Consider the following 72,089-nt stretch of genomic DNA (forward strand, 5'->3'; position numbering starts at 1 on the left):
TAAATCCTATCCAGTGGAAATAGAGCAAGGAAGTAGAGTAGGATCTTCTTTTCTTCCACGTTTCCTGCAGCATATCTCCTTTTACCAGACCATGGTGGAGGTCTTATGTTTTACCACTTGCCCCCTTCATTTTTTCTTTTCCTGGTGGACCTGGGAGGAGAAATGGCACCTCATAGCTGTGACAGTGACTACATCACTGCTTTCCATCTGGTTTCACTTGTTCCTACTCTTCACTTCCCCCTCTCACCCCAGAATTCTCTAAGCCTATTCTATCCTAAAAATGCCATATTCCTTGACTCTGGAGATGAGTGAAGATTCAAAATCCCAGAAGTCAATGTAGATCCAGACCTCTCTGCCCATGAGAAGAAGACTTGGAATCTTGTCTCCACACCCTGGAGATGTTACCTGTGGACATCAGGTTATCCAAAGAGATCATTTTCAGGGCAGAAGGCTAGTCACTGACTTGGAGCTATCAGTATGGAGGAACCCCCTCTTCTCTGTCTTAACATCCTACACCATTCTAAGAATTTGTGAGCTGGAACTAAGCTCAAAGAGCTTCCAGCCCTCTCCTTTTACAGAAGAAGAACTGAGTGAGTCTCAGGGAGATTAAAAGGAAGCCAGAGCTAGAACTCAGTTCAACTTACTTGAATCTTCACCTTCTTTTGTTAAAATTTCTAGTTTCCAATTTCTATATAGGTCCAGTAGCTTTCTACTATATCTGACCTCACCATATCCTTTTCCTACATGAGGAGGAAGAATTCTCTTCAGATTACTAGGTTTGGCATTGGATTATATTATTATGTATTCATTATGCCCCAAGTGCATGTGATAGCCCTTTACTAAAATATATAACTTGACATTGTTTATGATTTGGTTTTTTGAAATAAAATCATATTTCCCTTTATCTTAGGTGGGGAAGGAGGTCTGGATATGAAATTTCATCACATGGGAGGAGCTCCTGGGAGCTCTATGTACTCTATATTTTAGGAACCAGAAACAATTTTCAAAATTAATTTAAGATTACTTTATTGATTATATTGATTATTGATTAACAGATTAACCCAAAACAAGCTGAAATAGCTTTGAAGGAGGCAAAGGTCATAATGTTCAAATGTTTGAAGAATTTGTTTAAGTCAGATAGTATCTGGTAGCTACCAAGGATAGGATGTAAGTCCCAGTTTTTCTGAGCCAGCGACTGCCCATTTACTCCCTGAACCAAGATAACTTTCAGCTCAGGAAAGGTAATTAATAAAGAAATAACAAAATCCAGACTTCTTACTGTTGTTTTGCTACTGCAAGGATAAAATAGGGTTTCCTGCTCACAAAGTGCTCTTATTGCCTTCTTTGCTAGCAGAGCAATTCTTTGAGTTCCTCCAAGCATATTTATCTGGGCTTTGAGAGGAAAAGAATGTCAAGAGAGATTAAATGGATTGCTCCAAGTAAGAGCTGGGACCTAAAGAGAGCTCTCCTGAGGGAGCTAGCTGGGTATGGGCAGGGATTCAAGAAGATTTGAGTTCAAATCCACCTACTTCCCGACTGCATGATCTCTATGGCTTAACTCCTACCTCAATTTCCCCATCTGTAAAGTGGGAGTGATGATAACAATAGCACCTTCTTCCAAGAGTTGGGATAATCATGTGAGTCGATATTTATAAACCACGGGGCATAATGCTTGTTTTCTTCCTTCTTTTGACTAAATTTCAGGATGATTTTCACTACACCAAGTTCTTTGCTTAGTCAGAGTTCAAAGTGTGGGGGTAAAGGCAGGGTAGTTATTTAGTTAGAAAAAAAATTTAAAGTGCTGTATTCAGAGACACAGATCTATTTTAGGCTGTTGCATGATGGAATAGATTGGTGGTGGTCTCATTTCAAACATTGCCCTTAGCTTTGACTCAAACCCTTAAGATCTGGGTGTTCCTTGCAAAGTTTGTTTAGAAAAAGACAAAAATTAGTTGACAATGAGACTATGCCTGACATAGATATCAGCTCAGTTTGAAATGGTAAAATGCTGTTAAATGAGTCCCAGATGTCTTCTTATATACTGAGAAAGCAGGCAGAGAAAAGTAATTAAATAGGCAAAGCTGAATGGGGAGACACACAGCGTACCTGGCTTTATAGACTGTTCAGTTTTTTCCCCATAATAAAGCCAAGTCATTTGTCATCATTGAATGTGTCCTGTACACCTGACCTACTAAAATAATTGGACCCCAAAGGTGGGAGCCCTGCCAGACAATTATCTGGATTCACAGGGACCTTAGATCCTGCAAAACACTTACCAATTAAAACTAGTATTTATTGGAATAGTTGGAGTAATGGAAAATTAGCCGAGCTCAGGCTAGAATGTAATTTTTTAGTAGCTTCTTTTTCAAAAGAAGGAAAGCACTGTGCTTTGTATGCAACAGACACTCAAATATCTGTTGCCTTGATATGGAATACAACTTTCTTCTAAAGCAAAGGGTAGTACTGAAGAAAAAAGGGAAAAAATATGAACACTACATTTTAGGTACCAGAAACAATTTTCAAAATTAATTTAACATTGTTCTATTATCCAAGCTCTTTCTAGCATATTGATTAATAGATTAACTCAAAACAAACTGAAATAATAGTTTTGAAGGAGACAAAGAACATAATATGTTAAAAATACTTTCTTTAACACTACAGAACAGGGCAATAATGGCAGTCATTATCTAGTTCTTTCCTAGTTCACTCTAGTCAAGCATTCAAAAGAATTCAGAGATGATCTCTCCTAATTAGAAGGCTTCCCTTTGCATGTTGCAGCTAGGCCAAAGAGCTCTGGGGCTGGAGTCAGGAAAATCCCTGTTCCTGAGTTCAAATCCAGTCTTAGACATGTACTAGCTGTGTGACCCTGGGTAGGTCACTTCACCTTGTTTATCTCATCTGAAAAATGAGCTGGAGGAGGAAATGGCAAACCGTTCCAACACCTTTCTCAAGAAAACCCCAAATGGGATCATGAAGAGTTAGACATAACTGAATTTAAAAGCAAACACCAAACAATTCCCTTTGAATAGAATAAAGGACATTTTTTCCATGGGTTCTGAAGCCAGTCACTTCATGTGAGATGGGGAGGAGATGGTCTTATCTAGAGGAGAATTAAGTTGGCTTATTATGACCTTTAATCTATTTCTTAATCTATTTATCATCCAAACTCTTCTCAAAAAGGGAAAAGACACAAAATTTTAGATCAGAAACAATACTATTTATTGTTTTCATTTGAATTAAAAAAGAGGTTTTTAAAAATGCTTCCATAGTAATTTAATTATAATTTCATAGACTCTGTTTTTATCTAGAAATGTCTTCTTTTTAACAAAGATATTGGCTAGGGGCAGCCAGGTGGTACGATACCTAGAGCCCTGTCTCTAGAATTAGGAGAATCTGAGTTTAAATTCAGTCTCACACACTGTGGCCCCACTGGGCAAGTCACTTAACTCTGATTGTCTCCAAAAAAAATTTGAATATTTGTTTTTGTTGTTATTGTTGCCATTGTTATTACAAAGAATGTTGCTATGAATACCTAGGAGCACAAAGGACATTTCTTTCTGTCATTGTCTTTTTGCGGTATAAGGACAGTAAGTGGGATTGATAAATCAAAGAATATGAATAGTCCAGCAACTTTTTATCATATAATTAAAAATTATTTTCATAGTTTCCTCATCAGTGGATTAATATGTTATTTTCCCCCTACATTACCTTGAACATTTACCTTTTCTATTTTTTCATTTAGCTTTTTTTTTTGTTCAATTCAATGGCAAAAAATATTCGTATTTTGAAATTTCCAAAGAATTAAAATGTAGGGCTACACAGAAGACATGAGAATCCTTAATTGGGCTGCAGAACATTGGAGGTGCAGTCAGGTGGTGCTAGAGTGAATAGGAAACCAGCTGTAGAGTCAGGAGGACTTGTTCAAATCTGTCCTTAGACATTTGAAGCTTAATAGCTCTGTGTGTGTGTGCGTGTGTGTGTGTGTGTGTGTGTGTGTGAGAGAGAGAGAGAGAGAGAGAGAGAGAGAGACACCCTGGACAAGTCACTTAACCCAAATTACCTCATCCTTTCATCCCATCCTTACTCCTTACCTCCCCCCCCCCCCCCCCAAATGAATTGTATCAGGGAACAAGCAAAAAGAACATTAATATGGTTGGAAAAGAATTTGAGACAGTCACAGAGTGAAAGTGAGGGATAACTAATAGACAGCTCATGTGCTCCACTGGTATTTATGCAATGTGAAGAGATCTCTAGGAAGTCACTTAGCACCTGTTGTTTAGAAGCTCTAAGGTAAACTTACAGAAAAATATGGATAAATCATACAAGATGAGAGGCATGAATTGGGTGTGATTTGTATTTTTCGGTGAGTACTCACTTATACCAATGTGATTAGCTCAGGGAGTAATATGACTTCTCACTGGAAAAGTATTACAGTATCTCTCTCTATGTTTCAAATATGTTTATTATATTCAGAAAATTGTTGAGTTTTTTCCCTAATCCATGTTGCAATTTTCTTCCATTTTATAGTCAAGTTTAATCCAGTGACAGTCATTATTATAATTGTTAACTTTTTGTTTTCTTTCATTCAGTTCTTTGGTATTATTTAAATTAAATCAGTTTACGTACATTTGTTTTGTGTGAAACAATCTGTGATTAGTATCTTCCCCTATGAACTCAACCTCTGTTGTCTGACTCAAACTTAGATTACCTCACCCTATTCATTCATTAATTCATTTATTTATTTTTGGTTGTGGGATCATAAGTTCTATTTTTTAAAGATGAAATTATACTTTAAAGATGATTAAGTCTTTATTTTTTTCCTCTCCACCACCTGATCAGGAAAAAAAAGGAAAAAGAAAATCTATAATAAATAAGCATAGCTAAGCAAAAGATTTCCTATATTGATCATAACTTTTTTGCTCTTTTTAAAATTTTTAAAAAACTTCTCTTGACTAGATTAAATAAAATTATGATTCAGAATTTCCCTCTCCTGCCCTACTCATCACCTCAACTTCATCTTTGAGTGATTTCTGAAATTACTTTGTATTTTCTTCATACTTATCTGTGTTCATATTGCTTTTCCTCAATAGAATGTCAGCTGCTTGAATTCAAGAAATTTCTTTTTTTGCTTGTGAATTACAAGTGCTTAGCTCTATGTTTAATGAACAGTAGGCATGCTTTCATTCCCCAGGATGTGATCCCCTTCATGATGTTTGTTCATAAATTTACAAAGGTAAGAATTCTAAAAGAAATAATTCTAAAAATTATAAATTCTGAAATTCTTATCTCCTTCTTTACCTATCTCAGATGAGTGTGTAGTTCTAGACTGAACTTTATTAATGGTATCACAAAGTTTTCTCTTTGTTCTCTCAATGACTGTCAGCCCAAGTGAGATCCCTAAAATTCCCTGGCCTTATTTCTTGAAGTATGTAAATAATGATTTTTTGTTTTTGGTCTTTTCATGCTGTATGAATTACACTTATTTGAAGAATTCATGCAGCAAATGCCCAGATCACTTGTATTTTCTCCAGGTAAAATGATTAAATTCTTGCCTTCTGCTGAAGGCAAGATCTTTTAAATGCCATTGATAGTTAAGCTTTTCCTTGCAAAATATGTCATTTTGGGGGGCAAATTAACTTTGACTACTTTTCAAAATATCATATCTCAGGCTTTTCTTTCATTTTCTCTGGTACTTGATTATTCTTACATGATTTGAACTGTTTTTTTCTTAACATGTAAAAGACCTTCTGTTAGATGCCTGAAAATTTTTTTTTAATGTTGAATCTCTGGAATTTAGGTCATTTGAATCTGAAATTCTTCTTTCTTCCATCCACAGAATTCTAACAGTTCTCAGGTATTTTTCTAATTTTCATCTTGATTTTATTTAAATAGTTGTTCTAAGTTTTTGAGTTCTGAATCTTTTAATCTCTTTTTCAGAGTGTTTGTTGTTCTAATTGGATTTCCCCACTATTTGTCTTAAACAGTTTTCTTTTTCGCTTTTTTTTTTTAATGGCTGTTGGTGTTGTTGAGACCTTTCATTTTCATCCCTGTATTTTTATTTTTTTCCTTTGGGATAGACAGCATGGCATAAGGGCTACAGGACTGGCACTAGAGCCATTAAGATCTGAGTTCAAAGTCTACATTTGACATGTTCTGGCTGCCTGACCCTGCATGAGTCATTTAAACTTTTAATGGCTGAAGAAACTTTCTTAAGCATGTAAATCACACAGAAGATGTACCTGCATCAGATTGGGAATTCTCTTATGTGAAAGTTCTTTAGATCAATGAAATCACAAGTCTGGGCTCCAATTTTTCTTTTAATTCTTTTTAAAATTAATTTTTTTACATCATTCTATAGGTACTCTGTGTATGTATGTTTTGTGTGTGTTTGTGTGTGTATGTGTTGAGGATCTAATTTTTATTGCAACATTATCCTTCTCTTTTGGGAATTTTGCCTTATATACATGTATACAAAATAATAACCTGATATAGCTTATTTAAGGTTTGCAAACCTGAGAGATGGGGATTATTATCTTCATTTTATAGCTGAGAGAACTGATGCTGAAGAAATCAGGAGATGTGCTCATGGTCACACAACTAGTAAATATCTGAAGCAGGTTTAGAATTCAGGTCTTCCTGATTCCAGGTCCAATGATCCCTCCACTGTACCAGCCAGCTGCCTCCAAATTTATTTCTGGGAGAGCACTAACAAATGGAAGAATCAAGAAAGAGAAGGAAGGGAAAAGAGAGAAGGAAAGAAAAGGAAAAGAAAGGAGGAGAAAGGGAGAAAGAAAAGGGAAGGAAAAGAGAGAGGGAAGGAAAAAAGAAGGAAGGAAAAGAGAAAAAAGGAAGGAAAAGAGAGGGAAGGAAAGAGGAAAGAAGAAAGACAGTCAAGAGGCATTTAGCAAGTGTGGGTGCTGTAATGCCTGGATGCAGGGTATGGATGAGCTGGTATTTTCAAGGTGTCCTTGACTTGTCACCCTATCACTGTGTCATCTTCCTTTCTTGGCATCTATATTTTCTATTGGCAGCTGGAAGGCAGCGGTGATGGAGAGGGGCAGGATGTGCCCCTGGTCGGGTGTGGGAAGTTGTTGGCTGGGAGTTACCTGCTCTTGGGCAGGAACGATGCTGACTCACTTCCTCCCACAGCAGCCCGAGCTCTACAGAAGGAACCACCTGACTCCCTTTGGGAAAACTTCATACTGTGGAAGCGTAATAATGATGAAAACATCAAGGACAGTCAGCTTGTTGTGTCCTTGCTGACTTTTTGGTTTCAAAAATTCTTCATTAACAAAATAGACCAGGGCCCCATCTTATACTATTTTTTTAAAGATTAATTTAAAAAAATTGTTGTTTAGTTGTTTCAGACAGGTCCAACTTTTTGTGAGCCCGTTTGGGATTTTTTTTGGCAAAGATACTGGTGTAGTTTGCCATTTTCCTCTCCAGTCCATTTTACATATGAGAAAATTGAGGCAAACATGGTTCACTGACTCACATAGGATCATATAGCTAGTAAGTGTCTTAAGCCAAATTTGAACTCAGATCTTCCTGACTCCAAGCCCAGTGTTCTACCCACTATCACTAAACATTTATTTTTCGCCTTCTACTTTCCACTTTCCATTGGAAAAAAAGAAAGAAAGAAAGAGAGAGAGAGAGAGAGAGACAGAGAGAGAAAGAAAGAAAGAAAGAAAGAAAGAAAGAAAGAAAGAAAGAAAGAAAGAAAAAGAGAAAGAAAGAAAGAAAGAAAGAGAAAGAAAAAGAAAGAAAGGAGGAAGGAAGGAAGGAAGGAAGGAAGGAGGAAGGAAGAGAGGGAGGGAAAAAGAGAAAGGAAAGAAAGAATGAATGAATGAAAGAAGGAAAGGAAGGAAGAAAGGAAGGAAGGAAGGAAGGAAGAAAAGAAGAAAAAAGAAAGAAAGAAGGAAGGACAGAAAAGAAGAAAGGAAAAAGGAAATAAATCATTGTAACAAATAAACAAGTAAAGTAAAACAAATTTCAATATTGGCAACATCCAAAAATGAATGTCTCATTCTGTATATTTAGTCAGTCACTTTTGTATGACAGGAGATGGGTAACACTGTCCAATTCTGGTCCTCTGGAATCATGACTGATCATTATGTTGATCAGAGTTCTTAGAATCTTTCAAAATTATTCACTTTACATTGTTTTTATTATAATATAAATCATTCCTCTGGTTTTGCTCACCTCATTCTGCATTACACTACAAACAGGTCTTCCCAGGTTTCTCTGAAACTGTCTCTTCATTTCTTAGAGCGTAATATTATTTCATTACATTCATATACTCTAACATGTTTAGCCATTCCCCAGATGATGCACATCCTCTTATTTTCCCATTCTTTTTTAACATAAAAAAACTGCTATACATGTATATGTATGTATACATTTTTCTCTTTCTTGGACTTCTTTGAGTTAGAAGTCAAGTAGCAGACCCGCAGGTCAAGGGTTAGGTAACTTTGGAGGCATATTTTAAAATTTCTTCTTGATTATGGAAAGCTTGGAATAACCAGAGACAGTGGAGGCAATATGGAGATGCTGGAGTTTATATCGAGCGGAGGATGACATGGTTAGTTCTGAGCTTGTAGAATATCATTTGTGCACCTGAGTAGAGATTGGAAGTGATGAAGACATACTGTTGGTAAAGAGAAGGGGACTTAGGGGAGAGATATTACAAAAATAACATTGACAGGCTTTGGCAACATATTGAATATGGGGAACAATATGTTGCTTACATAGTGAGTCTGGGATCTTTTTATTTTGATACTCCAGTGATCTTAAATGATCTCTCCTTGATCTGTTTTCCAGATCTGTTTTGTGTGTGTGTGTGTGTGTGTGTGTGTGTGTGTGTTTCACATAAAATAATCTTGTATATTCTACTACTTGTCTAGCCTTTTAATTTTTTTTTTTTAACATTTCTTCTTGTCTCATGGAGTTATTAACTTCTTTTTGATCTATTTTTATTTTTAGGGAATCTGTTATTTGGGTAAGATGTTATACCTTGTACTAAGTTGTTAATTTTCTTTCAAAGTTCTTATTAATAGCTCTCATTTCTTTCTTTTGGTGTTCTCATCTCACTTACATCGTTTATGTTCTTTTAAAAACTAGCATTTATAGTTAAAAATTTGCAAAGAACTTTTCAAACATTATCTCATTTTCCCCCTCCAAATAATCCTGAGAAATAAATGCAGTTCTTATACTCATTTTACAGATGAAGAAATTAAGGCAAGGAGAGATTAAGTGACTTGCCCAGGATCACATAGCTAGTGAGAAGATTGAATTGATCATTTTCTTATTGCTCCTATTTACAATGAATTGCTTTTGTCCTATAGCTGTTTTACTCATGGTTCTTTATCTTTTGCCTTTAAATCTTTTCCATGACACTAGTAAATGCATGAGAGAGAATTTGAATTCAGGTTTTCTTAATTCCAAGTCCAGAACTCTATTTATTTTGCCACCTAGTTGCCTCAAGAGTTTTTCAAACTCTTTCAACATTTTTTCTAGGAATTTTAATTAAACTTGTGGGCAAATTGTAATTTTCATTGAGGTTTTGCTTAAAGTTATTCTTTTCTTCTTGGTTTGAGTCTAGAGCATCCTTAGTATCACAACAGGGTGTTTTTTGGTTTGATTGTTCACTCCAAGCTGGCCAAGCTTGGAACTCTGGAGACTAAGGTGTTTTTCTCTTTCTAACCACCCTTCTGCCTAGAATGGCTGGTTTGGGCTTGGGGCTGAGTCCGATATCCATTCTGGCCATCCTTGTCCTTCTGGCTTAGTCTCCCTGGGAGACTTCATGGTGTTGGATTGGGACCCAAGCTGAGTCTCTGATTAGCTCTGGGGAGCTGGTCTAGCTCTAGGTATCACTGACATCTAAGCTCCTCACCCACTCTTGTTTCATGATTTCTACCCTGGTCACTATTTGATTAAGTAGGTCAGATTCATCATTTTATTCAGGAAAAGTGACTCACTCTAGTTTGTCCTTTGGTTTCTAATCATACTCAGTCTAGATCATGGAGAGCATAGTTACTGGCGGGGGGGGGGGGGGGGGGGGAGCTGGGTTGTTCTGCTTTCTCTCACACTATCATCTCATCATTGTCTCCTTCACTTTATACCGCTGGGAGTTTATTCTAGGGAGTTTCCCTATAAATTGTTATGATGTTAATGTGGCAGAATCTCTAGAATGTTGATAATAGAGAGCCCCAAATGACATTTTGCCAATTCACTCATTTACTTATCTCTTGCTCTGTAATCTGGGGACACCCTCTTTTGATGGACTAGTGGTTGCTAAAAGGGATGCTTCAGTGGTATTTTTACCTTTGATATTGACCTTTTTTCTCTTTTTTCTTTACTCTGAACTTAATAACACTAAATAAGTATTCAAATAAAGTAAAATATAAAAAAGAAGCTTATTTGTGATACTGTGAATTTCTAATATAATATAGTTTGCTTTTCTTTTTAATTATATAATAAATACAATATATTATTTTCCAAGCTTTCATGGTAGTACTATTCTTCCTTCATCCTCGTGTTTTTTATTATCTGCCTTGATATTCTAGATCTTTTGTTTATCCAAGTAAATTATTATTATATCCAGTTCTGTTAATTATTTCTTTGATAATTAGTTTGATTGGTAAAGCATTAAAGTTGCTTTTTATAGTATTGTCAGTTTTATTACATTGGCATGGTCCAGCCACAATCACTAAATATTTCTCCATCTATTTAGTTGTTCTTTATTTCTTTAGGAGTACTTTGAAATTAAATCCATACAAATACTTTGGTAGACTGATCCTTAAGTAATGTATTCATTTTGCAGTTATTTGGAATGGAATTTTCCTTTTTATCATTACCTCTTGGATTTTGTATAGAAACATACAAATTATATATATATATATATATATATATATATATATACACACATATATATAGAAATATATGCACTTATATATACATTTATATATTTATGTTTGTACAGAAATGCTTTTGATTTTTGTGGGCTTATTTTATCGCCTCTAACTTTGCTGAAGCTATTAATTATCTTGATTAGTATCTTTGCTGATTAAGCCACTTTTAGTGTAAATGTATTAATCATTGCTTTGCTGATCTATGTGTTTGATTACTAAAGTGCAGCTGAGAGGAGCCATAAGGGAATACCCCTGGAGGGGAGAGAATTAGAGATAGAGATAGAGATGGCATTTTATCAGAGGACTATTTTGGTGAGGTCTTAGCCTGTGCGTGAAATACTTATTCAAGCACCTCTTTAGTATCTAGGAATGAATAAGCACTTTGGTTGAGGAAGACTGAGACTAGTTAGGGTTGGTTTGAGAAGTGAGATTTTTATTTCTATTTTTCTTCCTGTTGTTTCCCTTCTAGTTGAAAGTAGAACCAGTCCTCTATAACGGAGGAGTTGATGAAAAGTTATGTCTGAGTAGAGTTATGTCTGAGTAGAGAACCAAGCAAATGATTATCAAGGAGTAGAGAGCCCATATGTGGATGTTCAGGAAGATGATTAATTATTAACATTAAGATGATAATTAGGCAGTAACCTAATTTACCATTCCAGCATAGTGCCATGCTGTACCACTGCTCAACATGTGCCACAATTGTTTAGCCTTTCCCTAGTGGAGAGTGCATCTCAAAGTTAAAAAATTATAGTATTTTATTTTTACAAATACATATAAAGATAGTTTTCAACAATCACCTTTGTAAAACCTTGTATTCCAAATTTTTCTTCCTCTCTCCCCTTCCCTCTCCAAGACAGCAAGCAATCCATATAGGTTCAACATGTGCAGTTTTTAAGGAATATTTCCATATTTGTCGTGCTGCACAAGAAAAATCAGATCAAAAGTGAGAAAAGCACAAAAAAGAAAAACCAAGCAAACCACAGTGACAACAGCAAAAGGTGAAAATACTATGCTTTGATATATATTCAGTCTCCAAAATTCTCTCTCTCTCTCTGTATGTGGATGGTACTTTCCACCACAAATCTATTGGAATTGTCTTGAATCATCTCATTGTTGAAGAGTCACGTCCATCAGAATTGATCATCGTAGTCTTGTTGTTGCCGTGTACAATGATCTCTTAGTTCTTTTCATTTCACTCAGCATCAGTTCATGCAAGTCTTTCCAAGCTGTTCTGAGATCAGCCTGCTCATCATTTCTTATAGAACAATAATATTCCATTATCATAACTTATTCATATACCATAACTTATTTAGCCATTCCCCAACTGATGGGCATCCAGTCAGTTTTCAGTTCCTTGCCATTATGAAAAGGGCTGACATAAACATTATTTTTTTTCCATATGTGGGGCCTTTTCCTTCTTTTATGATTTCTTTGGGATACAGATGCAGTAGCATCTCACATTTTAAGCATTTTTTTGGAATTTTCAAGAAACTTTTGTTGTCTAATCAAGGGGAATGTTATTAAGGATGAAGCTCCCAGGCTCCTTATTAGCATTAGGGAAATGCAGTGCCCATAAAACCTTGTAACATAGCAAGCCTTTTTAGACTTCATCTTCTTCGTCTGTAAAACGGAGGACTTGAACTTAGGGATTTTGAAAGTTTTTTCTAGCTCCTAATCTTGTGATCCTATGATACTGTGACATTTCTTTAGGGTCATATATTTTTAAAAGTAGTTCTACACAAAATTTTACAAGGGTGAATGCTGAAAACTATCTTTGCAAGTATTTTGAAAAATAAAAAGTTTTTATTATTAAAAAAATAGTGGTTCCAATGAAATTTGAGCTCTTTTCTTTGGAAAGGAAAGGATTTATAATGAAAGGCAGTCTCCCACAGAGCTCTGGGAGCAGAGAAAGTCTTGGGTCATATAACAGGACAGTGCTTGGGACATGCGGGGTTGGGAAGTCTCTCTAAGGGTGGAAAGTTATAAAAAGAAATCTGGAAAGGAGAAGACTGAAGGAGAAAAAGATGATGGTAGTCCCTTTCAGGACTTGTACTGATGTCAGTCCCAGGGTAGTGAGAGGTAGTTTGGGGGCCTCCTTTGGGGAGGTTTTCTTCAAGCTATATCTAGACAACAGCAGGTAGGACTTCCCTGGCAAATGTAGCAAATGGAAGCTTTCCTCTTCCTCTGATTATTGTCTGGAGAAACCGTCCTGCTGGCATCGATGCTGTGTTTTAGTGCCTTGGTGTGTGCCAAGGGCCTCAGGGAGGTTTCCTCCATTTTCTCATTGATGATTCTCATTCTCGGGTTATTTGGGATCTGGTGTGCCTCCCTGTAAATTTTGTGAGTCCTTCTCCTGTATCCTGTAGCAGAAGAGACACATACTAGACTCACAACAAGCAAGGGTGGGTTTCTGTGGGAATCTGCAGAAGAGGATGCCTTCTCTATATGAGAAAATTTCTTTAATTTGTTAATTATTAATTAAATGTCTTTTGCTTTGAAGTAGTAGTTTTTGTAGAAGGAAGGTGGATGGACTCATGAACTATGACCCCTAAGCCTGTTATGAATCTGGGGGAATTTTTGCTCATACTTATAATTGAGAAAAGTCCAGTTTCAAAATAATAATTTTCATCCATATGCCATTTGAAGTCTGTAAAGTACTTTTATCACAATAATCTAATATGGTAGGCATCTGAAATACAGGACGTCTCAAAACTCTTTGTGCAATTTTAAGCTATAAAATCTTAATTTAAGGGATTAAGGCTTAAAACTCCACTATGATTGTGGGATAATCTGTATTTTACAGATGAGGATGTGGAGACTTATAGCCATGTCATTACTTGTTACTGGTCATATGGTCAGTAAGCATCACAAGTACATCTTGAGGTCATACTCTTTCTGGAAAGTCAGCATTCCTTCCATTGCATCATTATAGATATGAAAGACTACATTTAGAAGGGTCAGTGCTGGCAAATGCAGAAGAAGATAATGTAAAATTTTCCATCCAAATGGAATATCTATGGATCTAATAATTTCTGGAAACTAATTTGGGGGTCATAGTTCATGAATCCATCCATATTCCTTCTACCCAAGCAAGTGGGACATAGTTTATGTAATTGGAAATGCATCAGTCAACTTTTGGATTTCAAAGTTTAGATTTAGGGCTTAAAATGCCATCTCTTTCTTTTTCTTTGTATTTTGTGAAGTTACATGAACAGTTTAAAATAAAGCCACTAAGAGAAATAAAATGTAAAATGTCTTTGGGAATCCAAGGGATTGGTCTATGGCAAAATAATCTGACCTTTTCCAAGTTCCAATTTTAATTTGCATGCCTGCTGTGTCAAAGTGAAGAAAACATTCTCAGCTGCATTACCCACCATCTGCTGATTTCCATTTTTTTCTTTCTAATTTCACCACCCACCCTCTGGGTTGCCACACTTGCCCTCTACAGATGTCTTGTCACCTGATTCCAAGATGCAACACCCACTCTCTTAAGCCAGAGAAAAGGCATTGCTGTCCCACGCACCGTCAGCCCCAGATTTAGTGGCTGTCTCCTCTCAGTCTTGACAACTGTCCTCTTCTGCTGATAGATAGCTTCTCTGTGGTTCTCGTGTGATTTTGGAGAGTTTTCTGAGCATTATTCTTCTCCCCCTTCTCTGACCATTTGGAATGAATGACATCAATGACATTAGCTGATAAAAAGATGAGAGAAATAGTCTACATTTCATATAGAGGAGTCCTCAGCAAAGTTTGTGAGGAGTTATTGTTCGTTTCTCCAAATTTTTTACATCTCTGGGGACTAAGGGTTTAGGTGTGAAGGTCTTGAACCAGAGCCATCTCTGTTATGGAACTTCTCTCTCTTCTGGGAATAGTGGCCAATACCAGAGATAGCCCCATGACCTCATCAATTAGAACTCAGTTACCTGTCAGAATCTTCTAGAAGATCCTCACCTGTTGGCTCAGAACCCCATGTCATCCCTAAGGATCTGAAGACCTTGATTTACCTGTTGAGAACCCCAGGATGGAGCAGCAGAAACACTTATGTTAACTTAATGTTAAGTCTTAGAGGAAAATCAAAGGAAAATGAAACTGCACCTTTGACTTCAAGAAATTGGGTGAATAGGGAAGAGAAGGGAAAGGAATCAACATTTTTATAACACTTACTGTGTGTCAGGCACTGTGCCAAGTGCTTTACAAATATCATCTCATTTTATCTTCACAACTTTTATCCCATTTTATAGCTGAGGAACCAGACAAATGTAGTACAAATTTGCATGTAATATTAAGTGCTATGAAATCAGAAGGAGAAGAGATCACTTTCATATGGAGATGACATGTGGGTCTTCTTCATTTTAACCCAAATGAACAAGAATTTGTTATGTACCTACTATGTGCCAGGTCTTCGTGGAGGAAAACTCATTTAGTTTTGCCTTGAAGAATGTATGACTAGGATACCAATAAATGGAGATCAAAGAGAGGGAAGAACGTGGGCAAATGTGAAGAGACATGAATGGGTGAGCTTTGCTTAGGGATGGTAACTAATCAACAGGGAGGCAGTTAGGATGGTCCATCAGTCAGTCAACAAGCATTTGTCAAGTGCCTGCTGGATGATGAGGTTGACATTTTATTGCCAGAACTAGATTAGTGTTTGGGAGACTCTGAAAGAAAGGAGAGGAGATGTCAGCTTTCTTAGGGCTTCAGTGAAGGTCTACAGAAGCCGCTGTCCCGAGCTCATTGGTGGAGACCTGAGAAACTTGGACAATTCACCAGCACCATGGCAGGAAACTGGATCACTTCCACCTGAACTGCCTTAGGAGGACTCTGAAGATCACCTGGCAGGAGAAAGTACCAGATGCTGAGACCCTCATGCAAGCTGAAGTGCCAGACATTCAGGCTCTACTGCAGAGAGCACACCTCCCATGGGCTGACTGCATTGTCTGAATGGCCAACGCATGCTTGCCAGAAAACCTGTTTTACAGAGAACTCACATGAGGCAAGGCTGATGTGGAGGTCAGAAGAAGCAACCTAGGACAGTCTGGAAGGATTCGGTGTGAAATGTGAGAGATGCAGGCACAAGGTGCTCCAGCAGGGGAAGCTTAAGAGGTGATGGACTCTCCCTCTTTGGAGGTCTTCAAGCCAAGGATGGATATATCACTTGTTGGGTATGGTTTAGAGGAGACTGACTGAATGAATGAGATGGACCAAATGACTCATGGAGTCCAACTTCCTATTCTATGATTTTGTAATCTGGCTTGATTGGGCCAGTGATGTAAAAAAAAGTCTGAAATAGTAGATTGGTACCTGATTCAATCAATAGAATAGTTTTTACTGAAAGAGGATTGTGTTCCAGGAGCTGTGCTGGGTCCCAGGATTGAAAAGATAAAAATTAAACAGATTCTGCCCTTAAAGAACTTACATTTTGCAAATGAAGGTGGCTTAGCTTTACCAGAATTAAAACTATATTATAAAGTAGCAGTCATCAAAACTATTTGGTATTGGCTAAGATGGAGAGTGGTTGATCAGAGGAATAAATTAGGCTCACAAGAGACAATAGTCAATAACTATAGTAATCCCAAACTCAAAGACTCCAGCTTCTGGAATAAGAATTTGCTATTTGACAAAGGTGGCTGGGAAAATTGGAAAATAGTATGGCAGAAACTAGGCACTAACCAACATCTAACACTCTCTACCAAGATAAGGTTAAAATGAGTTCATGATTTAGACATAAAGGGTGATACTATAAGCAAATTAGGAGAGCAAGGGATAGCCTGCTTCTCAGATCTTTGGAGAAGGAAGGAATTTATGGCCAAAGAACTAGAGAACTTTATGAAATGCAAAATGGATAATTTTGATTATATTAAATTAAAAAGATTTTGCACAAACAAAGCCAATGCAGCCAAGATTGGAAAGGAAGCAGAAAATTAGGGAAAATTTTATGTCCAAGGGCTCTGATAAAGATATTATTTCTAAAATATATAGAGAACTGACTCAAATTTATAAGAATACAAGCCATTCTCCAAATGATGAATGGTCAAAAGATATGAACAGACAATTTTCAGAAAAAGAAATTAAAGCCATTTCTAGTCATATGAAAAAATGTTCTAAATCGCTGTTGATTAGAAAAATGCAAATTAAGACAACTCTGAGATACCACTACACACCTCTCAGATTGGCTAAGATGACAAGAAAAGATAATGACGAATGTTGGAGGGATGTGGGAAAACTGGGACACTGATACATGTGGAGTTGTGAACTAATCTAACCTTTCGGGAGAGCAATATGGAACTGACTGTGCCTAAAGGGCTATCAAACTGTGTATACCCATTGATTGAGCAAGTACCACACACAGGGCTTGTATCTCAAACACATCATTAAAAAAAGGGAATAAGACCCACATGTGCAAAAATGTTTGTAGCCGCCCTGTTTATAATAGCAAGGAACTGGAAACTGAGTGAATGCCCATCAGTTGGGGAATGGCTGAATAAATTATGGTATATGAATGTTATGGGTTATTATTGTTCTGTAAGAAATGATGAGTAGGAATATTTCAGAGAGGCCTGGAGAGACTTACATGAACTGAAGCTTAAGTGAGTGGAACTAAGAGAACACTGTACATGGCAACAAGAAGATTCCAGGATGATCAATTCTGAAGGACATGGCTCTTTTCAACAATGGGGTCATTCAGACCAATTCCAATAGATTTTTGATGGAGAATACCATCTGCAACCAGAAAGAGGACTGTGGGGACTGAATGTAGATCACAACATTGTATTTTCATTTTTTTGTTGTTGTTTTGCTTGTTTTTTCTTTCTTATTTTTTTCCCTTTTTGAACTAAATTTTCTTGTGCAGCATGATAAATGTGGAAACATATATAGAAGAACTGCTTGTGTTTAACCTATATGGGATTACTTACTAAATAGGAGAGGAGGGAAAGAGTGGGAGAAAAATTTGAAATACAAAGTTTTGCAAAGGTGAATGTTGAAAACTCTCTTTGCATATATTTTGAAACTAAAAACTTGTTTTAAAAAATAAACTGTTTCATGGTTTAAAAAAGAACTTACATTTTATTGTGTATTAGGCAACACACACACACATACATATATCTAGTTGATTGGTGTTGTAGTTAAAACTCTAGGCCTGGAGTCAGGATAACCTGAGTTCAAATCTGTAATCAGACATTTATTAGTTAGCCATGTGATCCTGAATTTTTAATCCTGAACTGCTTCAGGTTTCTCTTCCATAAAATGGGATGATCAACCTTATGATGACCAAGGTTATCCATCATAAGGATCAAATGAGACAATCTTTGCAACATGTTTTACAAATCTTAAAACGTTATATGAATGGGGCAACTAGGTAGTGCAGTGGTTAGAGCACCAACCCTGAAGTCAGGAGGACCTGAGTTCAAATCTGACTTCAGACACTTAACACTTCCTAGCTGTGGGACCCTGGGCAAGTCACTTAACCCCAATTGCCTCAACAAAACAAAACAAAAACCTTATACGAATGTTGATCGGCTATTTTGTATAGGTATTAACAACTATAAAATATACCTAAAATAAATATAAAATAAATTTGGGTTGGGGGAGAGGAGGTAGTCATAGCTGGTAACAGATTGTGGAATTGCTGAGGAATTTGAACTTGATTCTTCAGGCAATGTGGAAGAATTTAAGATTCTTGAGCAATGAAAAGATGTGATCTGACCTTTGCATTAGGAAGATTAATCTGGCAGCAGTGTGTAGGATGACATGTGGAACTGAGGTTTCAAAACGAATCAGAGCAAGAAGAAGCCAGAGGTCTCAGGCTCAGCCCACTAGACCATCCTGCCAAGTCTCCACTAATAGACTATTTGGCTTTCCCTTCCTTATTTACTTTCCAATCACAGTGATGCTATTTCTCCACACGAGCCAACAAACAACTGAGATTGCTAAGGAGATTAAATTGCCATTTTCCTTCAGAGGACCATTGCTTTGCTTCTCACCTGCTCATTTATTGCACTAGAGGCCATTGTGGTTCATTATTAATGATATCAGTGACATTGGAAAAGTGTCTGCTCTGCCATTCATACTGCAGCAACACCCTGAGCTGCTCCCAAGGAGCTCTTCCATGCTTCTGGGCTAGAGGAGTCTTCTCTTGGAGATTGATGTATTTAATACATTTCACCGTATTTAATATTTTTCTCCTTTCTGCTCCAAGAAGGTTCCTTGAGGGTTTGATGACCAAGGTTGAGGCAGAAGGTACAACAGTGGTCCCAGTTTTGCTGCAAGCCTTTCTTTCTAGACCCCAGTTGTTTTGGTTGGTAACAACCATTGGGAAGATGAATTCAGGGGATCAATTTTGGGGGGGACAAAGATTTGGCACCAAACACTGGTGCATCTGTCTCAAAAACACTTTAACCTCATTAAGATCAAACTTAGGCAGTATGCTGAGCATTGGATGTGATAATAATAACATTTCTATAGCACCTACTCTGTGTCAGGTACTATGGCTAACTGTTTTTACTATTATTATCTCTTTTTATCCTCACACCAATCCTGTAGGGTAAATGCTTTTATTATCCCCATTTTATAGACGAGGCAGATAGAGGTTAATTGACTTACCCAGAGTCACACAACTAGGCTGGATTTAAAGATACATCTCTTCCTGACTCCAAACCCAGTGCTCTTTGCATTGAACTACCCAGATGTCTAAGGTAAAATGAAATCCCTCCTAGTGTTCCTCTGAAGTTTCAGGCAAGAAAATCCAGGTGAAACAGAGATTGATGCCATTGTGGAAATGCTGTCACTTTTGTACGCTGCCGCCGACTCCCTGATGTTCTTTTTCCTAAGACCAGGAATGAGGCCTTTTGACCATTTTGTCTCTTGTGCCCCTGGGCTATCAGACAGAACTGCCTGCTGAGCCAGTTTTTCTCTGTCCCTAGGTCTCTTCTAGCCAGGTGTGTTCTGCCTGCTTGGAGGGTTCCCTTTTAAAGGGCATTTAAAGGAATTACTGTTCCTCCAGTTACTGCTTCAGTGGACCCTGAAGGTCCTTAAGTTCTAGAATCAAAGAACTGAGGCAAATTTTCTTATCATTTTCAGCAACTTGGGCATTGTTTAACACACACGTGAACCACCTGCGAATCTCCATCACACAAAACTTTGACCTTGTGCAACGTGGTCATTATTTGCTTCCAAAGGGATTCACTGTCAGTTTCTGTAATAAAAGAACTCCCCCAGTGACTTTCGAGGTGCTTGTTTAGGCTCTCATGGAACTTGTAGAGACCTGAGAAGCATTTGGTTCAGGTCCTAATTTTGTAGACCTGGGACAAAGCCTAGAAAGGCAAGAGAATTTGTTTCAGGTGAGAGGAGCTGAAGTCCCGTGGCTGCTCTCTCCCAGTCTGACGCTCTTCCCCTTCTCCATACAAGATTCTTCAAGTTTGAGGTGCTCAGAGGCACTTCCAGCTGAAGGTTACGGGTGTGCTGGTCATGTCTGGAGTCCCAAGCAACAGAGAAAGTCTCACATTCAGTCAATCTAAGTACAGGTTTTATTTGTAACATCCCAAGTTCTGGAGGCTACACGGTCAGTCATATAAAGAGATGAGAAAATCTGTCCCTCACTGAGCTCCTGGGTCCCAGCTTTGGTTTTAAGCTGGAAAATGAGGCTGCCCTCTGTTATCTAGACAAGGAACTGGGTCACTAGTGTGAGGAGCTCAATCAGGGTAGATGAAAGGAGCTTGTGGATTTTTGAAAAATATAATAATAATCATTAACAAGCACTTCTTAAGTCAGGTACTGTGCTAAATGGCAGATACTGCCCTGATGAGGGAATCAGTGGGAAATCAGCCATGGTTGGGGATGATATAAACAGGGGATAATTCAGAGGGAGGTCTCTAAGCCTTGGGGAGAGTGGGGAGGACAGTGTTCCTGAAGAAAGTGATGTCTGAGATAGGACTTGCAGGAACCAGAAAATGAGGGGGTAGAGGTGAGGGGGGAGAGATTAAAAATCCCAGAGATGGGAGAAAGAAGTACTGATGCAGGGAGGGTGTTGGGCAGGTGGAATTAGGGAGAAGAAAGAGCACGTGGAAAGACTAACAGGTTGATAGCAGGAGCTTTGGAATATACTATCCTGAGCAGGTTAAGGATGAGCCCAGAAACTGGTGGGACTCCTGTGGGACCTGGGGTTGCACTCATGAATTAGTCACTTTAGTTATTTCCCTGCGTGTGCCCTCCATCTGTCTTCTGGAGGAAAGAGCCCGGTCTAACCAGTTTGCAACAAGGATCGATCCCTCTCAAGATGAACAATACTTCTGCAGCAACATCTGGACCTTTGGGATCCTCAGTGAAACCCTTTCTCATGGACTGGTTTTCAGTGCACCAGCATACAAAGATTACTCTCAATTTTCTTTATCAATAGTTTGTTTATACCTATCTGTGCATATTTTGTTTTCTCCCAAAAAAGCAACCTTCCAAAAGTCAGGGACTGTTTCATTTTTGTTCTTAATGACTAGCCTGGTACATAGACGGTGCTCAATAAATGCTCGTTGAATTGAACTTTGGATGGTGGTAGACTTGAATCCGTGAAAAGACTCAGATATAGTACCAGACGTGGGAGGTGTTGGTGGAAACACAGTAGGAAGACTGCCAAGGAAAGGGGAGGGCAAAGAGAAGAAGCATTTATTAGGCACCTACTATGTATCAGGCATTGAGCTAGTTGCTTTATAAATATCATCTCATTCGGTCCTTACAACAATTTTGGGAAATAGATGCTATTATTATTCCCATTTCATTGGTGAAAAATCTCAGGAAGACAGGAGTAAAGTGACTTGCCCAGAGTCACACAGCTAGTAATTATCTGAGCCTGCATTTGAATTCAGAGCTTCCTGACTCAGGTCCAGAGCTCTCTCCTGTTCCAGCTGTGGTCCTTGAGCCTCTCAGAAACGTTCCATGCTATGTGTGCCTCGGCCTGGGAAGAAGGCAAGCCTGCTAATTTCCCCAAGCCCACTATTATTAATATTTATATGCCATTCTAAGATTTGCAAACACTTTCTATTTATCATTTCACTTGAACCTCTCAACAACCGTCTTCTGAAGTATGTTCTAATACTGTGCCCATTGAACAGATAAGGAAACCAAAGCAAACAGAGGTTAAGCATCAAAACATCCGAGGCTGAGTTTGAACTCCTCTTCCTGCCTCCATCTTCTTCAGGAGGCTCTTTTCCATCTCCAGAAGCTGGTGCCTTCCCCTCTCCGCTTCTCTTCCAACTATGGCAGAGACATTTGAGGGGCACCTGTTTATATGGTGTCATTTCCCCCCCTTAATGGGCTGCTTTGGCTCTCCTTGGTATTCTTAGTGTTCAGCACTGTTCCTGGGACATGGTAAAATGCTTAATAAATGTTTGTTGTTTAACCCCATTCGCTTCACAAAACAAACACACAAACAAACAAACGAATGAATGAATAAAATATTTGTTGACTGACTCACTGACTGCAAGTAGGTGCCCTATCCTCAGCTGGGGTCCCCTCTGACTGAAACATTCATCACCTCTGAGACTGAGAGAAACTTCTAAGGGAGCCCCAGCGATTCCTGATTTGTGTTAAAGGGTGTTTGTCCAATGTTGTACTCTAAGTGACCTCGAGCCTACAGTACAGCAGATGGCTTTTCTCAGTAGTTTTCAAAATGTCATCTGGGGCAAGTGATGAGAAAGGCTGTTGGCTGAATCCAGGAAAAACCCCCATTTGACCCCCTGCTAGTCGGGTTCTCACATCTTTCCATGCTGACTGCTCTCAGAAACAAAGGCACTAGGACTTCCACAGGATCAGGAGCAGAGGACCAACGTGCTTTGGTCCTCCAACCGTGGGTATTCCTTCAGACGGTCCTCCAAGTAAATGAGAATATGAGTTAAGCATTAGGAGTATTATTTTTAAGTGAGATAGATAGGAGAGCTAAAGGGTACTTTGCATCTGGGGAGTGAAGAAGCACCAGGTGGTGAGAGCTCCCTTTGGGGACCAGGAAAAACATTTAATTCTGTGCTGATGTAAAAGAATAAAATGCCTTATCCTTTGAATCAGACAACATCTGCCCATTCAGTTACCTAGGAACTCTCACACTCAAATGCATGAACAGAAAAAAGGTCCATCATTTTGTAAGAAGGCATTTGTAGGTGGGAGAAATGACTTGATTTATTACTCAATTCTTGGTAGCCATTCTAGTGACTCTTATGCTTAAATAGATAAGTGTGAAAATGGTCTGCCATTCTGTCAAAAAAAAAAAAGGCATTTAGATTCAAATGACTTGATTTATTAGTGAAATCTGATAGCTAATCCTTTTTTTTATGTTCATAAATGGTGTTTAATCTTTTTTTTTAAATAACTTTTTATTGACAGAACCCATGCCAGGATAATTTTTTACAACATTATCCCTTGTACTCACTTCTGTTCCGATTTTTCCCCTTCCTCCCTCCACCCTCTCCCCCAGATGGCAAGCAGTCCTATATATGTTAAATAGGTTACAGTAGATCTTGGATACAATATATGTGTGCAGAACGAACAGTTCTCTTGTTGCTCAGGGAGAATTGGATTTAGAAGGTATAAATAAACTGGGGAGAAGAACAAAAATGCAAGCAGTTTACATTCATTTCCTAGTGTTCTTCCTTTGGGTGTAGCTGTTTCTGTCCGTCCTTGATCAACTGAAACTAAGTTAGATCTTGTCTTTGTTGAAGAAATCCACTTCCATCAGAATACATCCTCATACAGTATCGTTGCTGAGGTATATAATGATTTCCTGGTTCTGCTCATTTCACTCAGCATCCGTTCATGTAAGTCTCGCCAATCCTCTCTGTATTCATCCTGCTGATCGTTTCTTACAGAATAATAATATTCCATAACATTCATATACCACAATTTACCCAACCATTCTCCAATGGATGGGCATCCATTCATTTTCCAGCTTCTAGCCACTACAAACAGGGCTGCCATAAACATTTTGGTACATACAGGTCCCTTTCCCTTTTTAAGTATCTCTTTAGGGTATAAGCCCAGTAGAAACACTGCTGGATCAAAGGGTATGCACAGTTTGATAGCTTTTTGAGCATAGTTCCAAATTGCTCTCCAGAATGGTTGGATGTGTTCACAATTCCACCAACAATGTATCAGTGTCCCTGTTTTCCCACATCCCCTCCAACATTCCGCATTATCTTTCCCTGTCACTGATAGCTAATCCTAAAAGAATTTTTGCATCTGAGACAAACACTACAAATTGCAAAAAGACACCCTCCTGAGGGTAGGAGAAAGGGGAAGGTGGTGGGTATCTCTGTGTTGTGAGAGATACAGACCCCGACATTAGAAGGCCACTGCTAATGGGCTGTTCTCTCTTATTTCTTGTCCTAGTGGAATAGGACTATTTGGAGCTTTCTATTTAAATCCATCTAATAACAGTTAATTATTAAGAGTAGCTGCTTCTTTACTGTTAGCATACAGAAGGCCCAGTTGTTAGGGATGGGGTGGGGCAGGAGGTAGAGTGACCACCCTCTCAGCTAATAGATGCTTTTGGGATAGGAGCTAAAAGAGAACTTTATCCCAATCTCTCTTCCCTCAAACCCATCAGTAGCTATTTCTCTGGGGTAGTTAGGTGGGCTACGGGACAGAGTGCCAGGTTGCAGTCAGGAAGATTCATATTCCTAAGTTCAGATCTGATCTCGGATACTCATTATCTGTGTGATCCTGAGCTGGTCACTTAACCCTGTTTGCCTCATCCATAAAAATAAGCTGGAGAAGAAATGGCAAACCCCTCTAGTATCTTTACCAAAAAAATGGAGCCATGAAAAGTTGGAACCAACTGAAATGACTGAATATCCACTTCACTACAGAGTTGGCCTAACTTGGCCCTTGAGGACTTGAGTTCAGATCCAGACTCTGCTTGATTGCTATGAGACTTTGGGCTTATCAATCACACTCTCAAGGACTGTGGCAAGGGATGACATAGTTGGATGGCTCAGATACTCTACTGATAGGCTCCTGATTTCAGTCAAAAGGGACAAAGGCCTGGAATGGTGAAGTGCCTCCAGTGGTGAAGTTAGGGGAGGACAAGGACAAGTGTTTCCCAGGATGGGTAGGTATGGAGGGGCCTTGACCAGGAGGGGTATTTGAGGAGAATTCAAATCAATGAGGTCATTGATTTGAGTCAAAAGAGGGAATCAGACTAAATGATCTTACCTTTCAAAATCTAGGATCCCAAGAACACTTTGTCAAATCTTGGTTTTGATCCATTTTGAGCTACTATTAAAATTCTTGCTCTCCCACTGCTGCCTGAATTACTTTTAGTTCTGTTCCTGATTCTTGGAGTGCTGGACCTTGGGACCCCCAAATTTCATGGTCAGTGCATTTGATAATCATCTTATATAAAACGCATGTAACATTCCTTACTACTTAGAGTGGCAGCAATGTGGCACCACAGTATGCAGATCACTGGGTCTCCTCAGAAAGACCTGAATTCAAATCTATCCTCATCTACTTACTAGTGAGGTGATCTTGGACAAGTCATTTAGTTTGTCTACTTCAGCTCCCTTAATTTTAAAATGGATATAATAAGACATAGAGCGACATCAAGAGGATCAAAGGAGATAACATATGTAAAAGTGCTTCACAAATCTTTAAGTGTCTTATAAATACTGGTTCCTATTCCTGTCTCTAATTTTAAAATGGATATAATAATGTCCACCTTCCATATAGAGACATCAAGAGGATCCAAGAAGATAACGTATGTAAAAGTGGTTTGTAAATCTTTAAATGTGATATAAACACTGGTTCCTATTCTTGGCCCTGCTAAAGAGTAAATACGCACTAATAATCTGGAGTGATGAGAGAATGATGAGCAAACTGGCTGCTTACTTCCTTTTTGCTCTCTCAGTGGTTCTCAAAGTCTGGTCCAGAGCATCCTCGGAATCTCTGAAATTCTTTCAGAGAGTCTACAAATTCATAATTGGTTTTTATTTTTAATGTGATCAATATCTATAACTAACTATAACCCACATAAGCAAAAACTCTTTGGACAGATCCGCAATCATTTTTAATAGGATAAAGATAGTGAGAACAAAAATTTGAGGACCACTGTAACTAGACTGTGTAGAATTTGAAGTGGGAGGATATCAAGAATTGCGATATTGCCTTGTCCCACCTAGCCATTTCTAGCCAGAGTGGAGAAAGTCTGAGCCAGGAGATTTCCCAAGGAGCCCATCTAACAGGGATGCTCTTGTGCAGGCACGGACTTGCAGAATAAGTCTGACAAACCCTGGAACAGTTTATGAGGCTGAAAGTCGATGCTTGGGCAACTGCCGTTTGGTCGTAAGCTGAAAGGGACCGCATGGGAAAGCCTTTGAGGTGGTTCGGGGGAGAGGTCACTTCCCTATGGCTCCAGAGGCCTGTGCTTTGAACCTGGCGTCTCCCCAGTGGATGACCTCACTGAACCGGCAATATCCCGAGGGAAGGCTGCAGTTAAATAGACAGCTTATTTCACTGATGACCTGTTCTCCTGTGATGAAAAGTCATTGATTTGTTCCGGCCCGGGATGCAGCTAGAAAGTACAGACGGCTGTTTTAAACATGCTTTATTTTTTCTCAGATGATGCTTGTTGCGAGGATCTTCCTGTCACCGAGAAAGTGTTAGTAACATCATCCGAGCCTCCGTTCTCCCGTTTCTCTTCTCTGCGATCTGCTTATTTTCCATATATCACATTAGGTGTGATTCAGCTGAGTTATGATGGGAAAAAAAGCACTTGAGGCACTGTGGCTAATGACAGGTTTCGAGAAAGGTGAAATGGATGAGCTGTAGCTTGAGCTTCTCTAATATTAAGCTATTTCTTATGATTTGTAGCGTCCTGACACACTTAGGGAAACTTTATGTGGCCTCTCTGACTCATGAACATTTGAGATTAATGATGCAAAGATTGAAGCTAGGAGGAGAAAAAGAACTATCATTTATTCATAGGCGTGTGGGGGTATAGCTCAGGGGTAGAGCATTTGACTGCAGATCAAGAGGTCCCTGGTTCAAATCCAGGTGCCCCCTACAAACACTCATCTTTTTTTTTTATCGCAAGAATAAGGTTTTGTTTTATTTCCCCCCATATGTCACTAGTTGAATATCATTGGAAATCTGGTATCTTCCTTGTGGTTATCATGTGGCTTGAGATTATCTTCTTTTCAGGACTTATGACTAATTATTATCTAAGTCCCAGTTCTTACTCTTCACTGTTCAGTCAGGTCCCACAATTGGGGCAGAAGGAGAATAGATCACTTCTTCAGTTTCTCTTTGTCCCTTTTACCCCATTGTATTTGGTGGCTCTCACTAAGATGGTGAATACTTAAGAGTTTCTTTATTCTGTCTTCATAAAAATTGAGACTGTAAATGCTAGAGATTTTCAGATTGAAACGTGGATAAATGGGAAATATGGACAAATTTGACATGAAGAAACCTTAGCTTTGGACATAGAGTATTTCCTTAATCTATAAAATGAGGTATTGGACAAGATGATTTAATACCCTCCCCTCTAGTACCCAGCTTCTTAAACTGTGGTTTGTGACCCCATATGGGGTCTCATAACTGAATGTAGGGTTTGTAAAATTATGATTTGTTGTTAATAAATGTTTGATTTGCATATCTATTTTATATACCTATATATCTGGGATCACACAAAAATTTCTTGGGTGAAAAGGGTCACAAGTAAAAAAAGTTTAAGAAGACAAATTGTCAGTGATTCTAAGAATAATAGGCAAAGTAGACATATTATTATGGTGTAGAGGAGAGCATGAGGCCCAAAGACCTGGGTTCAAGTCCTCGACATCATGACTAGTAAATGTGTATTTTTTCATCTCCATTTTATCCCGTGTATCCCATACATGTTTGTACTTATTTATATGTTGTCTCCCTCATAAGAATGTAAACTCCTTGAGGGAAGGGACTTTTTTTTTGACTTTCTTTGTATTTCCAGCACTTGGGACAGTTCTTAACACATGCTAAGTGCTTAATAAATGCTTGTTGACTTGCTATATTTCTGAATCTAAGTTTCCTTATCTATAAATAGAGAATAATAATACTTATATACCCCACAAAATTTTGGGAAGGAAAGGACTACACAAATCTGAACTATGATTGCTATAGAGTTGGAAGGGACCTTATTTTTTAATGTGACAAATTATAGCAAATTGAAATGATATAGGTCTGAAAAAATATTTCCACAAGATTCCATAAGTCTTTGAAGGTAAAGACTGTTCTTTGCTTGATTTTGTATCTCTGGTACTTAACACAATGCCTGGTACACGTTGGTGTACCTGCCTGGTACATTTAACATAAGCACATTGATTGGCTGAAATGATCTATAGTCATGGGACAAATGTGACTTATCTGAGTATAGACAGTAGGTTATTTGGTTATTAACCCTAATCTAAGGGATTCTTTTACAGAAGGTCTGATCCAGAAAGATAAGGGAAAATGACAGGACAGATTTTAGAATTATATCAGTTATTCTTGAAGCTTGAGGTGACAGATTTTATAATGGCCTTTGAGGAATAAGTTCTGCTGAGCAGGAGAGCATGAAGGCCTAAAATCAGACAAGTCACTAGTAGATCAACTAATATAGTGGAGATGTCATATCTAGTGAAATGTTCATCAAGACCAGTATGATTCAACTTGAATTAGCACTGAAAATATCTATTCAACATTGAAGTTACAGTTATCAAGGAACTTTTATAAACAAATTTTGAGACAGAAGGAGGACACTTCTGTTTACAATTCCAGAATTGTGAGATATATAAGTAAGTAGGCTTTCCTTACTTGTGTACTGATCTGACAGGTTTCTTCTGTGTCTGTCCACTCTCCTCCAAAGATACTAAGTACATTGGTGATAGAGTATGCCAGAGGTTTATGCAAATGTCTGTTTTTGAATTAGTGTGCTTACCTTCTGAGTAGTTTGACGTTCTTATTTCTTTTGCCTTATTGCTAAGGTTATTTTAAAGTCATAATAATGTCATCATTGTAAGTGGCCTATTTGTATAAATGGAAATGCATCAATGGGAATTTAAGGGTTAAAGTAATAAATAAGTACAGGGAATATATCACTTCCCCCCCCCCCCCCAGAACAGGATTATCTTTAAATCCTAAGGTAAATTTGAATGTAACTGTGGTAGTGAATCTTTTTTGAAAACCTAGACTTGGCAGGGTGAGATCAGGTTAGAATGACTGAGTTAGCCCTCAGATTGTGTAAGTGTGACTATTTGCTCATGTGAGAGATGTAACCATCCTCTGTGTCTATTATGTATATAAAACGATTATCCAACATTTAAATGATATGAAAACTTTTGGCTGTTAACATATCTATATCTATATAATTGTGCTGGCCACATTGATGCAAAAGAAACCATTGATTAAGGCAGAGGAGTAGCTACAGAGATAGAGGAGAACCAGAAGTGTATGTGACTGAATGTGAACAACAAAGATTTTGTAGTTAGGTGAGTGGCCAGTTGAATTGATCTACCAATGTATGAATCTTGGATGGATGCTGGATTGGCTCAGAAATGAGTAGGAGGAAAAGATTGGACCGCATCCCATCAGGAAGCTGAATAGTGCTTTAAATCATTCCAAATTGGCTGCTACGCCATCTTTTCTAACACTAATATTCTTCTGGAGGGATATGTAGCTGTGAATCATCAAACACCATGAGTTCAATGGAATCAAAATGACAAGTAGCCAAGGGGAAAATGGAAAAGTTTATGGTGGACCTAAGTAGAATGTTATCAAAGATGACTTGTCTATGAGAAATAATTCAAAAGACATTATTAAGAACACACGTATTTGGAGGAGAAGATGGAAGAGAGGATGTAGCCATATAAATGGTGGCCAGTGGATGTAGGGTTTAAGAGTCAGGACCATCAGGAAGGCAGAGAAGTTGATATTCAGGACAGGAAGGCAGCAGCTCCTGCTAATATCTAACCTGAAGTCGAAGTCAATCCCTATTCCTTGGAGGCTTCCTGTATAGTGCAGAGTTTGCCCATGTGTATGAGTTGGTATTAAACTGTGTCTTATACTATGACTGTGATGGAGATACCATTTTAACGGAAACACCATTGTACCATGAGTATGAGGAAAATGGAACAAGCCCGGGAAATCTGATTCATGGGACCACAGATTGGGAGCTGGAAGGGATTTTCAAAGCTATTTAATAGAACTGCCTCATTTATACAGAAGAGGAAAGGGATGCACAGAGAAGTTTACTCTGGTTTTAACCTGGGATCTGTAAACCTAAAAAAACTGATAATTCAGTATTTTTTTCCTTTGTAAACTTATCTGTTTTATTTTATGTATTTAAAAACATTATTCTGAGGAGTCCATGGGTTTCACCAGACCACCTTTTGGTCCATGACATAAAAAATGTTAAGAATTCTTGGGTTTGGTGGCTTGGGGAAGGCCATGTTCAGGGGCCTGATGGAGTCACCTCAGGCCAGTTCTGGAGCCAATTGTTTAATTTTCATTGTGAGTACTTAACACCTTTGAAATTGCTAAATGATGTAATTTAACGTTTGATTTATTGTTTTGTTGATTGTCTAGACTAGGAAATAATTTTTAAAATGTTAATAATTTGGATTAATTTAAAGGTATGCTTTATACATACTTTTTTTTTGGGTGTGGAGAGCCAGGTTGTTAAACATTTACTATAACACCACTGGTCTCACTGTAAGTGAGTATCCCAAAAAGCATTTACACCTAGGTCATCCTGTCTCGAGGTCCAGCTCTCTATCTGCTGCCTGACATGGATTCTCTTCCTTGGTTATTTTCTCTGTATTTCTATATTTGTGTTTTCCTGACTTAGATATTTTCTTGGGATTCATGCACTAGGCCATACTCTAAAGTATTGGATGGATGTTTTAGACACAATATATTTTTATGGACTAGGTAATTTTAATGCTGTATCACTAGGTCATACAAGATCTTCATCTTTGGCAACTCCTATTAATTTCCATTTCTCTTGGGCATACCTGTATATTTTCTTGGGATTCATGCACTGGGCCATCCTCTAAAATATTGATTGCATGGATGTTTTAGACATAGTATATTTTTATGGAGTAATTTTAATGCTGAATCACAATGCTGAATTTCTTTTGGGCATACCTGTATCATGAAATCCTGACACTTGAATAAATTGTTGGTTATCTCCAAAATATGGAAAAAAGTAAGAATTTTAGCACTTTGGGTAGGTCTTCTGTAGATTTTTTGGAAGGACATAGACAAGAAATAGAAGAGAAGGCTTAGCAGAATTGTGATAGAGATCATTGAAGGCAATGGACATATCAAATAGGGTCTCTGTAGTCATATTTTCACCTATATGATTTAGGACTCGTATAGGGTATGGTGCAGGGGGAGGACAGGAATCCTGGGTGAGGTGAAAGTGCAACTGCTAGGAAAGGAGTGAGAGGCCTGCCTGAGGCTGGTACCCCCAGTCTTTCAGATGTAAGGGGGAGGGGAATTCCCCTCCCCCATGCCCCCCAAAAGTACCCCCAGCATCTCTGACACTTTTCACATTGGAGAAAGTTCCTGAATGCTTTGTTCTAGGAATGACTCTAGCTCAATGCAATTATGATTCCATCAAAATATCAAAGTAATTGATTTCTGTATTCCTGAGCTTCAAGAATTCTGAGGATTTCTAACAAAAATAATCATCATCATAATGAGATATATTTGTAAAGTGCTTAGCACAGTTGCAGGCATGTAGTAGTTACTTAAATGTTTGTTCCCTTCACAAATAATAACAACAATAATTAGCATTCATATTGTGTTTGGGTTTTATATATATATATATATATATATATATATATATATATATAAACTGTTTTGAGCCTCATAAGTATCCTAAGAGTTAGGGACTATAATTGAGATTGTAATAGACCTCAAGGTCTAGTTTTCTTTCAGTGTAGTATAGTTAGTAGAATATTGGGCTTAGAGTCGGAAAGTCATGGATTTGAATTCTGTGTCATCCTTGGAGTTGTGACACTAAAGTGAAAAGTATCACTTAATCTCTCTGAAAATTATCTTTTTGTGTTTAAAATGGGAATCTGTGGTGCAATGACTTAGTATCAAGAGAGTTAGTTTGCATCATCATCATCATAATGAACACATATAGTGCCTACTATGTGCTAGACACTGCTAAGTGCTTTACAAGTTTTATCTCATTTGATGCTCACAATAACCTGAGAAATAGTTGCTATTTATTCTTATTTTACAATTGAAGAAACTGAGACAGAAGTTAAATTATTTTCATTAATTCCATAAACATTTATTAAGCACCTACTATGTGCCAGGCACTATACTAAGTGCTTTACCAACATCATCTCATTTAATCATCAGAATAATCTAGGAAGTAGGTGATGTTATTACAGAGGAGGAAATTGAGGCAAACAGTGGCTAAGTGACTTTATCCAGTGCCATACAGTATTTTAGGTGAGATTTGAACTCAAGTCTTCTTGACTCCACAACTATCATTCTATCCACTGCAATGTCGCTGTTCATTATTGACTGTGTGATGCAGGACAAGCCACTTAATTTTTCAGTGTCTCCAAGTAACTCTCCATGGCTCTTATTGAATAGCAGCCACTGACTTCCTTGGTGGAAGAAATCTCAAATCCTGTTAAACAGAGTGGCTGGAAATACTGCTTCCTGAACTTGTGGGATTCAAATGAGATAATATTTGTAATGTGTAATGGTAATGGAAACCCTCAGAAAGAATGCTGAACTGAACTGAAAAGCCATGGGACCCGAGTTCAAATCATGGCTCAGATGCTTGCTATCTGCACGACTTTGAACAAATCATTCAATTTCTCTGGGGCTCAGTTTCCTTAAGGTGACCTCTAAATTCTCTTCTGGCTTTAGATTTATGATCCCCAAGATATTATGTATACAAAGTACTTCATAAATGCATATGTGAGCTATGATTATTACTGTAGTCCCCCAAAAGACCTCAGAGGATAGAGAAAGACCACTCCAATGTTTTGTAACAACTTACATAGTTCATGGTAGTAGAAGGTTTTTTAAAATCAGCTCTTGGAGAATAAAAATTGTTTTTGTTTATCCACAGTTCCCAGTACAATGCTTTATACACAGTAGGTATTTATGTTTCTATTATCTATCTATCTAATTTGTCTAATCTATCTATCTATCCATCCATCCATCCATCTGTTCCTGTATGTATGTGTGTCCATATGTATGTATCTATCCATCTATTTATTTACTTATCCATCCATCCATCCATGTAATGCATGTGTGTACTATGTATGTATATCTATCATAATCACTGATAGAAGGCACTTTAATATTTTTATTTGAATCAAAATTTGAAAGTTTTTATTTACATTTTTCATTTAATTGAATTGCAATGGGTTACATCTCAAGGCAAATAATTGTAACAATACAAGCATTTAATCACCAGCCCCTAGCTACTCCTCTGTGTACTTCTAGATTCAGAGACCTTTGTCTTTGCTATTCCTGCTGAGTAAACATGGGGACCTTCATGCCAATGACAATTGATATTCTCTAATAAGCTGGCAGGCAAGGACTGGAAAGGCTTAGAGGTTACTGATTCCTGTGGTCTGTGAACAACATAGCATCTCTCTGCCACTTGTCTCTTTTTCAGCCCCTTTGGATCCCTATGTTTTTTGCACTGTTTGGTTAGTTTACAATCCAAGACTGAAACCAAATCCTTGGTTCTCTCTTGGGCTGTTTCTGATAGATTTCCCGATGACAGACCATGACTTGGACCTAAAATACTCTTGATCTGATTAATCCTGCCCTATCCACAGCCCCCTCTACCTCCATCACCTCTTCAAGCTGGCAATCCTTCCCCCCATTTGTAGTTTTCAGAGCTGGGCTGTGCCCTATTCACTAACTGCAGGAGCAGCTGCACTGAGCCAACCCATCACACTTAGGTTTTAGCTTTTTTGTTTCCTGAAGCATCACTGATGTTGTCTTCTGAAAGCCTTGTACAGCACAAGGATAGACTTTGTGGATCAAAAATGTTCTCTACATAAATTTCTTTAAAAAAAAACCCTTTTAAAATTCCAAATTGAAAAATACAAGAAAGAGAACAGTTTCATACACAAAATTGAACAGAAAAAATTATATGTAAAACTGGACATCTCTATCAGTCCAGCTTGCTTTTAAGGAAAAAAAATAATAAATTCAACATGTTACCTTCAAAGCTGCCCTGCTTATCTTTGTTTCCCTCTGAACTTCCTGCTGTGAAATTTTGAGAGATGCTTCAATGACCCTTAAAATTTTTCTTCTTCTTTTTTTGGGGGGGGGAGGGTAAAACAATGTTGCTAGTTCCTACTACTTTTTCTTTCCCCTCCCCTTCTACCCAAATAAAAAACCCCAACATAGACAGTTCTCTGTAAAAATGTCAACAAACAGAGGGAAAAGAACAAGTTGCTTTGGAAAGGATTCCTTTTCACTGTTCAAGTAAAAATTCATTGACCATGTGTAATATATATAGCAGAGGGGATTTTTGTTCAGGTAGAGGTAAAATTCAAAGATTTTGGGGTGTGGGGTGTCTTTTCAAACTACTATCTGATTCTCTAGAGTGAGGCTTCTTAAACTTTTCCCATTTATGACCTCTTTTCACCGGAGAAATTTTTATGTGATCCTGGTATTTTTGCAGGGATGGGGAGGCCAGAGACCGGGAAAAGCAGGGGATCCTTCAATGACAGTTCCCCCCCCCCCCCCGCCCCGCCAAATATAGGAAATTTTCTGCTCTGCCTGTGCATAATGCCAGCCCTGACTGTCAGTTTCCCCAGCACAAGCCAGCCTCACAGCGAGCCATCATTCACCCAACGGCTTGCCAATCCAAGCCCCCAAGTTTACTGCTAGAACCCCTATGTGCATAAGCAATTCCATCCTACTATTTTGTATAGTAGAAGGCGGCATCAAGGAGTGTGGACTTGATTAAGCTGTACTGCTAAGTAATTATTGGGGATCTTTTTCACCCATTGATGAAGAGGGATGAAGATGGGGCCAGAAAATATTTACGGAGCTTTATATATCAGTGGAAGCTGTTATGAAGAGTCAGAAAAAAATATTTGAGATTGTGGGAAATTAGGAAAGCACAGATCAGATGAGAGTTTAGATTAAATTTTTTTTCTTCCCTTCCTCTGCCACATGATCTTGTATGTGGGAAGAAGAAAGGATTATGTGCCAGGCACTGTGCTAAGTATTTTACAAACATTATCTCATTTTAAACTTACAACAACTGGGAGATAGGTACTTTTATTATCCCCATTTTACAGTTGAGGAAACTGAGATAAAAAGAAGTAAAGTGACTAGATTAAGGATCACACAGCTAGTTAAAACTGAAAGGCATGAAGAGCAAAGGAACTGAACTTGCAACCAAGAATGGCTTATCTAGCAAATCTGAGTGTCATTCTAAAAGGGAAAAATAGTACAATTGCTTAGGGAGAAGTAAAATGGATCAAATAATATTAGAACTAGGTTAAAGAAGAAATAACATATACATCTGGTAGGGCATAAAAATCTTCTTAACCTTCAGAGAAATAGGAAAGCAAAGGGATAGGATAAGGGAGGGCCTCTTAGAAAGATAGATGGGTTGGGAAGGTAGTGGTCAGAAGTAAATTAAACTTCTCAGAAGGGAGGGATAGGATAAAGAGGGAGAAGGACAAAGAATAAGGAAAAATAGGATGGAGGGAAATATATAATTAGTAATTATAACTTTATGAATGGTATAAATTCATCTATAAAACAAAATAAATAGCAGAATGAATGAAAAACCTAAAGCTGACAATATGTTGTTTATAAGAAACATATTTTAAAATGAGAGACATAGATAGAAAATAAAGGACTAGAATAGAATTTGTTGTTTTAAGCTGATGCAAAAAATAAACACAAGGGTAGTAATTATGATCTCACACAAAATTAAAGCTAAAATAGATTTAATTGAAAGATATAAACAAGGAAATTACATTATATTAAAAGATATCATGGATAATGGACTAAAATCAATACTAAACATATATGTATATAGCACCCCCCTCAAATGTTATAGCATCTAAATTTTTAAAGGAAAAGGCAAATGAATATTACAGGTAGAAATAGATAGCAAAACAACGATAGTGGGTGTATTTCAACACTCCCCTTACAGAATTAGATAAGTATAATGAAAAAATAAAAAAGTCAAGAAGATGAATAGAATCTTTGATAAGCTAGTCAGGCGTTTGAATAGGAATGGAAAAGGAACATACCTTTGTTTCAGTGGTAGATGGTACCTTTACAAAATATATTAGGGCATAAAAATTTAATAGTTAAATGCAGCAATATTAAATGCTTCCCTTTTAGATCATAATGCAATAAAAATTGCAAAAGGTCTATGAGATTAAAATTAAATTAAAAACTAATTGGAAACTGAATAACCTAGTCTTAAAGAATGAGTGGGTTAAAGAACAAATCATAGAAAAAATAAATAATTTTATTAAAAAGAATGATAATGATGAGACAACATACCAAAACTTATGGGATACAGAAAAAGCAGTAATCAGAGGGAAATTTATATCTTTAAATGAATACATCAATAAAATAGAATTGATTTTAGAAAAACATGGAAAGACTTGTATGAAATAATACAGTGACATGAATAGAACCAAGAAACATTGTATACATTAACAGCAATATTTGAAGAGCAAATGTGAATGACTAGTTCTGAATATTCAAATCAACTGCAAAGAGTCTATAAAGAAAGATGCTAGCTACCTCCAGAGAAAGAATTGATATATGGAAGCATATATTATATAGTTTCATATATGTATGTGTGTGTGTGTGTATGTGTGTGTTTATGTATGTATGTGAAACTGGCCTTCTCTAGTGAAAGATTGGGAGGTGGAAAAATTACAACTCAAAACTCAAAATGTAACAACAAAAAAAGAAAGAAAGAAATGAACAAGTCAAACCATCAGATTTCTGTTGAAGAAGACATTTTAGGAATGAGTTATGCATTTCTAGTTCTCAGACTTTCTAGCTGAATTTAGGTAAATTTTAAAAAATCATTGAGTATATATTTTCTCTCCCTTCCATTTGTCCCATCCCAAATTGAACACAGAAGAAAAACGGACTCTTTGGAGCAAATAAACATAAACAAATGTTATAGGGATTAGGACGAGCCTGTCCTGACTCACTAAGGTTACTTTTCAAGTTGGAGGATGCTAGGGAGTTGCTTCTGGGAGAATCATGATATCTCAGAAAAGTGCCTGACAGAGAGATTTGGGATCATGCATAAATATTCTGTAACTGGCTCTGGATTGCTGCAGAGGTATTCAAAAAGGCCCATCAGCTTTTTTGGTCTTTTGGCCTCAATACTCTCAGGAGAACTCAGTTGGTATGGACTTGTTACATAAGCAAAACAAATTCCCATGTTGGCCCTATCCGAAAACATATGTCTCATTCCGTACCCACCTTGATGAGATCACAAATTCATTGGAGCCGTGAAATCTTTCCTGTGGCTAGACTGAAAAATCCTTGAGAGCAGGGTCTGTATGATTCTATTTTTGTCTTCCTAGCCTTTTCACTTAGACGGTGGTTGAGGGATGTTGTAACTTTAATCAAGTAAATCAAATGCACTGAATCAGGATGGTAGGAAATAAACCTTTCCTAAAGGTAGGTTGCCCTCTAGTGATCACTGCTATCAATTCTAAGAAACTGACTGATGTGATGGTTCGAGGGAGCTGGTTATACCCTCCCATCTCTCCACTTTCCCCCCAGATCCCCTTGTATGGTCATTTCTGTTATGAATAGGCTAGGAATAGAATGAGACGATTTTCTGTTCCCTAGGATCACACTTGCAGTGGAGTGACCTGGAGAAAGGATGGAGGAACAAAGACAGGTAGTTTGTGCATACGATAAGAAAGGAATAAATCCAAATGTGTATTTTCAGAAATCTATTTGATGTGCTTCTAAAGGCTTCTTTGGCTAGAGTCTTTAGGGGAAAATCAAACGGCCGTCTAACATTCAAAGGGAATGATTCTGCTTCCAAGGTTTCATAAAACAAATCTCTCTGCCTTGTCTCTCTTGTCTCTGTCTCTCTCTGTCTCTGTTTCTGTCAATGTCTTTCTCTGTCTCTCTCTCTCTCTTTGTCTGTCTGCCTCTTTCTGTTACTCTCTGTCTCTGTCTGTCTCTCTCTCTTTCTCTGTTTGTCTGTCTGTCTGTCTCTCTTTGTCTGTCTCTGTCTCTCTGTCTCTCTCTCTCTTACTCTCTCTCTCTCTCTCTGTCTGTCTCTCCCTCTCTCTTTCTCTCTGTCTGTTTCTCTCTCTCTCATTTTCTTTCTCTTTGTCTCTCATTTTTTCCTCTCTGTCTGCCTCTATTTCTCTACTTCGGCTTCTCACTCTGTCTTTCTGCCTCTGTTTCTCTGTCTCTCTCCCTCTCTGTCTGTCGGTCTCCTCTTTATTTCTCTCTCTTTCTCTCCCACCACCACTTCTTTCTCTCATAAGAAACTGCAGTTATGTCTCACTATAAATGTCTTGCTATGTTGTGGACTTTATTATATGGTGGGACAAATCTGGTGACCTTGACACCCTCAGCTCTTTCCTGCTCCCTTCAACTCAAGGCTGTATTTTAAAAGTTTGTAAGTCAGTTTGGAACTTGGAACACATCTTGCTAAGGAAGCAACATTCTAATGTTTTAATTTTTTAAAGCCAATCTGTGAAAACTGATCTAATTTGATGCTAAATAGTGTTAATAAGACTATAGAATCTAATTACCATGCATAATATATTTCTATGGGAAAATGCCAGGAACATGTACGTACAGCACTTTGCAAACCTTAAAACATTATAGAAATACTAGTTTTCCTCTTCTTCCTCCTCTTCTCTGTCTGCCACCTTTTCTTCTTTTCTGTCTACTTCCTCCTCTCTCTTTTTCTGGGGTCTTAAAGATAATGGTAGGAAAAAAGAAGGGAAGAGAGTGTTTAAAGACAAATGGTCTACTTTTTACAACATGCAGCCATTGCAAGCTAACTATTTCCTGCACTCTCACTTGATAGAAATTTTTTTTGTTGTCTACTCATTTTTAGTTGTGAACAAATATTCATGGTCCTTTTGGAGGTTTTCTTGGCAGAGATACTAGAGTGGTTTACAATTTCCTTCTCCAGAGAGAGAAACTGAGGCAAACAGGGTTAAATGACTTATTCAAGCTAGTATCTGACGCTGAATTTGAATCAATCTTCCTGATTCTAGGCTCAGTGCTCTATCTATCTGCTGCATCATGTAGCTGTTCCAATAGTAATATTTATTCATTAAGAAGTATATGATGACAAAGTTAGCATTCATTCAGTGTGAATTAAAATGAATTTGTATTTTATTATTAATAAAAGCATCTACATATGCTTGAAAAAACCCAAATGTGTGAAACATTCCATTTACAGCAGGTATGTTTGATTATTAATTAGCTTGAGTCAGTGAATGAGTTAATATTTGATGTTATTTTTGCAATTTTAGGGATTGAAATGGTGAAAGTTTCTACCTTAGTCTGGCTCTGTACTTATATTTAGATTTCCATGCAACAAGTGCAAGCAACTTTCTGTTTTGATGGAGTTAAAATAAGTTGGGGAATGAATGAATTAAAAATCATTGACTAAGAACTTATTATGTGCAAATAACCTTGTTTGATATATATATATGAAATTTTCAAAAGAATTCATAGGAGCCAATGGATTAGAGCTTAAGAAGACTGGGTAAATTGTGTTGTTACCCACTGCTGCTTATTAGAAATAAGGCATAGAGAACCAATACATGATCATTATTAGTACAACTGCATGCCGTAAGAGCTCTTTACAATCATAAATTTAGAGCATAGATTTAGAGGTCATAGAATCTAATATCCTGTTTTTATGGGTAAGGACAACAACCAACTAATGATGGATGGAGAAAATGAGGCAGAGTGAGATTAAATAATTTGCCAGGTCCTGAGGCAATTATTTCTCATGTTCACTTGACTTCAAGAACAATCGATGAGAGAAGCTTCTTGAGTGAAGAGGTATTTCTAATCAAGACAACCATGACTTATTAACTGATCTAGCAATCAGTGCTAGATGTTGGGGATACAAAGACAAAACTGGACGGTCCATGCCCTCAAGGAGCTTACATTCTACTGAAGGGGAGACAAAATACACATGGAAATAAATGCACAGTTAGGTAAAAAGGAATTTCCAAATGGAGAGAGTTTGGTAAGGGTAAGGTTGGGATCAGGAGAGGTTTTGTGTAGGAGGCGATAATTGAGCTGTGTTTGGAAGGAAGCATGTATTCTATGAGGTGTGTGGGAGGAAGGGGAAATAATCCCAGCATTATTTTATGATGATCCCTCTTTTCCTCCTCCCCACTTCCCCACTTAGCTCTTGGTTTAGAGTGAACATGTGACCTCTGCTGGTTAAGTTTTACTGGATGAGTTTTGGTGGTGGGACTTTGAGGGCCAGACCCCATGAGGGCAGAGGACCAGGGTTATTTGGTTCCTCCCTCTGCCTTTGGCACACAGGAGCAGTATGGAGCTTCCTGAAGGGAGACCCTTCTTACTTACAGCATGATTTCCTACAGGCTCAACAACAGCCCTTAGACCACTCATGATCTAGATTATAAGCTCCTCTCTGTTTCCTCTTTTTTTTTTTTTTTTTTAATTCCCAGTGGATATCAATGTGTGACACTTAGGAGGTGCTTAATAAATGGTTATTGAAGTCAATTGGACAAAAGCAGCAGCAGATATTTCACCTTTAAGGGTGGAAAGTACTTTGTAGCTGATACAGTGACAATAGAAATATAAACTGATTATACTAGCAGCTATATTAGCAGCTAGATTCGTGGCACAGTAGAAAAGAACTCTTAAGAAGATGTGAGTTCAAATCTTTCTCTACTGTAATCCACCCTCCACTCAGCTAACCAATGTGTTTTCCCTCCTGAAGTACAGAGATTGATCACTTTAATCACATCACTCCCCCAATCAATAAACTCCCCTAGTTCCCTATTACTTCTAAGATCAAAAATACACCCTGTGTTTGACATATAAAGCTCTTTACAACTTGATTCTTTTCCTACTTTCCAGTTTCCTTACACTTTATTCCCTCCTGCCTGGAGTCTCTCCTTAGTCATTTTTTCCTCTGTCTTTCTCTGGCTTCTTTCGTCCTTTTTGCAGGTGGCCTTTCCTTTTATTGCTAGCTGCTTGGAGATGATTTCCATGGACTCTGTCTTGCATATTCCTTGTTATTTATGTATTATCTCCATCTCTAGAGTGTCATCTTGTTGAGAGACGTGACTGTTTTGTCTTTCTTTGTGTATCTCTTACCACATGACCAGTGAATACATACTTTTTGGCTTGATTTGAACCTGGGATGGCAATGGAATTAGTGACTAGTAGTTCTAGTGCTGAGGGAGTGAATATTTTAAGTCTGTCTCCTTTTTATTTTGGTGTCTTCAGAAAAGTCTTTGGTTGCCACAGTAGTTATTGCTGTGTTCCCTTCAATAGAAACTTACCTCTTCGTCACAGGTAGGCACAGTCTTGTGATGAAGAAGTAGTACAGATGGTTGAGCTATCATGTAACACATGCATTTCCAAGAAACATGGCACTGTGAAAAATTTTCTCAATAAAAAACATAAGACTTATGGAGAAAATGGTGGTAGGGACATAATACTCAAAAACATCATTAGTGACATAAAAAAGACAAGAACTTAATGAAAAAGGTAGAAGAGTTTCATACTTTTTCTTTTTCTTTCTTTCTTTTTTTAACATTTAAGAAATACATAGATACTACAATGTAAAGTGACTGTACCCTCTGGATGGAAAACTATAATGACAGTTGGTTGGACAAACCATGTCAATTCTGGGCCTTGGGACAGGGATCATGGTGGAGACCATGAAGTATTAGGTTGACCAGTCTTCCCCCACTCTCAGCTCTTCTTGCCTCAGAAGATATGCACTATATGGAGCATTTTATCTTTACAAAGGCCCGAAGTTTACTTGTAGAAGTGGACGTTGGAAAGCGTTGCGGCTTGTGAGAGATGTGAAGTGGATCACTCTTTTGTCTTCCTCTTGTTTCTCAAGGAAGACATCTTGAACAAGAAAAGGAAATTCATTTTATGCTGAAGTTATTCTGATCTTTAAGTCAAGTTGGAATGAATTTGCATGCTGGAACTACTTTTCCTTCTCATATTCACTGTGAGCCTCTGAATCAACGACAATGAATTTTGACATAGAATTCCTTGTTACCACCCGGAACTCTTACAGAGCCTCACTCCCACTCTCACTCCCCGGAAGCAAGAAGTACCCATTTATCAAGTTCCAGAAGAACTCCCAAAGGCGGCACTTCCTTTCTTTGTATACATCAGATGGGTCTGGATCTACTGAGAAAGGACAGGAGAATCCACAGGCATGGTATTCAAAGTAACTTAAGTGTATTTTTAAAAAACACTTTTGTTTCTCTGAGTTCCAACAGACCAAAGAGCGGACAATGAACAAAATACTAAATCTTTAATGTGAGCAAGCAATTGCATTTATTTATTGCTTAGATCTGTAATTTCACTGATGTGGGGACTCCTGCATCAGGTAATTCACTATAATAATGCATGTTGGCACTTTTCCTGCCATTTATAGTCTTAAAAGCCAGTAGAATCATACAACCAGTATGTGTTTCAAGTCAAGAGACTTGAAACTAGACATCCCTATTTCTGAAGATGACAATGTAGGCAGTATGACTGGTGCTCTCATTGCATTTATATGATTAATTAATGTTATAAGGTCGGCTGTTTTATAGGAATCATTTAATGCAAACCATATACTGCAGCAGTTTCTGAAGAGTTTCATAAATTAATATTGGGATTTTAGGTATTTAACAATTTGACGAGACCAAGCAACAGTCCTTTGGTATTCTGCAAGGTCCCCTGTGACCTTGACGTGCTACATCATAATCCAAGGCTGCAGTTGTTTAAAGAGGGATGATACAACCTTTTTGGAAGCATTTGAAGAGTTAAGTCCAAAGTCAGCCCATACCAGGATGAACAGATGGATCTATTTTCTTTTTCCTGAATAACCTGTCAGGGTCTTCTGTGAGGTAGAGAGATATAGAGGAAGAAAGTCTAGTTCTGGAATCAGAAGAGGGATTAATGTTATTCTACTTGGCTTCTGAGGGATGACCAGAAGTGATCAATGGAGGTTTTGGAGAGGTAGATGTAGGCTTAGAATAAGACAAAAATATCCTAATGTAGCTCTGTAGAAGTTGAATGCATGAGCCAAGTGATGGGGTTGATGACCCTTCCCTAGAGGTCCTCAGACAAGGGCCAGCTGACCCCCTGTGGGACACATAAAGGGGCTTCTCAGGCAACATTTGGACCCTGAGGTTCCTAGTTTTCTAAGATTCTGTGAAATGCTCAGGTTCTCTTTGGAAACACGGTCCCACCTTGACAAGTGAAAAGTGACTACATTTTAAAAATTGTCCGTGTGCTCAGGCCAAAACGTAATCTTCCTGAGTGAACTGTGGACAGAGGGAATGAAGCTCATTCTGTGGTTGCAGCAAAGAGGTCCAGTTTAAAATCAATTTGTGGGCTACATTTCCCTAGGAAGTCAGGCTAAAAAAAAGTCAATTGGGCTCACAATGGACTTTGTCCTTGCCATCTGGAACAAAGAATAGCAGAACAATCTTTTTTGATTTCCTTTGCAAAAATAAAGCCAATGAAGCAGTGTTCTCTGCCAATTGATTGACTTTCAGGCCTTCTTTTGAGTCCTTATCCATTAGAGGTAACATTTCTGAGATGTCATATCAGTTCAGTCCAGGCGACCACAGGACATTTCAGTTTTCAGGGCTGACATGGAGAGATGGGGGTAGAGTAGGAGGGAAGGAACAAGCATTCATTAAATTATTTTATTTATTTAATTTATTAGATACTAGACACTGGACTAAGCACTTTACAAATATTATCTCATTTGATCCTAAAAACAATCCTGTGTGGTGGCTGTTATTATTAGCCCTAGTTTATTATAGTTTAGAACAGCTAGCCAGTCAAAGATTAATCATGTAGGAATATGATTTGGTTTGGATTTGAACTCAGCTCTTCCTGAGCCCAAGTTCAGTGGTGTATGCATTGTGTCTCCATGCTATTGAGAATCTACCTTCCACTCTTGGTGATGAGTTCCCTCCTCAGATCGCTGGCATTCGTGTTGGTTTTGGGATGAAGGGTTGGTTGAAACAAACTGGTTTTTGTTTGGTAGTTTTGGAGTTTAAAGAGGTCTTTGGGGTCACTAGTATAGGCTCCTAGTTTTTGCAGATAAGGAAAATGAGACCCAGAGAAGTGGAAAAGATCTACATTTGTTTTAGAGTTTGAAGAGGTCTTTGGGGTCCTTCGTGCAACCTAATTTTTACAGATAAGGAAAATGAAACCCAGAGAGATGAAATGAGCTTACAGTAATTCCAAGTGAGAGGTGAGGAAGAGCTTCATGAAGGAATCAGTATTTATCAGAAGGCAACGAGGTCTTTGATGCTGAATAGAGTCATTAGGATACTCTGGCACTAGGAAGACATTTACTTCTTCTCATCCCTTTCGTTGTTTGTTTTTTCTGTAAAGTGATGATAATATCTTGTCACCTACTTCCTACGGGGTTGGGGACTAATTAAAACACTTGTGAGGTTTTTTTTGGGGGGTTTTAGAAAGCATTAGGGAAAGAGTGTGGCATATTAATATCATCAGTTCTCTTACCTTCTCTTTCATTTCTTCTGCAAAATACAGATCGTCTGTTATTTCTAATAATGACTAATTATCTATATTCCCTTTCCAGAGGGTAAATGGTTACACTGAAAATAGATATCTTTCTGGGTAGGAGGCCATGGGGTCTGGCCTAGAAGCTTCCCTCTTTTCTTACTTTCATGGATTTTGTCTTCAATTTTTCTCAACTTTTCATCTGGAGAGTGTGGTCATCTTAAAGTAATACAATCATGCTGTAAAATGGCCTGAGTTGGTAGTAGATTTTTTTTTTGGAACTTGTTTAGTCAGCAGTTCATTCCTTCATTATGAGAAAATACAATTATATGATTGCTTGTATAAGATGGATGATTTAATATGGAGAGAATAGCCCATTATCAATTAATATGGTAAAGAGTTGGATGGAAGTATCATCATATCAGCCAGCTTGCTTGGCTAGGAAACAAATAGTTACTTTATAAGGGATTGGGGAATGCCTAAAACTTGGACCAATAACAACAAAATATTAAAGTATAAAATTGTATGAAGGCTAAAATGGAGGACTCCTGCTTCCATCATGTCCATTATTTTAGGTCCTTTGACATATGTTGGAGTCCTATGACCTTTTTACTTCGTAATGGTATAAAACTGTGAACCAAGATCCAGAGTCTTGAAAAATAAGAGAAAAAGTAGAAAGAGGAATTCATTGATGCAATTGACACAACAAATTAATTAATTAAAAAACTATAGGAATGAAAATGGAGGGAGATGAATCAATCAATTAATAAAGAAGCATTTATTAGTGGTTTGGTATTAGATGCTCATCGTAGCAGTAACATCTTAATTCTCCTCCCAAGCAAGTTAGGGTAATTCTTCCTTAAAAAGGTATTAAGGGGGCTGCTAGGTGGTGCAGTGGATAGAGCATCAGTCCTGAAGTCAATAGGACCTGAGTTCAAATATGACTTCAGATAGTTAATACTTCCTAGCTGTGTGACCCTGGGCAAGTCACTTCACCCCCAAAAAAGAAGCTATTAAGACATTCCTTGAGACTCAAGGAGACACAGTTGGCTATGGGGACTAAGGACTGATACAATTGATTTCATTTCCTCATCTCCTAAGTACAAAGCATTCATGAGTATTTGAGGTGGAAGAAGCTCTCAGATACTTGGCTGATGGATCATGATGGCAACTTTGCTCAGTTGAATCAACTCATGGGGTTCTCAAAGTCTATCCTGGTTGAATGTCCTTTTTTACTACAACTAAATAAATCTCTTTTTGTTAACTGCTGAATGATCTGCAAATGTCTCATTTTATTTCAGTATTGAATCTCAACTAGTCAGTCAGTTCTAGCCCAGATCTGTGCTGGATATCTTCTCAGCAGTGCAGATACTTTTCAGTGTACAATCTACTTATTTGCAGAGGGCTGATGGGTGGTAATGGATCAAAGTTGCAAACAGGTCAGATTTAGGTTTGACATCAGACAAAATTTCCTAACAATCAATACTGGCCAAAAGCAGCACAGGTGTGCCCCAAGAGGTGATGGATTTTCCCTCCTTGGGGGTCTTCAGAGAAAAACTGAATAACCATTTGTTGGGTATGTGACCGTGGGGCTTCCTGTCATTTATGGATTAGACTAGATCAACGATTTTGTTGTTGTTGTTGTTAACAACAATAAAACCAAAATGTGATTGCTTAGGGCCCCATTGTTTAGTATAAACTCTTTTGACCATCTTCAAAAACCCTGAAGAAGACAGCTTAAGTAGGAATGACTGAACTAAATGGGTGTTGAGGTCCCTTCTAATTCTCAGATTCTGTCATTATGTGACCATGTCTGGAGCTCTGCCCTATTCATAGAAGAGAATCAATTACTTAATTCCTGATTGGTTAATTCTCTTAATGAGTATGTCTTATATAGTTTTAGAGGGTATTTCATATCTGTCCATTATCAAGTGACAGAGGTAGGACTGGAACTCAGATTTCTCCTGGTTTCAAAGTTAATACTTTATCCACAATACAAGGGTATTTCTATGAGCAAATAACAATAATATTTTTAAAACTCTCTGGAATGATATCTTTAAGCGTAAGGTCGGTCACAACAGCCTTTCCTGAGCAGCAGTTATTTGTCATCTCTGCTGCCAAAAATATTTACTTGCTTAGTTGTTCCTCCTATGTATCTGTAGGGCCTGAACTGATGGGTTGTGGCAAGAGAGTTAGAAATTAAAAATCTCTCTTTAGCATTATGAACTGGGGCAAGACCCACTTCAAGTTCAAGATAGTCACATAACCAATTGATTCAATGAAGCTCATTTTTTCTCCTTTAGTTGTTTTCAAGCTCTCTTTTCAAAACCTAGATTCAAGCCCTCTTCTTGGCTCTGTGTATATGTAAACAAGAGCAGAAAACCTAGTTTGTTTAGTACTCTTTGAAAAAATAAACCCTGAAGATTGCCAAAGGAAGTCAGAGCTAGCTGGGTGGGATCTATAGCCCAGGAGTAGAGCCCGTTAATGACTTTATAGTTTGGTGCAGTTAAATTTGAGAACTCTGGGTCACTCCAGATGAACTCTTGTAATGGAGGAAAGACTCTCATTGTTTTTCTTATCATAATGAGGGATGAGACTTGTCCTGCTTGACCCAAGAGGTCAGAGTTTGGAGCAATGGGTGAAAGAAGGGACAGATTTCAGCAAGTTTAAGGGAAATATATGAATAATTGGAGCTATTCAAAAGGTTCATGGTGGTGTTGTGATTCTGGGAAGGTCATCTGGCCTCTGAGTCTCAGAAGCAACTCTCTCAGACTAATCAGAAAGTTTACTGATCTCCTGGGAGGCTAGTGCTGGATTCTGAGTCAGATTTTAGAATCAAATCCCCATCATTTAAGTGCTGGGCCTCAGGCCTTGTTTGTAAAATTAAATGACTTCTCAGGTCTTCTTATAGATCTACCCTTAGTATTGGAAGAGGGATTTTCTCAGTAGGAATTCTATGTCAATGAAATCACAAATAATGACCTCCCAAAATCCAATCCCCACAAACTCAAATCAAAAAAAGCTAGGATTGGTCTGCCTCTGGAGGTTTTGAGTTATTACTGAAAGTTGTGCAGAGAAGGTTGGATGACCATTTGTTAGGGATACTATTAAAAGAGATCTTAATATACAGGGGAAACAGGACCTTAATGCTTCTCTAATTAGTTGTTCTTGTGGAGAGATTGACATTGCTGCAAAGACCTGTGGGTAGACTAGACAAGTTAACAGAACCATGAAAAACTTGGGGACAGATGTTTCCATGAGAGCTTCTATTTGTGGGCACAAAATAAGCAATTGGAGTAGAATTGTGACCATTTGGCTTTTTCTCCTCTTTTGTATACCCAAGATCCATGTCAGATCAGTTTAGTGGACAGAGTCTTGGAGTTAGGAGACCTGAATTCAAATCCCACTTTTCATACTAATTTGGGTAAGTCACATAAGCTCGAGGTACCTCTGGCAACATTTAGGCTTGTGATTGATTCTGGTGGTTAGTTCCCTTTGTGCAGCACTTTTCAATTTTTGAGGTGAGATATAGGTTGAAATAACTTTTAAAGTTAAGTAAAATGTTTTATCCCATATTCATGAAGGTTAACTCTGCGTAGGGGAGAGAGATATTTGGAAATCAGGATGATTTAAGAAAAAATATCAATAACTTTTAAAAATTAAAGAACAAAAGAAGAAAATGGAAAATCCTTATAAGTTTTTCGCACAGTATATTTCTACTGATTTTGTCCTCAGGTAAAATAAGTTTAAACACGTACTGATGCTAGTGAGTTAATAGCCAACTATCATTTTTAGGAATGGCACTGTGCTAGATACTGGGAATACAAATGAAAGCAGAAAAAAGACAGTCCCTGACCTCAATGCTTTATATTCTAATAGGAGAAGAAAAAATTAAAAAGGAGGTAAAAATGGGAATAAAATATGAAAATAAATATCAAAAATTAATAAATACATTTTTTAAAGGAAGTAAACAAGTAGTGAGGGTATAGACCCTATAGGGATTTAGAAGAGAAAAGTCAAATTAGTAGTAAATTATGGCAAGCAATGAGACTGTTCTGGGCTATGTTTTCATTAAAATGGAGGTTCTGGGGGTAATCAGTCAACCGGAAGCAAGTGTGGATGGGCAATGGCCTTGCAGTGTGAGAAGCCTAGTAAGCTTGCAGGGTGAGGAGGGTTCTGTGTCATGGCCAAGAAAGTCCAGAATCAGGAGTGAAGCCTGAAGAGGAGAACCCAATCGTGTATCAGGTGAAGGCAGGATGACTTAGAAGGGGAAAAGGCTCTTGTAAGACTTGTCCAACAAGGTCTATAGCTTTTTAGCTCCATAAATGCCACATGTCAGGTGGTTTCTCTTTGTGGCTTCTCCTTATGCATGGCTTGTAAGGCTATGAAGCAGGAGCTCTCTTATCAATCAGCTTCCTATTTCTAGGCCAGAGATTTTGAACAGATTCTCCCTGAAAGCAAAATTTTATTCTATACCAAGTGGAGAAGTGAATAAGGCTATGACTAATTCTAAGGCTCCTGGGATCCCATCATGACCCCCAGTTGGTTGGTTGGTTTTACCCAAGTCCTTAACATGGTTTTGTCTTTTCCATAGTTGAAAGAAAATGGAAAAACCCTGTAGTCAAGTTAATTATTGCAAATGAATACTGTTTCCTTGACCCATTTACTGGGTTCCCATTATGTGCAATGTAGAGCGGCACCATGGCAACTTATTAGCTAGTGAAATGACCTCAGTCAGGCTCCTGCCTCTGACATGGACTGACTGGGTGACCTTTAACAAGTCATTTAATTTCTAAAAAGTTGTTTTAGGCCTCAGCTTCTTAAACTGTGGATCCCAGTCCCATATAGGGTCTTGTAACTGAATGTGAGGGTAAATGTTTGATTTGTATGCCTATTTTGTTTACTAATATTCCTGGGATTATGTAAAAATTTCTCAGGCCAAAAAAGGATAGGCAGTGGGAAAAGTTTCAGAATCCCTGCTCTAGGAGACTCTTTAATATGACTAGTACTTGAAGGAAAGTGCTGATCTGTATTGGTAGGAATTCCTTATATTGGTGAAATCAGAAGTGTAGCCTAAAAAAGATGTGCAAATCACCAGAGGGAGATGAAATGATAAAGACCATCTGACCATCCATTAAGACACAATTCCTGCCTGCACAAAGATGACATTCTATCTGGGAGAATTAAACATGCATAGTAATAGACAGCATGACATATAGAATAAGAATAGCAGAGAGAAAGACAAAGAGAGATATAGAAAACAAGAGAGATAGAGGGACAGAGAAAGAGAGAGAGAGACAGAGACAGAGAGACGAGAGAGACAGAGACAGAGAGAGAAAACAAGAGAGACAGAGAGAGAAAACAAGAGAGAGACAGAGAGAGATGAGAGAGACAGAGACAGACAGACAGACACACACACACACACACACACACATACAGAGAGAGAAAGAAAGAGCGAGAAGGTTAAGTGAATTGAGGGCAGCTCTAATTAGAACTGACTGAGGGCTAAAGGTGACTATCTCCTCCACTAATGGGGTATTTGTAGAACAATGAGTTCCAGATATGGGGAAATATTTTATTGCTGCTTTCCTTACTTTTCTATTTCACAGAATAGTTTGAATTAATTGTGTGCTCTGGCTGACTAATTAGTAAAAGTAAAATACTGGGTGGGGGGCTCATGAACTGTCATTCTGAGTGGCTAAAGAGCCACAGCTCACCTTGACACTAGGGTAGGTTTGTCGGGAGGATTGGAGTGTGAGTTGACCATCTCCAACCCCACTCCATGTGCTATAATAGAGGAAAGGTAGCCATCGTATTTCGCATATATGTAACCCAGGGCAAATCACTTAAGTCAGTTTGCCTCAGTTTTCTCATCTATAAATTGAATTAGAAAAAGAAACATCAAGGTGCTTCTGTACCTTTGCCAAGAAAACCCCCAATGGGCTCACAAAGAGTCAGACATGAGCAAACAACTGAACTTGTGATGATAAAATGAGACACAAAAGTGACTAGAGCGATAGAAGAGAAGGTAGCCCATGAGATGCTTTTTAAATTTTTTTTTTTGGTTGAGGTAGTTGGGGGTTAAGTGACTTGCCCAGGGTCACCCAGCTAGGAGTGTTAAGTGTTTGAGATCACATTTGAACTCAGGTCCTCCTGACTTCAGGCTGGTGCTCTATATACTGCACCACCTAGCTGTCCCCACTTTTTGCTCTTCTAACTACATTTCACAATAATCCATTTGAAACATTGGCAATATATGGCCTGGATTCCATCTCTTCTATGGAGTTTTTTTTATGTCTTTGTTATGCCATTTTTTCATAGGAAGAACTGCACAGAACATATATTTGGCCAAACTGAAAAAGAGATGTATGAGAAGTCTCTCTTGCTATTCTTTATAAACCAATTGCTAGAAATGTCTGACCATCCACTAAGTGACCCATACCACAATAATTCATAAGCTTGAAATTCCTTTCAAGGAATGGAGGGAGAGGCAAGGGTGAGGATTGGAAGCGGATAAGTTTTTTCTTCTTTTGGATTCAGTCTAATTTTCAGAAAGGCAAAAAAATGTCCTCAGGGATCGTTAATTCCCTAACCTCAAAATGAGATATCTCCAGAAGCCAGAGGAAACATAAAACATGGGTAATTATTTTTGCTGAGTTTAAAAAGCAAAGCTTGAAAAGCTCCTGAATTCTCTTTTGTAACCTTTGTGCGAGGACCTCCTGTGGCCTGACTCATATTTGGGGAATGTTTTTCTTTTTACACTCTCAAAATTTCCAACTGGAATTCTGAGAAAATGTCTGTCCTGGAGAGGTCAACTCCACCCTTGAAAACACTCTGTCTCCTGGAATACTTTGATGAATCTTTGATCTGCTCCTTGTAGTACTCCTTGAAAAGAGGCAGTTTGCAGCCAATTCCTGCTTGTCCAGCTTCTTGTCCATACTCCACACGTGGGTTTCACTGGAGACCGAGAGCCTTTCTCCAGCTGTCTTGATGTTGCATGGATACCAGTCAAGGACACAGACGTCCTTCAGTGTCTGCAGTAAATATTTTTATGGTGAAGGTAACGGAATAGTATCCCAACATAAAAAAAACAATGAATGAATGTGACAAATGTAGAAAAAACATGGGAAGATCCATTTGAACCAAAGCAATCTAAAATAAGTAGAAAACATTATGCACAATGAAGGGTTTTGTTTATTTATTTTACTATTTATAGACCAGTCCATTCCAGAATGTTGTCTCCATCTCATGGACTCCACATCATTTGGACTCATGTGACAGAATCCAAATGACTGTTGGAACTAAGAGTTAGGCTGACTTGAAGAAGATGCTGAGAGAGCCTTCTAGCAGTATTCATTTAATTATGGGGATTTGATTAGGATGCTTCAAATTCCAACTCATTTGTATAAAAGGAAGTCATCTCTGGGAAGCCTACTGAGGTAATGCTCTGCATGGTGACCAAGTGATTATTATCTATCTTCCTTCCTCCCTCCTTCGCTTCCTCCCTCCCTCTCTCCCTCCCTCCCTCCCTCCCTTCCTTCCTTTCTTCCTTCCTTCTTTCCTTCCTTCCTTCCTTCCTCTCTTCCTCCCTTCCCTTCCTTCCTCCCTTCTATAGTGGGAGATATTGCTTGAAATCTCCATTATGGGAGATAAACAAGTTTAAAAAGAATAGAGGCAATCATTGTGTCCTAGGACTTTAGGACAAAAGAAATCTCCCTAAATCTGGACAAGAATGAGTTCATTTAAGCGGAGTTTATGATACTTCTTCATAATTCACTTAAAATAGAGAGTTTCTATAACAACCGTCCTAACTTAATGAGATTCATGCTCATCTTATTGTTGCAATGAAAAAAACAATGCTTAAAAGGTTTTCTCCTGATGCACGAATCACTTTCAAGATTCTGAAAGAGACATTCTGACTCATAACTTCATGGGGGGAACCAAACCTTCATCTCTAAGTAGCTTCTCTGTGAGCCGTGAATTCTTATTTCAGAGCAAAAGCTGGTCACCTGTCAAGGTTAAAACGACTTTTACTTCAGTTCTCATTGCATGATGTGGAATACAGAGTTTTAAGCTGATTAGTAGAAACCTTAACTTCTCTGGGTTATTCCCAAAATCTACAGAGGAGATATAGTATTCTCCCCAGTGGGATCATTATCCCTTATCCCAAGAATCCTTTCTGGGATACTTGTGTCCTTTCTTTGCTGAAATTATCATTATGCATAGACTGAATTGTTTAAATATTACATCCCCTCAGTAGAATGTGAGACCTAAAATTCCCTTATCTGATTATGATTTTTACATTCCATTTTCCTTCTGCCTTATAACACCTAACTATTCATCATCCTCATGAGGATCTCCACTCATTCCCCAATCCCTAAGTTCTTATTTAGGTCATCCTTCCTTCCTCCTTTTTTCCTTCCCTTTCTGGAAATAACTCTAAAATGCCTCATATCCTTGTCTTACTGCTGATCATACCTTCCCAAATCCCAGCCTTACATGACTCCCACCATCGACATCCTTCAATCCTATTCACATGCTGCTGAATGGAGCTGAAGAATAACACATAATGGTGCTGATTGTATCCTCTACATATGTATATTGTATAGTGTCAACTGGGCTGTCACTGCAATAAGACAATCATTCTGTTCCTTAATCCATCTCTTTCCCTCTTCTTCCTTCCTTCCTTCCTTCCTTCCTTCCTTTCTTCCTTCCTTCCTTCCTTCCTTCCTTCCTTCCTTCCTTCCCTTCCTTCCTTCCTTCTCTCCTTTCCTTCTCTCCCTTCTTTCCCTTCCTTCCTCCCTCCTTCCCTCCCTCCCTCCCTTCCTCCTTCCTTCCTTCCTTCCTTCCTTCCTTCCTTCCTTTCTTCCTCTCTTCCTTCCTTCCTTCTCCTCCATATGTGTATGTGTGTGTGTGTGTGTATGTGCATGTACACATTCAGTGATGTGGTCCTGTTTCATAAGCACAGGATCTTGGCAAATGAAATGAATCAATTGTCAAACTGTGATCAAATCCCCAGATTTCTTGTCTTAGTTCTTGAAACCATACTCTATCCCACTAATTTTGAATATATACATATAGATGCCTTTGATATTCAAAAGGCAAAGAGCCATAAAGCCCTGCGGTCTTTTGAGGTCTTTAACCTGAATACTCAGAATATAATAGAATGTATTCCAGGGGAAATGCAGAATTTTAGGAGAAAATTAAAGGCCTGAAAGAAATAAATTTCCCTCTGCCAATTATGTTCGATAACCTCTGGGGATGGATCAGACCCAGTGACTTTTCAACACAAGCCATGAGCTCTCCATGAACGCTGATGTTTATCCCATTCTAATATTTGGAGGCCAAGAAGTCATTGAGACTTTGTTGTTGGAGATGGTTGGAATCTTTCAAAATGTAAAATGTCTTGTTTTCCTCAGGGATTGACAGTCACCTTATGGGGTGGCTGCCCCTAATGCGATTTTGCCAGATGAACAAAGCTAGTTAACTGTTTTGATGTGCACTGTTAGTGAACCCCCAATAAGAGACAGAACTTGAATATAAAATAAGTTTTCCCTGTTCCATACCTTACCCAGACCCAAATTAGCAGTCCTCATCTGCCTTTTGTGAGAATTACAAATTAATTACAGAATGCATAATTAAGCACTTCATTTTTCAAATGAGGAAAAGCAAGTATTCCCCTCCTCAGCTTGATTTTATTCCTGGTGATTAGCAAATGTAATTTACTCTGAAAGGGGGTTTTTGAACCTTTTTTCAAGCACAACAAACTTTTAGAAACTGGCAAAAATATTTTTCATAGAAAAATAGAGCTGATGGGGAGGGGGAAAGCCTTTTCATCTTAGCAGTCATGATACTGAAGCTTAGTTTTCATTAGACAGATATAGTAAATACCTGTTACCTCATTGCCATCCAAGACCTGCCGGATTGATGGGGAGCTCAAGACAGAAGATGGTGGAGATCTAGGGGGATTCTTCTGTCTGGGTCAGCCCTAGGATGTGCCGACCTGGGTTTAGTTGGTACCTTTTTATAGAACCTGGCACAAGAGGCCTTGTATTTCTCTTTCTCAATATGGATTGTGCCCAGAGAAATAACTACAAACTTGCTAATATGGCGATTATGTTTGTGTATAGTATAAATTATGCCGAATGGAATGGTGGGGTGTGATTATTGAAAAATAAATTCAGGGGCAGCTAGGTGGTGCAGTGGCTAGAGCACCAGCCCTGAAATCAGGAAGACCTGAATTCAAATCTGATCTCAGACATTTAACGCTTCCTAGCTGTGTGACTCTGGGCAAGTCACTTAACCCCAATTGCTTCAGGAAAATAAAAAAGAAATGCAGATTTGGACTGGAACCCCTTCTGAGTTCTGTTTAAACCACAAGTTCCTATTCTAAATTGCAATGTCAGAGTCACACAACCTGTGATTTCAAGAATATCATGACGTCTGACAAAAGCAGGCACAATAGAGTAGGGAAGGGCTTGAATATTGTTATTGAGAATGCTGCTGTCTTTGAACCTGTGATACAGAGTCAACATTTCCCGGCCCTTTGGAATTTATTGTTCGCAAGACAATACTTACTATGTAATTACAATTTCCCTAAGGGTTTTCACAATAGAGGCACCTAGGGAAAGCTATCTATTCACACCAGGGGCAAAGAGCCAGGTTGTTCTGCTACTTAAGGGTTTGAGCCAATTAAGGGGGCATATTACTGGAGCTGTAATGAAGATAGAAACAATAAGACTTGGCAACATATTGATACAAAATAAATAAATAAAAGATAACTCAGTAATAGAGAGATGAATGAAGTATAAAATATACACACTTTACATATATAACTGTACTGATAAATGTTTAATAATAATTCTCCAGAAAAATGTATGTTATACCCCTATAAGTTTAATCTACATTATTAAACATTTTTTTCCTTTAAATTTAGATAACCAAGGAAACAATAAATCAAGCCCTATTCAATCTGCCAATTTCTGAGACACAATTTCCCTTACTGAAAATTTAACCATTTTATCTTGACTGTTTACTTCCAAGAATTGGTTTGAGTTGGGCCTAGGAATCCTGGGAAGGAAAAGGAACTTTGGAGATCATCTAATTAGTCTAACACTTTTGTTTCCCTTGTGGAGAAATTGAAATCCAGAGAGGAAAGTGACTTGGTCTACACCACAGAGTATCTGGTAGGATTTAAAACCAGATCCTTTTGATTCCAAATGTAATACTCTTTCCAGTAGATTTCTATTTTCCTTTATGTGTCTCCATTTTGTATTTCCCAACCCCTGCTCCTCATATCAACTGTTCTTTTGTTTTAATTTTGTCATCATATGAAGTCAGAATTGGGAGAAATCTGATCTTTGGGATAGATCACTTTGTTCAGTTCCTCATTTTATACATGAAACTGAAGTCCAGAGGAATGAAACATTTTGCTCAATGTCAGTATGAAAATCAGGAGAGTCAGAATCCAGGTCTGTGACTTCCAATCCAGTATACTTCCTACTACTACTATTACTACTACTACTACTACTACAACTACAACAACTACTACTACTATTACTACTATTACTACTACTACTACTACTACTACTACTACCATTACTGTTTTTCCTAATATTTCTTAGGATAAGGACAGGTATGTGCTTGCAAATGTTTAGCTTGCTTTCTGGAGGGAAAAGTATTCAGAATCCACTTTTAAATTTAATCTGTGCCATTAACATTTTCTCCATCACTTTATCTTAAGTCTAGGCCATCAGCAAAACAATGAATGGAGCCCTGATTTATAGCATTTGCCCATTTCAAGATGTTTTCAATTCAGTCTAAAAATTTAACAGTTGGCTTTCAGAAGGCAGGTTTGAGCTGCTTGCTCCCTTGGATGAGGGCCTTCTTTTAGCATGAAAAAATTTTGAAGACATTGGCATGAGAATAATTGGAAATTTCAGAACATCCTGATAACAGAAGCATCATAATGGAGGATCTATTCTGATGACAGTTAATGTTTCAAATTTGTTTTGAAGGCTTTAGAGTTCATTCTGTAAGAGGACTGCTTAAAGAAACTGGGTGGAGGAAAGGAATTAAACTGGAAAAGAAAAGATTTGGGGAAGATATGATGAGAGTTGATTTCTTTTTTTTTATTATAATAACTTTTTAGTGACAGAATGAGAACTGATTTCAACCATTTAAATAGGCATCACATGAAAGAGGAAATAGATTTGTTTGGTTTGACCTCAGAAAGAAGAAACGAGAGCAATGGTGGGCATTTACAAAGAGACAAAACAGATCTGATGAGAGGCAGAGACAGAGTCAGAGAGACAGAGAGCCAGACAGAGAAACACACAGAGAGACACACACACAAAGAGAGATAGACAGACAGAGATAGAGAGACACAAAGAGAGACACACACAAAGAGAGAGAGAGAGAGAAAGAGAGAGAGAGAGACAAAGACAGAGACAGAGGCACAGAAAGACATAGCAACACAGGGACAGAGACCAAAAAAGGAGGGATGGAGAGATGCACAGAGATACAGAGGGAGACAAAGAGGGAGTGGGAGAGGGAGACAGAGAAAGACAAAAGAGAGAGGGGGAGGGAAAGGGGAGGAAGGACCCCAAGGCTCTAGGGTTTTCCTGTTGTGCCCAAGGAAGAAGAGAATAAGGGTGTTGCCCCTGAGACTGTTATCTCTTTGTGAAGTCATTTATGGAGGTGGGAAGAGTATGTAGTTTGTAAAATCAGACAAGAGACAACTGGAGGAAGTAGAGATGAGATGAGCACCAAAATTTGGTGGGATCAGATCAGGGAAAACTAGCATTTGTCATACAGTGATGTCAGTGGAAGTCTAGATCATCGTGTCTTTTTTTAAAAGTTGTTTTCTTAGGGTCCCTGGAGGAAGCTTCCCTTGTTTTAAAACTGTTCAATGGCTTTCCTTTCAGATAGGTTGAAAGGAGAAAGGAGGGGAGAAAGAAGTAAGAAAGGAAAAGAAAGGAAAATCTACCCAAGTTGCAACATTATTGTGTCCTGCTCTTTGAAGTTTTGTTATATTGTTTATTTGCATTTCTTATGCTCTCTGATTTTCTTAAATCAAATAGTCATTAACAATGAATCACTGTAGCCTCTTAAGTTTGGATGACTGGGAGAGTTTTGATTGAGAAGGAGAAAGTAGCCCAGGGGAAATGGGGGCTCAAGCTGGTGGATGACCAAGAGATGTTGTCTTTTTGGTAATTTTTGATTATATTCCAGACCATACTTTTTAAAGACAATAGAACCTGGAGACCATCTCAATCACTGGTTAGTCAAGGAGGATGAAGCTAGGAGATGGATAAGGAGGAAACTATTCATTACTAAAGAATCATGGAGCCAGACAATATTCAACTATACCTCAGTTAGCTAATTAATGGAGCTCTCATGCCAGTTCTCATTGGAATAGCTGAAAGCTAGGGAATGAGGCAAGGATCTTGGCAATTATCAGCAAGGAGACTTAAATACTGTAGCTAGCACTCATCACTAGCCCCTCTTTCATGTTAACAATAAAATAGATTTTGAGGGGGTTGTGACAAGGAAGATAGTCATGTGAGGAAGAGAATCATGTCATTCAGTCACTAGTTTGTGGGGGGTTAGGGTGACAATGGGACATGTAATTGGAAGTGTCCCATAGGAAGTTGATCTTTGAGATTAGGAAGAGTTCAAGGAGAGAGTTCAGGCTGGAACCAAATTAGGGTCTTAAAAATCTGGCAACTAAGTGGTTAAGGTAGAGAATAGGAACATGATGACTGAATTGAGTCAATTCAATCCAACAGGTATATGCTTAAGTATTCACTTGTGCTAGGTGCTAAGAATAGACACAAATAGAATACTCTCTCTCTCTTTAAAAGTTTATTTATGCACTACTAGGGACAGAAATAGGGGAATATGGCAGGAATACAGATAAGTAAATACAATGTGTAAACAAGAAATACAAAGTAGTTCAAGGAGTGGGGCACAGGGCATTAACGAGTAAGAGAATCAGGGAGAACTTTCTGTTATATATGTGCTTTGAAGGAACTTGGGATTGCCACAAAAATCCCAAATGAGTCATAAAGTCATGAAATGACTGAACAACAAAGTGATTCTACAATGAAGAATGGAGGACAAAGGACCAGGCTCTCTATAAAGACCTGGAGGTAGAAGATAAATATTCTTTATGAGGAAGAACCAGCAGTTTGCCTGCACAGAAGAGGATACGATGAAGAGTAATATGAACTAAGATTGTAAAGGCAGGGGTTACCATGGAAAGAACACTGACTATGGGACCAGAGGACCCAGGTTCAAATCCCACCTCAGATGTAGTGGGAAACTGGGCAAGTAACTTAACCTCTGTCTGCCTCAGTTCCCTCAACTATAAAGTTGAGTTTTGATTCAATGGCCTTTTTGGTCCTTCCAGTTCAAATTTAATGATTCTATGATATTGATGTTGTTGGATGGAATCAAGATGGTGGCTTGTTATGGTGATAGGTAACTATGGAGACATTAAGGAAACCTCTAATTATAGTTGGTGAGAGTCTAGATAGCCGTTCCAATTTAAATTTTGACCTTTGGCTTGGGATCCAATCTTAATAAAATTCTGGAGTGGTAACCATGGTTACTTGGGATTTTCTCCCCCTCCATTGATACGACTGGAAAGTGAAGCCCATTAATTATATTGTACAGGGATTGGACATGGATGGGGTGAATGTATAGAATCCTCTCAGCATTTATAAAGATTTTCTGACTGCAATAATAAGCTCTGAAATTTTATCTAATTGGTTTTAAAGTAGTGCACAATCATTGACTTGTTCATCTTTACAATCCATTGGGTAGCTTGGTGTTACATGCTATAGATGCAAAAGGTCCACAGAGCCTTGCAGCTTTCAGCAGGCATCTTGGCAGTTCTATGGTGGCTCAGATTTAGGATCTCTATTTGTAATTCCCTGCTTTGGTCCATATAGGAGTGGGCCCTTTAGTCTTCCCCATTGTTGCTTGCACCTGATCTCCAATGATGGTCTTAGGGGAGCTTTTTTTTTGCCAAGATATTTTATTTTTTATTATTATAGCTTTCTATTTACAAAGCCTATGCATGGGTAATTTTTCAACATTGACCCTTGCAAAACCTTCTGTTCCATATTTTCTCCTCCTTTCCCCCACCCCGCTCCCCTAGATGGCAGGTAGTCCCATACATGTTAAATATGTTAAAGTATATGTTAAATCTATTCTACGTACACATATCTATACAGTTATCTTGCTGCAAAGAAAAATCGCATCTAGAAAGAAAGGAAAAAACCTGAGAAGGAAAACAAAAATGCAAGCAAACAGTTAACAGAGTGGAAATGCTATGTGGTGGTCCACACTCATTTCCCAGGGTTCTTTTTCTGGGTGTAACTGATTCTTTTCATTACTGAACAATTGGAATTGGTTTGAATCATCTCATTGTTGAAGAGAGTCACGCCCATCAGAGTTGATCTTCTTGTGACCGTATATAATGATCTCCTGGTTCTGCTCATTTCACTCAGCATCAGTTCATGTGAGTCTCTCCAGGCCTTTCTGAAATCATCCTGCTGGTCATTTCTTATAGAACAATAATATTCCATAATATTCATATACCACAATTTAGTCAGCCCATTCTCCAATTGATGGGCATCCATTCAGTTTCCAGTTTCTAGTCGCTACAATTTTTTTTTTTGCACATGTGGGTCCCTTTCCCTTCTTTAAGATCTCTTTGGGATATATGCTCAATTGTAACACTGCTGGATCAAAGGATATGGGGTGCTTTATTTTTATTCAGTTTATAGACTATAGTAATATCAGGAAAAATGAACAGAGTTACCTAAAAGTGGAATGGGCTGCTTATTTTCTTCTCCAGTTCATTTTACAAACGAGGAAACTGCGGTATAGGATTAAGTGACTTGTCCAGAGTCATACAGCTAATGTTTGAGGTTGGATTTGAACTCAAGTCTTCTTGATTCCAGGATTAGCAGAGCCACCTAGCTACCACAAACATTATACACATGCTGACTATTAATCATTATATATTATCATATATATATGTATACACATATACTTTTATAAAATAGTATATGTATATAAGTATATACATGTATACATACACATATATTTCATGTATGAGATGTCCTGAGTCCTAATCTCCTATTCTTTACCTACTATAAGACAAAAGCCAATAATCTATATCCCCACTAAGACTGGCATATGGGGAGTGGAGGATTATCAGGCTGCCTAAGAAGGTTTAATTTAAGCCAGAAAATCTTAAAATTTCTGAGATGAGGAGCTTGGGATTAGGCCCATGAATGGCTACTTTATTTCTAGCCTGGGTGAAACTTCTCTATTACAACTCAGAACTTCAGAACTCAAGCCATCCACTATCCACCAGCCTCAGCCCCCTCAGCAGTGGAGATTGTAAATGTAAAAAAGGTAAAAATTACCTTTAAAATTCAATTTTATTTTATTTTTGGATCAGCATTCTTTCCTCATCCCTTTTCCTTCCCACCTGTTCCCTCTTGCAAAAAAACCAAACAAACAAAAACAAAACAAAACAAAAAATCCAGTTAAAAACAAATCCCCCAACTGGCCAGGCTGCATATATTTCAAATGTTTTAACTGTTTTAAAGATGAACATTGGATGCCAATACAACTAAATCATTAGAAGTTATTAACATTTGAGTTAATTAATTTTAATGTATAAAGTATCAAACATCTTCTCATTCTTTCCCTCAGTCCTTATCAGGATTTGTTGTTTGTTCATTCATTTTCCTTTGCTGCTTCTTCTATTTGTTCATAGCTATTATGCATTTAACTCAAGGGTTCTGCTCTCCCCACCCCACTTTGCATTATTTCACATGGGTCTTTCCAACTCTTTTTTTGTACACATGTACCTATAAGTCTTGTTGCGTTATAACATTCTTATACATTAATCAACCCCATTTTATTTAACCACTCTCTTATTGTCAGATTGATCGTTGGAATGATTTTCAATTTTTGCTGTTACATATATGCTGGTATGCTTCTGATGTACATTTGAAAAATACTAATCTATAAATATTTTAAACCTATTTATTCAATCTACAGAAGGCATGTTTGCTTATTTATGAGACTGAGTCACTGAATGAGATATCAGCTAGAACCGTTTCATAGCTTTCAGAGATTACAAGTATGGTTGAAGTGATAAAATGTCAACATTAGATTTGGATCCATATCCAACTTGTGGCTATATTAAGACTTCAAGCAACAAATACAAAAAAATTATCAGTTTTTACAAACATATAGTTTAGGGAAAGTCATCATCAGATAACCTTTATCAGAAAATTCTGGGAACCTGGTACCAAGTTGCAGCCAGAAATCAGGCAGATATTTTTGCGTGGAAATATATTTTAAAGGATTATGCCATGGAAGTTTCAATGAGGCATAAATGAAGCATTAGAAATGTAAAATTTTTTATGTAACTTATTTTTGTAGTATATTGAAGCAAATAAAGATCAAAATGCCAGTGTTTGGTACATGTAGAGCTTTGGAGAAATCTCAACAATAATTCTTCTATCTTTTAAGAATCTGCAATGGACATATTAGAAATCACTGACATAGGACAAAGAGCATTGGAATCAGATTCAAATGGTCTGTGTTCAAATTTCCACTACACTCCTTATCAGCTGTTATCTCAGGCATATTACCCAACTTATGAGTTGCATTTCCCTCATGTGTAAAATGAAAATAGTAATAATCCTACCACACAGGGTTGTTGGGAGGAATAAATGAGAAATACACTTAAAGTAGTTTGTGAACCTTTATTTCTATATAAATGTTAGCTATTATACACAAGTTGCTATTCCATTAGTAGGAAAGAAGGGTACAAGTCAGGGTCCCAGGACATTTTCCAGGTTGCCTTATGGACAAGATGTCTTCCATCTCCTGCATCCCCCAGGGTATCTCAGGGCTTCCTATTCTTCTGGCCTGCCTTGTTATGAGATGACTTCCTTGGATCTCATAAGATATAACCTCTCCATCTGCCTCAAGAAATGAGGTTGAACCTGCTGCCTTCCTCATCAGACTCTCTACCCATCACCTGCCTGGCGTCACTACTTATAGCTTAGAATGGTTTCATCTCCTTATACTCACCCTATTCCAGTGATCCTGAAATTCTGGATGCTGATATACACATTATATTTTCATCCTTTATTTACTGCTCATGTACAATTATATATCTCAACTCTTTTCCCTTCTCCCTGTCCCACTCCAGATTTTGCCTCTTTTGTCCATTATTCCCTCTGGAATGTTTGCTCCGTAATTCATGAATTTCCCTTTAAATTAAGATACTTCTTTCTTTCTCAATGCTTCTGTCTTCTGGTCCTCACTGAAATATGATTCCCTCTTGATGGCTATGCTTACATTACCAATATTTGCAGTACTGGCTAAAGTTTTTCTCACTTTTTACAATTGTGGTTTGCTTTATTTCTTTTCAAGCCAATGTGATACTCCTTCATCATCCTCTCAGTCAAAAACTTCTCAAGATCAAAGAAAACCTCTCAAAAAAGGTCAATTACTCAGACTTTCTCCTCTTCTCTACTTCATCTCACATAACTCAGACAACTTTCTTCATCGTCTCCTTCACTCTGGCCTCAAATGAAGAAGGCAAAATCTCTTTCTGTGTTTCCTCTATTCTAAACCTTCTTAGTTTTTCCAGAAAATTGTCCTCACTATTTGTCCTTGCCCTCTCTTTTTGTTTTAAATTTCTCTATAGTATGTACTGTAATTTTCTGTTGCCCACAAATATCCTCATGTGTCTCCCATCCTTTAAAAAACCCTCTATTGATCTGAAAATCATGGCTAAACTTTTTGAGAAGGCCATCTACACTAGGTGCCTCTAATTCCTTGTCTTTCATTCTTTTAAACCCACCCTTGTTTGGATCTCTACTTCATTATCCAACTGAAATTGCTTCTTCTAAAGTTATTGGTGATTTCTTAATTCCAAATCAAATGACATCATCTTATTCCTGATCTTCATTGACTCCCTTCCATCTCTCCAAAAAGCATTTGACACTGTTGACCACCTTCTCCTTCTGGATATCTTCTTTTCTCTAGGTTTTTGTCACTATTTTCTCCTGATTCTTTTCCTGTCCAACTACTTCTTAATCGCCTTCACTGGATCTTTATTCATATCCCACCAGCTATCCATGGGTATCCCTCAAGGGTCTAAAGGGATATCCTCTTTTTGCTCTACCAGGGGTCCTCAGACTTTTTAAATAGAGGTCCAGTTCACTGTCCCTCAGATTGTTGGAGGGCCGGAGTATAGTAAAAACAAAAACTTTGTTTTGTTGGTCTTTAAATAAAGAAACTTCATAGCCCTGGATGAGGGGGATAATTATCCTCAGCTGCCACATCTGGCCCATCGGCAGTAGTTTGTGGACCCCTGCAAGTCTATACTATCTGACTTGGTGACCTTACAAGCTAGTCCCTGTATGTTTGGTTATCATCTCTAAGTTCTTAGATAATCTCAGTGGATGAGTGAGTTTAGGATCTTTATCTCTGTCTGTCTGTCTGTCTAGGATCTCTTTCTATATATATCTCTGTCTGCTGAGCTATAGTCACACATCTCCAAGCTGTCCTCTTGGATGTCTTGAACTGGATGTTTCTAAGAATCTCAAACTCAGCATGTTCAAACAAAAACACTGCCTTTTCCTCAAAACCCTTATTTCCTCTTCCAAATCTCTCTGTGACTGTCAAGGGCATCACATCTTCCCACTCAGGTTTGAGCTTTGGTATCATCATTATAAATAAATGCTTGCTGACTTTTTATTCATCTGTTACATGTTATTTTTCTCTACATAAAGTTTAAGCTCTTGAAAGACAGGGACTTTGATTTTTGCTTTAGTATTTCTAATGTCTAAGGATGACACACAGAGAAAATATTTAATCAGTGCTTGTTGAATGAATGGTTGGAAGGGGTGGTAGAAAGTACTTTGGTCTGAGTGTCATAGTCTTGGATTCATATCATGTTTCATACTTTAGCTGTAGGATCCCAAAAAGTCACCTCAACTCTTAGCATATTTCCTGATTGTAAAATAGGACTACTGTTATTTGCACTAAAGTATAATTATCCACAGAGTTGTGGGTTATCATTATTATAGAATATTTTGAGATATTAAAAAGGTATCTATGAACAGTTACATACAAAAGTTATAAAGGTTCTCTACTCCATTGACTATGGAAGCCAGTTCTTGGAATTTTTTCAGCTAGGCTCAGTGCAGAAAAGAGTTTAAATTCTGCCTCAGACATTTACTGGCTGTGCGACCATGAGCAGGTCACAATCTCTCTGGGAGATTCTTTCTCTGTGAAATGAAGGACTTAGTCTCAGGGGTCTCTAAGATATCTTTTAGTTTAGTTTAGTTTAATTCTAATTGAAGATCCTGTGATCTCTTGGATTTAAAACTTAGAAAATAAATAATAATCATGACCATGAAAAAGTTAAGACTATAAATCTGGAATTCTTAAAGATGTAAAGTTTTGATTAGATGGCTAGATCTTTTGAAAGTGTATAGTGTGGGGCAGCTAGGTAGTGCAGTGGATAAAAGTGCTCTGAAGTTAGGAGGACTTGAGTTCAAATCTGACTTCAGACACTTGATACTTCCTAGCTGTGTGACTCTGGGCAAGTCACTTAACCCCAATTGCTTCAGCAAAAACAAATAAATTGAAAAATATATAGTATGATAAATATTGTTAATATAGAACTCAATAATTTGGTAAGCAGACAATTTATACTTAGACTGGGCTGAAGTTTACTTTTGCCTTCTGGGAAAAAGGAAAAACAGTTTGTTAAGCAAATATGGCACTATAGGAAGAATTGATTGCACTAATGTAGGAGATTCCTTCTACCAATTCTTTCCATTTTCTATGACTTAGTGGTTCTGTGAGGTTGTACAGAAGTTTCACCATGTGTACCAGGAAAATTTGGCTGTTTGGTTGTTATGTTATTAAAAGAAAAAATTATAAATAATGTAAATATAAATGTTGTAGAATATAAATTTATTTACCCACCTTACATAGTGTACAAAATAAAAACAATTTTTACATATGGAAAATGCTTTATCATATTGATGTAGTTCTAGTGATAGAAAACTGAGGTGTGAGAATTGATGTGAGAATCCCCTCTGGTCTTCTGCAGGTTCATCATGAAAGAATTCATGAAATCTGAATGGCAAAAGGAAGTTTTATTTTTCACTAAGAAGCTCTCTCTTAGCAGGCAAATCTCTTAATGAGGAAATTTGCAAAGAATGTGTTAACAGAAACCTATATATGAGTAAATCTTGGGGGCTGGGGGCAATTTGAGCTGATTATCAGACCAAGATCTCCCACTTGAATGAAATCACTTTGAAGGCTTTTTTTCCAGAGCCTGGAATTTCCTGAAAGGGGATCCGGCTACCCCAAAAAGATCAATGGGGGGGGTGATTTGCCCAAGATCTCCAGTCAAATGAAGCTGCTTACCGTAGAAAAGGCCTGTTTGGAAAGTATGCCCTCTCCTAGACTCTGAGTCTGAGACCCCACATCTCCCTTCTTTTACAGATTAAAGGGGACACAGTTTCAGTGATTATTTTACAAATTAAAAGGGACACAGTTTCAAAGTTTATCCCTGTCAATATTGTTTGGAAAGCTTAATTATTATACTGCTTAAGTTTAATATTATATAGCTAGAGATGGAAGACAAAATTTTGCCCTAACTTAACCTTAATGATTCTCCAGGAATACTAGAAATAGCTACAAGGGATTTAGGGTTCCCCAGATCCTGGATCCACATAAAACATTAATATTTTGAGTTTCCTTACTTGGATCTTATTTTGGTTCCACCCAAGTTAAGATTTTGGGTTTCTTTTGTATTTTGACTTCACCCAAATTTTAATGAATGTTTATATTTACTGATATCTATCTCAATCAACCTTGCTTTCAAAATTGCTCAATTGAGTATTAGCTATTTGAGTGCTTATTTAAGTCCTATATGAGACAAACCTTCCAGAGCCTGGATAAGAGGGAAGCACACCCTTTCCAGCTTGCTTTCCTTTAAATAACCTAATATATATCTTTCTAAAATCATTTCAATTTGGGAGCTTTGTTCTTGTGAAATATATATATATATATATATATATATATATATATATATGTTCTAATATCAAAATCCATCAGAACTTGAACTTAACAAAAACGGCATCTCAGAGGGAAGCAAAGTGGTGACTGGCCCTGAATTCAGGAGGACTTGAGTTCAAATCCACCTCAGACACTTACTAGCTGTGTGACCTTGGGAAAGCCACTTAACTCCAATTGCCTTCCAAAAACCCCACTCCCAAAACAAATAAAAAAAACACCTTATATTGAAGGGAAACAGTGTGTATGTGAGTTTCTTGAGCATCTGGATATGTTCCCAACTTCAGTGCTCAAATGCTTTAATTCTTCAGGCACATTTTTTTTTTCTGTGAGCAAAATTGTTTGAGAGTCACCAACATGGTAGATAAGGCTTGGGGAGTTGCATGAGATCAGAAAGGTTAAACGACTAAGGTTCAGAGCCAGTAAGAGTCAGAAGGGTCCAAAAAGACAAGATTTAAACCTAACTCTTCCTGATTCCAGTTCTAGAATTCTATCTCTATTCCTCTTCTCCAAGTAAATAAAAGATGTGAATAGCCTTTAAAGGCAAGATAAACATACTTAATAGGCTGTTTTCAAACACATAGTAGCACCTATCTTCATATCAATAAATATTGTCAATTAAAGGTAATCCTCATTTATTCATTAATGCACATCTGGCAGGATCCCCAGTTGCCAGCTGGCTTTATTTACTATTGGTTTCCTCATGCTATGTATGTTACTGAGAGAATTTAAATTGCTCTTTCACAATGACTCTTGAGGTTGTAGAAAGGATCTGCCTGGGAACTCAGAGATCACCTGGGAGTGAAAAAGAAAACAGCCCTTAGTATGGTGTACTATTGGTATTAATCATATTATTATCAATCTGATATCAAGTAAGGTATAAAATAGTGATATGCACACTCCCAAAAGGTGCTGCCGTTATCATTGACAATGGTCAGCATAGAATCCAAAGAAAGAGGAATTCCCTGATGAAGGTGAAATTTTTCGGATGTTCCTTTTGGGGAATGGGGATGACATTGTTCTGGTTGTGGTGAGCCTTGGAATACCACAAAACCCCTTAAATGAGAGTCCTAATCATTTTTTTACTTTTACCATGTACATATTAATAGCTAAGTGGATGAAAAATACCAGTTTTTCAAACTCTGCTCTGAAGAAAGATAGATAATTCTATTAGTATATATCTATATAAATAATATATCTATATCTATATCTTAGAAAATTCACATTGATAAAGATGGGAAAGCAGCATAAAGGATGTCATCTGAGGGATATGAGTGGAAAACAGATGGGCCAACTATAGAGCAAAAAGAAAAACTAAGTAGGAGTCAACCTGTCTGTTCCATTAGTATCTGTGCAGTGTTCAGAAGTATAGAGGAAAGTCCTGGAAGAATGGGACCTTTCCTCCTCTGAAAAATTTATGGGAAGAGGAGATTTACATCACTGGAGAACAGGAACATATGGATTGGATCACAGATTGTTCACTGGACCTTGGGGTATCTGCCACTAATGATCAGGCAGCTCCAGTGTATCTGCCCTGTTTCATTAGGATGTTCTTTAGGTGATGATAGGTAAAGCAGCACTGGTCAGCTCTGTGTTGTGAACTGATGTGTGTTAGATTTTGAGTCAAGAAGACCCAGATCTGACTTAGATTTTTATTAGCTGTGGGACCCCAGGCAATTCACTGAATCAATGTCTACTTCAGTTTTCTCATCAGCGTTGTTGTTAGGATAAAATGAAATAATAATTGTAATGTGCTTAGCATGGTATCTGGCACATGATAGGTACTATAGAGGTGTCAGCTATTATTATTAGATGATATAATATAGAGAAAATACTTTGCAGATCTGAAATTGTGTCTTAAATGTCAACTACTATTGTTATTGCTATTCTTCTTATTATTGAAGAACTCTAAAGAATAAATGATCAGTGTTTCCTTAAACACTAGACACAAACATTTGACTCATACAATTGGCCAAAAAGTCTTTAATGGGCCTAAAAACAGAATTCAATAAAGGCCTTCCTTCTATTGTGTCCTGGATTACTGAATTTTGTAGCTTCACAAGATTTAGGGCAGGTAGGTGGCACAGTGGATAGAGTGTCAAGGATGGAGTCAGGAAGGCTTATCTTCATAAATTCAAATCTGGCCTCAGACACTTGCTAGCTGTGTGATCCTAGGTAAGTCATTTAACCCTGTGTGCCTCAGTTTCCTCATCTGTAAAATGAGCAGAGAAGGAAATGGCAAACTACTCCAGCATCTTTGTTAAGAAAACTCCAAATGGGTCATGAAGATATGGACACAACAACAGAAAGCATTTAGTAAATGTCTACTATATTCCAGTCATTGAATTTGTGATTCACCCAAAATGAAAGTCTCTACCCTCAAAGGCATATAGTCTGTGGTGGGGGTGTATGTGGGAGTAGGAGTCTGGATCTGTGATTTCGTTGGCTGTTTGAGCTCCTATTAGAGAAACTCCCTCCATCAAGGCAAATCAGTATTTCATTTGCATGAAATCAGCCTTCAAAGCATTTCCTGGGGCTGGGAGTGGGTGCTGAGAGTTTACTGATTTTCTTAAGGTTACAAACTTGGCTGAACCTAACCTCATCTATCTATATATAAACATTAGGAATCACCAAGAGCCTCTGGTTGTGCAGTGTCCTTTAGCAAGGGGCCAGAGCAGATGGCTTACCAGAAGGGTCACAGTTTCATCTCTGCCCCTACCCCATTTCTGTCTGTATCTTTTTATGGATCTGTCTTCATATATGTCTGAGTTTGTGTATATATGGGTTTATCTGTCCTTCTGTCCCACTCATCTGTCTGTCCTGCCTTCTTGTCCATCCATCTGTCTTGTCTGTCTGTCCATCTGTCTGTGTTCCTAATACCTATACTTAAAGGAGCACCAGTTGAGTCTTCCTTGTTATCACTTTGCCAGAGCCTATCAAGGAAAGGAGGAATTGAGTGGACTGCTTCTGTTATTTTTATTCATCCAATCCATTTAGGGGTAGCTTTTGAAAAGTAAATGTGTATTATACTTTATTATACTCAATGTAGCTCAGGGAGGTGAGTAACTTTGTTAAAGCAAACAAATGAATACGTTTTCTTTGAAACAAAAAATTCTAGAGATGAGCTAGTCACAAACTCCTCACTTTTAGCAAGATGGGACCAGCTCCCTGGGAAGTAAGCCTTGGTATGCTTTTGAGCCTTCCTCCTTTTGGGAAACTGCTCTCCAATCAGCTGGAACTGGTGATCACCTGCCACCATCTGTTCCTTGGCTCCTTTGTCGTAGATGTGTTGATGGCCCCTGGCCCTGATCACAGCAGGGGCTTCTTAGAAATGGGATTGATGGCAATTTGTTAACCACACTTACTTGGGAAGCTACATTAATTTTTCAAGTACCATAATAAATGGCTGCCTTTGTTTCCTAGAACTAATAATAGGTAGAGAAATGTAGTTGCTGCAGTGTGATTGACTCTCCAGGAAGCTGCTTTTGTCTGGGGATGTGAGATGGGAGGGCACTCTGAGGGTCAGTAGTGTGAGTTAGGGAAGTCCTAAAACTGGGGGGTAAGGGGACATTCTGAGGGTTAGCAGCAGGAGTTTGGGAGTCTTGGCACTGGAAGCTTTCTTGCTGCTCATCTCTTAAGAAGGTGAGTGGGGACTGCTGGGGACTTCATTAGGGTCCTAAGAGGCCACCTGCTTCTCCTCTTCATGGTGACCTTCTCTCCTACCTTCCCACATGAGAGATGATTAGCACTTGTTGACAGAAGTTAGCCAGGGGTAGAGATAATACCTCGAATTCTCCCTAGGAGAAGTTTTGTAATGCTTTTCACCCACATCATCCTGTGTGACCCCACAATAGCAAGGGAGCAACTAAGAAGAGATCATCTCATTCCTATTTCACTACTAGGAAGCTGAGATACAGAGAAGCTAAGTGGATTATCCAAGATCTAGCCAGGAAAATTTTAGCAGGCAGCCCCAGGCTGCCCTAGGAGTGAGTGTGAGCACCTAGAGGAAACTCAATTCAATGAGAGTGGAAATCTGTGGGTGATGTAATGTGTTTTACAGGGATGTGCTGGAGGCTGATTGTTGAATTTTCAATGTGAGCATTTCCACCTTGGAAATAAGCGAAAGCTACAAATTAGACTCAGTGGTCCTCAAACTTTTGTTCTCAATATCTTTATCCTATTAAAAATGATTGAGGATCTATCCAAAGAGTTTTTATTTATGTGGTTTATAGTTATAGATATTGATCACATTAAAATAAAAACTAATTATGAATTTGTAGACTCTCTGAAAGGATTTCAGAGATTCCCAGGATGCTCTGGATCAGACTTTGAGAATCACTGAATTAGAGCTTGACTTAGTCTTTTATTAATTGTCTGGACTTAAGACAGTGATAAAAATGTTAATAATGCAGATTAAACTTAGTGTATCATGTATATCTTCCCCTCCCCTTCAGCTAGTTGTTAGATATTTACCACTGAGTGAAATGGGAAACTGAGGATTTCTCAGAATAATAACTGCGGGAAATTCAAGACTCAACACCAAGGGTCTGTTAGTCATTAAGGTTCTGGGAAGAAGAGCGAAAGACCTGCTCTTCTAGCAGAAAGACCTGAGATAACCTCCTGGACCTTTACTTAACTACTTAGAGAAAAACATGACTAATTATTTAATGACTTGGAGATATTTAAGAAGTTTCCAAACTAGCTATCTCTATTTATTGATTGAGGAAGCCTGAGGTAAACTAAGTCTCCTTGGTTAAACCTTCTAACTCCTCTGGCTTAATGGATTACTTATGTCTAAATAAGTCTCCTTATTGTGAGGGATTATGTGGTTTCTCATAAAATTATTAACTAAGGTAGATTGAACCTATAACCTAAATTTAGTTTATGAAGGTCTCTGATGGGTTTGGAAAATGAAATTCTTTGTACAAACCTTAAAATAGAATGCTCACACGAGCTCGGATACCATAAACTCAGGCAAACACCTGCAAGCATTTGTAAACCTTGTGAAAATGACCACTATAAACTTAGGTAAACACATCTGCAATAAGTCAATTATATCGGCTTGGCCAGAATTTAACAAACCTGTGCTACTTCCATCTAAGCAGGCAGTGAAAATTAACTGGATAAGGGGAGGGGGTCATGGATTCTTGTGACTAATGACTATATAATCATCCTTAACTTCTGGGAAAATGGCCTCTTCTCTCTGGAGAACCCTGGTGAGTGGACCGTCTGCTTCTTGTGAGATTCTAATAAAGCTTCTGTTCTTCACTTTGAAATCTCTGAGTAGTCATTTTG

General features: G+C 38.0%; 1 non-coding gene across 1 annotated transcript; it reads left to right on the forward strand.

Annotated features, from left to right (window-relative positions):
* The first annotated feature begins 26,873 nt into the window (after positions 1-26,873).
* TRNAC-GCA lies at positions 26,874-26,945 on the forward strand. Its single transcript has one exon. It is a non-coding gene; the product is annotated as a tRNA-Cys (tRNA).
* Positions 26,946-72,089: the final 45,144 nt, after the last annotated feature.

Source organism: Sarcophilus harrisii, chromosome 5, assembly GCF_902635505.1.
Source record: "Sarcophilus harrisii chromosome 5, mSarHar1.11, whole genome shotgun sequence".
Classification (NCBI taxonomy): Eukaryota; Metazoa; Chordata; class Mammalia; order Dasyuromorphia; family Dasyuridae; genus Sarcophilus; species Sarcophilus harrisii.